This window comes from Ziziphus jujuba, chromosome 5 (assembly GCF_031755915.1).
Source record: "Ziziphus jujuba cultivar Dongzao chromosome 5, ASM3175591v1".
Taxonomy (NCBI): domain Eukaryota; kingdom Viridiplantae; phylum Streptophyta; class Magnoliopsida; order Rosales; family Rhamnaceae; genus Ziziphus; species Ziziphus jujuba.
In genome coordinates this window covers 12,301,881-12,367,500 of record NC_083383.1, presented here as the reverse complement: position 1 = coordinate 12,367,500, position 65,620 = coordinate 12,301,881, and the positions used below count along the sequence as shown (strand labels likewise).

The following is a 65,620-nucleotide window of genomic DNA, read 5'->3' as shown; positions in this document are numbered from 1 at the left end:
ATGTTAGAAAACCCTAACCAAACCCGGCTTCTCCTTTCCTCTCTCATTTCCCTTCAAATCCCTCCCTAAATCTTTTCTCTCCCAAGTCCCTAGAAAATTAAACCCCCCCCCAAAAAAAAAAAAAAAATTTCAAATGCCTCCGACGCCCCCGAATCTACGGCGAATCGACCCGAAAATATGGCGGGCTTGTGCCGGGTCGTCCGTACAGATTCCGGCGGTGGATTCTCGTGTTTATTACTTCCCTCAAGGTCATCTGGAGCAATCGTCGTCTTCGCTTCCTCCGCTTCTGTCTCCCCTGGTGCTTTCCAAGCCTCTCATTCTGTGCCGTATCGCCGCCGTACAGTTTCTCGCCGATCCTCATACCGATGAGGTGTTTGCAAAGCTTGTGCTCCATCCTATTAACCCTCAGCTCTCTGCCTTGTTTCGTTCGTCTGGGCACGGGCGGTTACAGACGCAGGACGGTGAAGGTGGAGGAGGAGCAGGAGGAGATGAAGACGATGATGATGAAGAGGAAGGAGAAGAACAGGGACAGGAGGAGGATAAGGTCGTCTCGTTCGCGAAGATCCTTACACCTTCCGATGCCAACAATGGCGGCGGGTTCTCTGTTCCGAGGTTCTGCGCCGACTCGATCTTCCCGCCGCTGAACTATCAGGCCGAGCCTCCGGTACAGACCTTGTCCGTCACCGATGTCCACGGCGTCGTCTGGGATTTCCGGCACATCTATCGCGGCACGCCGAGGCGGCATTTGCTGACGACCGGCTGGAGCAAGTTCGTCAACTATAAGAAGCTGGTGGCCGGGGATTCGGTGGTTTTTATGAGGAACTTGAGGAGGGAGATGTTCGTCGGGGTCCGCCGAGCCGTGAGGTCGTCGAGTTCCAACGGCGATTGCTCCAGGTGGAGCTCGCAGTTCGGGGGGACGATGAGAGTGAAAGCGGAGGAGGAAAGCTGTAACAGGGATGGTGGTATGTCGAGGAGCGGAAGAGGGAGGCTGTCCGTGGAGGCAGTCGCGGAGGCGGCTGAGCTGGCGGCGCAGGGTCTGCCATTCGAGGTTGTGTACTACCCGAGGGTCGGTTGGTCGGACTTCGTGGTGAAGGCGGAGCTGGTGGAGGAAGCCTTGAAAGTGTTTTGGAGTGCTGGAATGAGGGTGAAGATGGCCATGGAGACTGAGGATTCGTCCAGGATGACTTGGTTTCAGGGAACGGTTTCTACTGCCTCTCCACCTGATAACGGACCTTGGCGGGGCTCTCCCTGGCGAATGCTTCAGGTATTGGTGGCTCTTCTTTATTTATTTATTTATTTATTTATTTTTATTATTTATGGGCATTTTCTTTTTCGTGTTTGCTGTCGTTAACGTTCTCCAATGTAATATTGTTTTTATTTGCAAGTTTTTCTATTAGAATTTACTATTTCTAAGTTTTTAATTTGTCTTGAAGATTTAGATTGGCATACTAGGTTTATGACTTATAAGTTGGATCTCTGCCGATAGTTATTATTACCATCCATGGGGAACTGATATGTCTGATTAAGAGTTTGGTGACTTTAGCAATGGCCTTAGGCACTGACATAGAAAAGTTCCCTACTGATGTTAGAACAAAAACCACTGGTATCTTTTTTATTTTTTTCTAGTATTTTAAACTTCCATTTATTGCTGTTGAGTTGCAGTTCATCTATTTTAATTGATTTTACTTTTTATTTTTTCGCCTCACTAATTTACTTTTAGTTTTGGAATTTTTGCGCACTTTCTGTTTGTTTGACCAAGTTATAATTTCTGGTGAGATTAGAGGGTCACAACACACACACACACACACACACACACACACACAAGGACGGTGGAGAGAGGGTTGGGGGAGGGAATGAATCTCCCTGTGTTTGCTTTTTTATTTTTTATTATTTATATCATGTCAGATTTTAAATTTTCGTAAGTTATGATCGATACGAATTCTGAATGTACACATGCACCCCATCCCATGGAGGGAGAGAGGGAGGGAAAGAAGCTTTCTGCATATGTTTAACTGCATGGTTAGATTTTAGACTTTTTGAGAACCATGACCATGAATTTGTACCTCTACCTGTACACACACCCCATGAAAGGAGGGAGGTAAGGTATCATTCTGTTTATATGTTTATTTATATGGTTAGATTTTAAGCATTCATTAACTCCTGAGACGCATTGACATGAAGTCTGAATCTATAACTTTGATAACAAGTTTTTTCTCCTCATTGTCTTCATCAACTAAGTTTTTATATTTCTCACTTGATAATGAGTTTTAAATAATTCTTAATCTCTATAATATAGGTTACGTGGGATGAGCCTGAAGTTCTACAAAATGCCAAGAGGGTGAGCCCTTGGCAAGTTGAATTTGTTGCTTCCACACCACCACTTCAGACGTGTGGATTCCCCCCGGCAAAGAGATTCAGAGCTCCTCTGAATTCTGGGCTGCTAACTGATGGAGAGGGAGAAGTCTTCTTTCCTATGACAGGAGCAGCTAACTCAACAATTGAGCAATTGAATGCATCATTGTTGAGTTACAACACTTTTCCTGCTGGCATGCAGGGAGCCAGGCAAGAATTATTTTCTGTATCCAGTTTATCCAACTTACTTAGTGAAACCACACGAATGTCTGCTTATAATTCCTTTGGCAACAATGTGGTACCTAAGTTGAAGACAGTCTCTACTGAGTTGAACATTGGCAGTTCACAATCGGATAACTTGTCACCAGATAGCCAGAGTAGCATCCGCTCATTTGGCACTGAATTTGTTGGAAATCAATACTGCAACCCAACAAAAGTTGGCAAAAATACCTTTCAATTGTTTGGTCAGATCATTAATGTGCCACTGCCTGCTGAAAATGGTTTTGATGATGTTGGTTGCACTGAGGGCAATGGAATTAAAGGTTACAATGATACTGATGGTGTGAATGACTCACCAAAGCTTTCTTACACCAAGCTGCTTGAAAGGATTGATGTCCAGTGTTCAAGAGCCCCAGCCATTGAAGCTTGTTACTTGTGAATCAGTGCTTGCATCTATTTCATGCAGATAAGTAGCTGTACAGGTATGCTTGTCTTTGACCAAATAATGGAACCATATGAGGAAGTTAGTAGATGTCAGTTTGCTGACATATTTTTCACAGTTAGATGTCCTTGCTGGTTTGACTAACACAATTTGGCCTGCGCATACCTTTTGACCAAATATGGCATGCCTCTGTTTGGCTATTACGATTGACCTCTTGTTACAATAATTGGCTTTTCATCCATGAGTTATGTTTTACCATAGTATGTCAGCTTTTTCACTTGGGTTAATTTTGTTTGGACAGTATTTGCATTTTTACTATGTAAATAATGCTCAACGTTTCCCCCCTTATTCTTTTGTCACATTGATCTGGAATTAGAACGTGCATCATTTTGATCAATTTCAGTATTCAGCTATAACAATTCAAAGTTTGTTACCTTTCATTAAAAGATTGTTGAAGCTTATCATATCTTGTTAAATTGCATGCATTTAATCTGACAATGATCTGTTGTCGTAGCAATCTGCATATCTTTTTGCAAGATAAAGCAAGTGGCGGGCTTTTACCAGTTACATTCATTTTTATTATATTCAATATGAACCCTGATGCGGGAAATTAATGCAGATCTTTACTCTATGACCCACAGAAATACGGGGAGGGGGAAGGCAACAATGTATGAAGGGTCACTTTGCTTTTATGTGATGCCCTTATAAGTTTTAGTTGCCAACTTTAGTATACTGATGAGTCTGTAAAGCGTAATGGTACTGTCTGCTTAATCTTTGATTTTTCTTTGGTCTGTTGGCCTTACTGAACTTTATACTAACATATGAAAAGACATGATCAATATTAAAACCCGACTAACTTGAACTGATCTCAGATCTTGTTTGCTACTCCATGAACCTCAGTATTTCTAATGGATAAATAAAATAAATTTCCAATTGGTGAAAATGTTATCATATAAATATTCTATTGAATGCTGAAAGACTTCACTCTATTTTTTGTTGGCCTTGCTGTTTTTATTCTTTTCATTATTAATTTTATTTTATTTTTTTCCTTTTCTTTTCAGTACTGCCTTGTGTTTCAGCCTTTATTTTCTGCGTGTTGGCTGTAATTGAAGAATCCAATGCGAACTTTTACCATCTTTTGGTGGTGTTTGTTTTTGCCACTAGATTTATTTATTAAGCTCACTACTCTCTTTTCAGCAGGTACTTAAAGGAAGGCAGGTAGCTAGCTGACTACTATATTCTGACTATTGCAGTAGCTAAGTGTGTATTCTGGTTTTTCAAAGTCTGTGTTTGAACTTGAAACTATTGTAGACTCAGTCTCTTTTTAAATATTTCACATCGTGTCTTGGGGATGTTGTTAATATGATAAGTCACATTATGTTTCAGATAGACGTTATATTTTGACTTAATGAGTTTAATCTGCTTGCTATATGACCATTGCGATGGTTGGTACTAAAGCTTATTGGTTTTCTTATGCAATGATGAAATGAATTAAATCAAAGCTCTTGGGTTTATGAATGACTCATTTGCCAATTGTTGGTTTGAATAAGCTTCAGCCTTCATCGATAATCAGCTCGATTGACTCATGATCAGCCGAGGCAATCAATCTCATTGATCTCTAAGGCAATTTTGTAGCTGAATTTTATGAAGAAGATGATGTGCTGGATCTTGGTCTAACTTTTCAATTTGCTGGAGTCTGGAGTAGTAAACGAATGCTATTTTGGAGAGTCTGTAATTGGATTTAATTTTTTATTTTATAAAAAGGGCATTTATATTCATAAATGGTGTAAAAAGAATATACATTTTCAAATTTTTGGTATGGTATGGATTGCGCGTGCGCATTATACTGTGGCAGCCACAGAGAAAAAAAAAAAAATGTCTGATTAACTAAAAGTGATAGTTATTATCGGGTTATATACAAATTTATAGTTGTTTTTTTAACTTTGAGTAGTGCAGGCGTAATCCAACCCAGTCCATAAAATTTTCACGCAAGCTAAGTATGTGTGTTAAAAATATTTATATGGTATAATGCGGTTTGTTAAAATGTAGCTATCTATATTCGAAATTCGTTTTGACTTTTGATGTAGATTATATATATAAGTCAAATTTACGTCAAGATGAAAATTGTTTAAATATTAATTTTTTTTATTAGCTTTTTTTATCATATAAAAGGTTAAATATAATTTCAAAGATCGAATGTATTTTTTTAAAATCTCAGTCGATCCAAAAATTAAATAAGGAAGTTTTGAAGTTTTGAAATTGAAGAGTTCTTACATTTATTTAGGAAGATAGATGTTAAACAGAAGTAGCTCATAACTCTATCCTTTAAATTTAAACTATACCCCAAAAAAAAAAATCATCTCACTAAAGATAAAACGAAATTATAAAAATCGCAATAAAATCAAACAAACTAATTGATAAGTGAGTGAGTTTGAGATAGCATGATCAAGATAAAGATTAGTTTTGAATTTAATTTAAAAAATTTTTTGCCGAAAACAATTATCACACTAAAAATAAAAACAATAAAAATAGAAACAAATCAAGGGCCGGGGGTGGTTAAGTGACGTCGTTTTAAAGGATTAGAGTCCAGACTCCAGAATAAGCACGGCCCATACATATCAGATGAGACTCTCTCACTCTCTAGCGGAAGCCTGGATTGAATTGAGCTTCGTTGATTGAGTTTGTTGTTTCCGACAAGCAAGAAGAGGGCGTTTATTCTGTCGGTTGGCTGACCCTATTATTAACCAAAACATCAAAAAAAAGAAACAAAACAAATAAATAAGTGAAAAAAGAAGAGAGAGTGTGTCTTTTTTTTATTATTATTTATTATTACAGTAAATGGCGGTGTCCTTCTCCAACCACTGTTTTCTGGCTCATCATCATCATCGCCGGCTCTCAGCTTCGTGGTCGTCCACAACCACAAAACCACCCTCCAAAACCCTCAAATATTCAACACTCTCGGTTTCTTCTGATCCTAGCCCTCTTATCTGCAAACCAATAGTAGGGTTCTCTAACTCTTCCTCGCTTCTTAGACCTTCCTTCAATACTCATCTCGCTGCCCGCTACTCTGTTTCCACTGTACGCTTTCCTTCCCTTTTTATATTTTTTTATATTTAATATTATCTGATTTTTTTTTATTTTAATTTTTTTTATTTGGCTATCTAATTATTAGCTTCATTTTCAGATTGGATTTACATACTATATAACTTTTACAGTTGTATAACTCCTTACATTTTGATTTGCATTGTGTTTTTTGAGCCTTTTTATGTTTGATTCTCATATCTGATATGAACTGTTGGATAATTTGGAAATGTTCAAAAGATGGTTGAAGTGAAAAATTTAATTGATAAGACTCTCTATGGTGTCCTTATTAGGACCCAGATTGGCTGAAGACTTAAAATGGTTGCTGTAGTATAATCAGTAACAATGGAATTGAGACTTCATCCAAGAAAAAGAAAAGACAAAAACCATGAAATTAGAATTTGTCTTGAAATACAATTGCTTAGGACAATTACTAGTTTTGAATTGTATTGGACAAACCGGCTGTTAGTTGAGAACTGTTTTGTTGAGATGGATGGGATTGGCTTGTGCAATTTTTCAGTTTATTAGAGCCCTAAAACCTGGGAGGTTGATTTAATGGGTTTCTTACTGCTCTTTTCCACATAAAAAAGAAAAAAAGAACAGAAAAGAAAAGAAAAAAATAGCGAAGACTAACTCTTAAGACTTTTTAGGGTTCTTGGGATAACAAAATTTTGTAGCTTTTACAACTTAATTTGGCAAACTAGTGCTTTGACTAAAGTGGCATTCTTCCCTTGGGAGTCAGCGTTTGGAATGGAGGTTAGCTAAGAAAAAGTTGTATCATAGAGGTTATCTCGTGTTTGTATTTGTAAAAGAGATGACTCAATTGATCATCTCATATGTTGGCATTTAACTTTCTCTTGTTGAAACTTATTTGAGTTATGTAGGGCAATGAGAGAATACCTTGTATTGATTTAATTATAAAAACAACTAGGAAATGGCCCTTTAGTTCAGAACTAGGAAGACAATGTTGGCAAGCAACAAGAATTAGTATGCTTCAAGTCGAACCCATCTAGCATTTTTCTACTGCAGTGTCATAATACCTATGTCATAATACCTAACTTTCTGGAGAGTAATAATGTATATTCCATGTCTCTATTGAACTTCTTAAATGATATAGAATATTTCTTTTTGTGATTATTCCATATCTCTCATTCTTGTTTTTGTACTTCTTGACATCCAAATCTTCCTTTTATACATCTTCTGCTAAATGTCACAGAAGCACAGCAGGACATAGAAGCTATTTTCATTAATGAAAATATTTTGGCAAACTTAAATTTCAATAGATAATTTGTTTATTTTTATTATGTTGCGGTTTTATGGGAGTTAATAATTTAATTCTTATTTATTTTTATTCCTTTTTTTTTTTTGGTTCCAGACAAATGGTGAAGAGGATGGACAGAGTGTCGATTCAGTGGTAAGTGGAGCGGGTGGACAACACGTATTTAGTTTAAAGACCCTTATTAAAGAATACAAGGAAGCCATTCTTGATGGAGATGAAAAGACAGTATTGGATGTGGAGGCTAGAATAGACAGGATAGAAAAAGAGATGCATGAATTAGACCAGAAACTATCCACTTTAACAGCAGACATAACGTCTGGGAAGGAGAAATATATTCGCTTACAAGCAGATTTTGATAATTTTAGAAAAAGATCAGAAAAGGAGAGGCTTACGGTAAGGACTAATGCCCAAGGAGAAGTAATTGAGAGTCTTTTGCCCATGGTGGACAATTTTGAGAGAGCCAAACAGCAAATTAAACCTGAAACAGAAAAGGAAATAAAGATTGATGCAAGCTATCAGGGAATATACAAGCAATTTGTGGAGATAATGCGGAGCTTGCATGTGGCTGTTGTAGCAACAGTAGGGAAGCCCTTCGATCCCTTGGTATGTGTTATAAGAAGTATTTCAGTTTTATGGGCCATATAAATGTCAATCTGTGCATTTTCACTTGTTGATTATCATGTTTGGTAGCTACACTGGAGTATGTCATTCCTTATATGTTCTCGTATGAAAAATCTAGCATTGCAGTTCAGAAAGTGATTGTTCATAAATTTTGATTTTATGGGATTCGGTAATTAAAGTTTAACTAAGAGAAGGTTAGATGGAGAATCAAGGTTCATTATATGCAGCATACTGGCTTTTGAGTTCGGATTCGGAAAGTTAGCTTCAATTCTTTATAATACAGGCGTTACTTTATCAATTATGAAACATTGCTAACCATCAGCGTATATACTGGCATGCCATCTAATGCTCTATTATTTGTTACAGCTTCATGAAGCCATTGCACGAGAGGAGTCTCACGAGTTCAAGGAAGGTATTATAATTCAAGAATTCCGCCGTGGGTTTTTACTTGGAGATCGGCTTCTAAGACCAGCAACGGTTAAGGTTTCTTCAGGGCCCGGAAGAAAAAAAGCTCCACTAACCCATGAGAACTCCTCCGGACCGCCTGCAGCCACTGCTGGAATAGATGACAGATAGGTTGTCTTCAAAAGCTCAATATCGATGCACAAGCATCTGCTTCAACCAGTCATTTCGGTAGACATTTTGGCTCATCAACCTTTCTTGGATAGCTTACTGTTTTCATTCTGGGAAGACTAATGTAATCAGCCTTGCCAGCATCTGAGCTTCACAATTTGTATTTCATTTCACATCCGCGTATAATTTCTGCTTTCAAAGGAAGTCAGAGACTCGTGTAACTGTTAAGCAATTCATGTGGTAACTAGTTGGTTCTTGATAAGAAAGTGCAACTCAACTCGCTATACTTCTATTTTTTGGTCTTTCTTCAAATATGGAATATAAATTCGCTATTGTTGTTATTTTGGTCAATTATCATATGGTATGGGATACCTCAAAAGGATAAAATTAACTTTAAATTTCGGTTATAAGCTCGGCCTTCCAATTTTATTTTTGTGCTGCAATTCGAGTGTGGGAAAAAACTGTCTTGCATCATTTAAGTCCTTTAAAGGTTTAAGATTTCCGTAGGAGATGAAATTGTGTTCCTTTTTATTATTAATTGTAAACGATATATAATTATAAAAATGTTTCAAGGATTTTCTTTTTTTTTTTCCCCTTCTCTCTCTCTCTCTCTCAGAAGATCCGTTTGCCACATTGCATTCCAAACTTGCAAGAGTAGATTAATCCTCTGGCCTGAAAACTCGTGTTATTGGTTCCCAACCTGACACTTTTGTTAAGCTTTTAGGCGGTATAAACCAAATCCTCAGGAATCGCTTCAACATAATCACTCCCAAAAGGACTTATTTTATTACCACTTGTTTCATTACCTTTTTATAAGTGTCTAGTACTTAAAATTAATATTTGGTAAATTTATTTAGGACGTATTTGAAAATGTTTTTTAATAAGCATTTATTTTTTAAAATGCTTATTTTACATCGTAATTTTGTTAATAGGTGTTTCATAAAATAAACAGTAAATATTTGGCTATGCATAATAAAAAATGCTTTTTGTTATGAACATGAATGCTTATCAATAAAATACATATGAAACTTCCATATTCATTCCTAGTTATATAGTATAGCTCCTTATAACCTATGTAACTTATATTTTATAATTTATAGTTATCATTACTACTTTGTAATATATGTTATTGTATTTGCCTATATATAGAGGCATAAGATCAAAGGAATGATGCATACAATAAAATGGAATTCTCTCAACTATTTCTCCACTCTCTAATGTTCTTTTTTTTTTTTTTTTTTTTTTTTTGGTGTTCTTGATATTGTTGTGGAACTGTAATTAGTTTATAACATGTTATCGGCACATATCTCTGACTATTTTGTTTTTCTTCGTTTAATATATCTAGAAGTGTGATTTATGCTATGATGGTGATATGAAGTTTGATTAATATGCTTGGATGATAATATGTTGATATTAACCTGACAATCAAAATCTCCTTGAGCCATCTATATTAGCAATTGTACCATTGTATATATTTCACAATAGGTAGGGTTTTACCAAATCGTTATTGCTAATATTGCTAATGTAAGTATCTAACAATTACTCTTGTTGAGTTTTTATACTATGTGTTAAAATATAAATAAAATTTGGTGACAGAATGGAAATTGTGTGTAATGGTTTGGCATTTGTATATAATTTCTCTTGTGGTTTTTTAATTTTTTATAGAAGATTTAAAGATCAAGGCAAGCAACCTCTACATTTAAAGTTGCATGATTTTATGTGGTGTGGTATATTTGCTCTACCAAGATGTAGATTGTGAAAAAAAAGGCATGTTTATTTTCATAGCTTGATTTTTGAATTTATTATTACTTTCATGAACTTTAACTCATAATTAAGTTTTAATTAAGTAGTTTTATTCTATTGATTATTTTATGTTGTATGCTCAAGATAAATTAATTTTGACTTTCTGGTTGAAACATATACAAAAGTTGTTGGTTTCTAAAGTATCTTTTCAAATCATGAGTTTTATATATCAAGCTTAAAGGAAGGTAAAATTCCATTATTTATTTAATCAAAATTTATTTTCACTTATTGTTGATATATTTATTTCATTTGAGAATTTACAATTGCAGGTTATGACATGTTGCAATTTGAATGCATATACATGATCTTGAAGACCAAAATATTGAAAATGGAAATGTCCAAAGATGATTTTGGAAATCTTATTGAGATAGATAGATGTCTTTCTTCAATTCTATTTATTTACTCAATTTTATTGTCGTTTAATATGGGCAATAATGAAATATTATTGTGTTGGAATTTACCATGCCCAATTGATTATAATATTGTCATCCCTGAAGGATTGGATAAATTTACTTGGAAGAATTAAATATTTGATTTATAAGCTTTGGTAATATATTTTGAAATTAAAGTTTCTTAAAGCTTAAGTTCATTGTCAGTATAAACAATTAAGTAAATTGCTTATAGACCATTGGCACTTATTATGTAATATGGTTTTCCAATTATAGTGAAATGAAGCATCCTTTAAGAATTGTTCAAATAATATTTCTTATCATTCTTTGAAGTGAATGCTATATTATTATCATCCCCCAAAGTGGATATTATTGGATATGAACGTACGATATGAGAATCATATAATATATAATTATGAACATATATACTTCCTCCAAATATTGCCATAGGGAAGGCAAATCTAATGAATATTATACGTTTGAAAAATTGGAGTGAAATGTTATTGATTTTGTACTTGTTGTACATTCAAATATTTTATTTCCATGAGTGAAGTCTTAATAGCAAAAGGAAAATAAATAAAATTGATCAAATGAACATATGATCCAATTTAAATGCAAATGGTTAATTCTGAAGATCAAATATTGAGTAAATGGAAACATCAAAAATTTATCTTGAAAATCTAAAAGAGATAATAAAAATATCTTTATGATTTAATTTTATGTTTTTACTATTTTAAAATTTCTAAAAAGAGCAAATATATGTGATAGAATTATTATTGGATTCAAAAGATCCACATGCATCGTAGTGCATATACCACAAATGAAAATCGATCAATATGTGATCATTCATACTAGAAGCATGCAATTGAATATATTATCTATATCAAAATTATATAGAAATATATATTTTTAACAATTGACAATTCAATGATTTGTTAAAAAAATAGTTGATTATTATATAACATGCTTGAAACGTAAATAATTAAAAATTTAAAAGTTTAAATTCAATGGAAGTTCATTTACAAATGTAAAAAGAGATGCACATTTAATCATTTATGGAATATTTTGAAAAGTCACAAAAGCGACATGTGTTCAAGATTTAAAACTTTATTAAAGAAATGAGAAGCAGTTAAAGATCTATAAGAGAAATATTCTTGAAAAGATTCTTCTAAAGAAAATAGTTAAATATCATTGAATCATGAAGATAATGGTTGACAGTTTATTTGAAGTAGCTAGATAAAATCATTAAAAATGAATATAATTTCAAAACTATATAATATTGTAGATTTTATCTACACATTATTAACAGATTGAGAGATTGAGAAATAATAAATTCAAAGTGAATTGCATTAATTTATTGAAAATCTCAAATATTGCACCAAAGGGTGAATATTAATATTTGAATATGTTTATGGCACAAAATCTTCTGAAGAAATTTACAATGGAGAAATGTACTAACATAGTCTAAATACAATTATATTTCAATATTTTATGAACTTGATAGTTTTCAAAATAATTGAACTCTATTTATGAGCATATAATATTTTATATGAAATATTTAATTTTTGGAATTTGATAATTCTTGTAAGATATAATATTGCTCGAAGCAAAGCCTCAAGTATATACTCATTTAAGAATGATATAATATGTCAACAAATCAATATGTTTAAGAATTTTATTATTATTGCTATTATTATAGTATATTGAAACTCTTGAAGAGTTTCATGAAACAACTTTCTCCACCGATAGAGGAAAACGTTGAAAGTGAAATAAAAGCATGAAATTTTCTTAAATATATTATATTGTCTCATTTTATAATTATTTTTGCTAATAAGAAATTTTATTAATTGTACATGGATAAAAATCTTTGGGAGACAATTTGCTATTATAATTATAAGTGAGACTATATAAAGCACATAAAAAATATGTTAGAGCTTTTGATATAAAAGACACAGTTTCTTATAAGAAAAACTAACATATATATATATATATATATTTTATATACAAATTTTTGAAAATACTGAATAAATTTTTTGATGATTGTATTGCTCATATTCAAAGATATTATATTTAATATTTATTTGGAATGTGTTGACTTAAATATTATATATAGTATTTGTAGATATGTCGACATTAGGGGAGCATGCACATCAAACAATTCGCAGACTATGTTCTTTTTCCTTTTATCAAAATTTGTCCTACTAGATTGTCACTATAAGATTTTAACGAAGCGGTATAATGAATATTTTATTATAAAAAAGAATCATTAGTGCTCTATTGGTTTACTATATGCATAAATTATACTATTTTTCTTTGACAAGATTTTTTCCATCGAATTTTCCTTTCAAATTTTTAATGAGGCAATTTAGCATCCAAATAGATTAAAAATATTATATCAAGAAGATATATACATTAATTGTACTCTTTTTCTTTTTTCAAGATTTTCTTCTATTAGATTTTTTTTGCAAAGTTTTAATGAGACAATTTAATATTTACACGTACCAAAAGTGCTACAATCTAGGGGTGAAATACATTGACTGTACTTTTTTTCTTTTATTAAGGTTTTTGTCCCTGAGTTTTCCTAACAAAGCTTTATTGAGGCAAATTGGCATATGTATAAATATTGCACTATTTTCCTTCGCTATGATTTTGTCTATTAAATTTTTCTGATGAGGTTTTAAGGAGGCATATTTATTGTGTGATGGACATTTAAGGGGGAGTATTATAAATATGAATGTCCATCAATACATACATATGAAACTTCCATATCTATTTCTATTCATATGGCATAATTCCTTGTAATCGATGTAACTAATATTCTACATTTGAAGACTTTCATTGCTACTTTGTAACCTATTTTATTGTATTTGCCTATGTATAGAGGGATAAGATCAAACGAATGATGCATATGATAATGTAGAATTCTCTCAACTACTTCTCTACTCTCTAATGTTCTATATTTTATTGTATTTGCCTATGTATAGAGGCATAAGATCAAACGAATGATGCACATGATAATGTAGAATTCTCTCAACTACTTCTCTACTCTCTAATGTTCTATATTTTATTTTGCATTCTTTATATTATTATCAAACTCGAGTTAGTTTAGTTTAATATATGTCTTTAAAAATCTTGAAGCACTTATTTTGCTTTATGCTTGTCTTAGAAGCATAGTTAATGCATTTTTTTTTTTTGTTTTTTTATCAAAAACGTATTTTCTAGTACTTATCTTTTTATCAAAAAAAGTACCTTTTAGTTTTTTGTCAAACATGATCACAAATACTTTTTTGCTTTTGAAAACATTTATAGGAGCTTCTAAATCACATCCAAACAAGCCCTTAGATTCCAGGCATACCTAATTTTGTCACCACTGGGTTATAAAAAATTGTCTTTCTGATAACGACGATATGGTGATGACTCTTCCCTAGCCGCTTTAGCTATCCGCCTTTACCAGCACACCTTATACCTTTTATATGTCATAGGGCAGGCTTTACTTTTATTAGAATACCTTTAACGGACGACTGTATGAATGGTCTCTGGACCCAGTAAAGAATATAACCAATGATCTTTCTTTACTCCTCAGAATTGCTTTGTAGCAAGCTCCTGCCAAATGATATGTTTTCATTTTGTGTCTATTAAATTACCCAGTGGTCTTTACCGACATTAAAAGCTAGGATGTCGGCAATTTAAAAGCTTTTGATTAAAGTCCATACATTATGCACCAAAGTATCATGTAAAGCTTATCAATTATAGATTTTATTCTACTCAGCATAGCCGCCCAGCTTATGCTGCGCACTGGCATTCTCTCTACGCCAAAATGTGGCTTTTTATTTTTATTTTATTTTTTTTTATGTGTGCGTGTGTGTGTGTTTTTCACACGAATTATATGTATTGGGTAGTAGTCTGGCACTCGTCCAGCATAAGCTGCTCGACCTCACCGAGTAGAATATTTCTCTGTAAAATTACAAAGAATAATTTGCCAATAGAAGTCATTTACACCGAAGAATTTTCATTGGCCAAATAGGAACTATGAATGTAGCAGATAAAAGCACGAAGTAGGAGTTAGAAAAGGTTGGGATCCATATGATAATACAGAAAACTGGAAACGGAACAGATAATACCGTAAGTGCTTTTGAACTGGAACAGAGCAACTTGCTTAGATATAAGCTTAGAGTTGAATGTTTAGAGGTTACTAGAAAACTAGCCCTTCAATTGTAGGTTCTAATCCCACGCCAAGCCGCATGCTGACCAAGGCCAATGCTTTTATGACTTGTACAGAATCTTTTGCATGACGAAGCATAAGAAGAGCGGTGAATAGAGGTATCACTTAGATTCTCTTTATTCTAAAAGAACGGTGAATGGAGATATCACGTAGATTCTCTTTATTCTAAAGGTACATAGGAAGTCAAACTATATCATAGCAGACATAACCAACGTGGATGTGTGTCATTTCTTGACTTTGAATGAATCTTACATACATGCACTGGGATGATTCACCAAATAAAACGTTATATTTCATTCCTTCACTTCCACATCAACTAGTACAAATGGTTTGCTTCTATATATATCCAAACTTGGTAGCTGGGGATCTAGGAATATTTGCTAGCCAACTTTGATAAACAATGAGCAGCCCAAAATTCTTGTTATGTCTTCTCCTGGTGTGTCTCTCATTTATGAGTTATGAATCTAGGTCTACTGCCTCATTCTCAAACAAAGGTAACCAGGCATTGATGGAGAGAGCTGAAGAAGCATTGAAGGCTAGTATTCAAAGACAATTTGGAAGACATTTTGAGCCCACGCGACAGATACCTGGTGGTCCTGACCCCTATCATCACTAGTGATCTGTCATAAACAGTACAGGCTAGTTAATGGTTAACGTGAGCTGATGCATGTAAGACATATGCTTAAAATTTCTAGCTATAAGATGTAATGGAATCATCTGACTTTTTGTTACCGGCATACATCTTGAGTGAGAAAATAATAAGGATGTAAATTGCGCACCCAACACAATGATCATCTGCAAGCAATAGATGAATATAAATGTGTAATTACTAATAATAATAAGCGTTACATAAAATATCAGTGTCTGCTTTGAACATAGGAAAAAAAGATGCATGAAGCTGAGTGCAAAACAAACCACTGGATGGACCTGGGTGAATAATTTCAACATGGGTAGTCTTAAGATTCAACAAAGTCGGTTCAACTCAGTGCCACCAAATATTGAAGTAAATGAGGCTTAGGAACAATAGTTGGGTTTTAAAACTATTACATATTTTTTAAATGATTAAAATGATGAGTAAATGTAAGAATGTTACCTACACTTTTTAAAAGAAAACATCATAGCATTCCTGTAACTCTGGCATGATTTAAAGGAGAGGCGAAAGCTGCTCTCATGGAAGTCAGTTTCCCTGCCATCTTAGTGGTTCAATTCTAATAAACTTTCTGACAAAGGAGGACACCATAAGTGCACATTCACCATCAAATTGTTCTGTTCTTCTGGCAATGTAAATTGTAAATTGTAAATAGAGTCTTGAAATACTTTGATCAATATGATTCAGGTTCAAACAAGCACAAGTTGAAAGAACTCCAAATAAAGGTTAATAATCAAGCATCATCCTTGATAATTCCATTTGTTCAAATGAGGCAATGGCATTTTGAGTCATTCCATGATCCATATAAGAAGAAATCAAGGCATTCCATAGACCAACATCTTCATTAATTTGCAAGTCGAAAACGGATTTGGCCTCCAATATACTACCACACTTGACATACATACCAACCAGGGCAAGTGCAAGAGTATTGTTGGATTCATCTAATTGACTCTTTAACATATAGCCATGTAGTTGTCTCCCACTTCTCAAGGCTGCCATATCACCACATGCAGGTAGAAGTACCATAAAAGTACTTGAGCTTGGTTCAAGGCCTTCTGCCAACATGTCATGGAAAAGTTTAAGAGCACACTCAGGCTGCATATTGTCAACATAGCCTGCAATCAAAGCATTCCAGCAAATTGTATTTCTACCCTCAGTTCTCCTGAATAATTTGGTTGCTGAAACAGTGTCATGGCATTTTGAGTACATGTGAATCAATGCACTTGAGACATAGATATTCTTATAGCCATTTTTCAATGCATAACCATGGATTTCCTTCCCTTGCTGTTTTAAATTCAGATCAGCACAAGCTGCAAGAGCACCAGTAATTGTGATAGAGTTTGGTTGAATAGACTCCATGAGAACATCATTTAAAAAGCAACCACTGGATGGAGATTGCATGGTCTGGAACAACTTCAGAGCTTCATAAGTAAGACCTGATTGTTGAAAACCAGAAATTAAAACATTGAAAGAAACAATATTTAGCTTTAGGTCTATCTTAACCATCTCAGTGAGCAACTCATATGCCTCATCTTTTTGCCCATTTCTTGCAAGGCCAGACAAAATTGTATTATAGGATATCAAATCAGGTTTTGAATCATTATTCTGCATCAACCTAAGAAGTTCCACCGTCCCCTCCATTTTCCCCTTATTTACAAAAGCTGCAATCATCTCATTCCACATGGCAGTGTTTTTGACTTCTGCCCCCACAAATACCTTCTCGCTGTAATCGTTCCTTCCACATTTTGAGTACATATCAATTAAAGAACCTTCCACATGAACATTATTACAAAGCTGCCTTTTAAGAGAATATCCATGAATTGCCCTGCCTAAGTTAAGATTTTTCAAGCCTGCACAAGCAGGTAATACGCTTGCAATTGTGACAAAATTTGGAACTTCAGGAAACCATAACATATCATAGAATGCATCTAAAGCATCTTCAAAATACTTATTTTGGGCACAACCAGATATAATTCCATTCCACGTGTTAACCCTTGGCTTGAGCCCTTTCTCTTGCATTTCTTCCAAATATTGAATAGCCAAATCAATCTCCCCGTTTCGTGCAAATCCTGATACAAGTGCATTCCAAGATATCAAGTCAGGCTTGACTCCATTCGACTGCATTGAATGAAAAATTTCTGTTGCCTCATCCAGAAGGCCTTCATCCATGTAAGCTGAAACAAGGGCAGTCCAAGTTACTACGTCCTTTGCACCCATTGAATTAAAAACACTTGTCGAACGTCTTAAATCACCACAATTCGCATACATATCAATGAGTGCATTCCCAACAAAAACATCCAAATCCAATCCTTTCCTTATTGCATACCCATGAATCTTTTTACCACTTCTAGTCATCTGCATTGCTGAGCAGGCTTTAAGTATAGTAGGTACTAGATATTTATCAGGAAGCACGCCCTCATCGATCATCAATGCAAAAACCAAAAACAAATCTTCCCACTGCTCCAACCGACAATATGCACTAATCAAAGCTGAATAAACGGAAAGTGTTCGTTTAGGCATATCATCAAACAACTTACGGGCGTAGTCCAAGGACTCCATATTTCTAGTGTACAACACAGCGAGCTTGTTTGCAATATAACAATCCATTTCAAAAGCATTCAACTTCACAGCTAGAGCATGAACCTGCTTAAAATCACTTACACAGTTACTGTTAAGTAGAGACAGGTAATAAGCAATCCCAGTATTGCTTTCAGCTCTTCGATTATCAGTAGGTTTTCTGGTCCTTTTAGCAGTAAGAGGAAACTGGGCTTGTTGGCTTCTTTGGTTTGACATTGAAGTGTCAGCGAAACTGGTGGTTGTAGCCATGGAAACCCGGAATTTGAATTTGGATAAATGGAAACTCTTGGGTTCGCGAGAAGTAGAGGCGTCGGCAAAGAAGGGATTAGAAGGAAGAAAAGCACCCTGAAGCTTTGCCATTGCAACCAAATATGTGTATGCAGACGAAGAACAAAACAAACCCAGGAATAGGAATTCGGATAGGATTAAGCAAATTGCTTCTGCGGCGCTGCCGCACCACACCACACCACAGTGTGACTGTTCACTGTTTCATTAACCAATAAACATTGCTTTTTATATCATATGCCGACTTTCTGAGAACTTTGTCCACTTTTCCAAAACTCACTTCTGTGTCATGAATTCTTTTTCCCTCTCAGAGAATGTGAAAATTGTTAGATTGGGTATTTGGCTTCAAACTTCAAAGTTTTCAGTGAACGTTTAAGTGGGGTAATTCTCCCCTGTTATCCAACTTTTGTTTTTAGAAAAATCATTTCTCGATCAATTAAATGTTTATTTATCAGACGCAGACAACATCACCGACCTATAAAAATAATAAGAAAATAAAAATAAAAAAAACCCACAACAACAAGGAAAAAAAAAAAAAGTCTTCAAATGTTGTTAGTTTTGTCTGCTTGTTGACTGAGAAAAACGATCAAAGCCAAACGAACCACAAAGTTCAATGTAGAGAATGAAGTGATGTCCCCCAGGTTCGTAGTATTTCCTTAACCTTTTGTCTTTGATGAGCTTCCAATTCATTTGCTCCACAATTTCTCAGTATTGGTGGAAGTTATTTTACAACACAATTTTGCACGACTACCACGAGGCAAGAAAGTGACCTAAATCTTTCTCTGGAATCAGTAGTTTTCCCACCAAATGTTAGGAAAGGTATAACCATTATTTTCCTTCAGGCTCAAGACTGAAATGAGTGTTGTTTTTTTTTTTTTTTTAAATTAAAGAAGAAAAAGCAAAGGAAAAAAAAAAAAAAAAAAAAGAAGGGAAAAGCTAAGATCAATTCCCAAATATGGCAGGATAGTTAGTTTCGAATGAAAATGTAAGGTGGTATCCTAGATTACAAGTTTGACATCGAGCTAAGTTGGAGTAGGGGGAGATGGGAAAAATCAAAAGAAAAAAGAAAAAAAAAAAATTACCATCAAAGGTGAATAATTGATGGGTTTTGTAGCAAAGTAACCTTTTACATAATGGTTTCAAGAAATCAACAAAATTATGTACACCAAACATCAAGTCATTCACCCTGCGATCAAGCAGTTGTCATGCTATTCCACAGTCCTGTTATCCCTTATGCACAAGTTCTTGAAGTTTGCTCTTCCTTTCTGCAACAACACCAATTGCCACCATAAGATAAATAGATATTCGTTCCCAAAAATAAATAGATAAATAATGAACTTGAAATTACGGTGAAATTTATAATGCAACACTAAGTTATATTGAACTAGAAATTATGGTGAAATTTGTAATGCAACACTAAGTCATCTAGTCCTTCTTTGTAGAAAGGCATTTATGAGAAAGGAGCAATAACAGAATACCAAAGTTTATCCCCACAGAGAAAGTAACTTCTGAACTGCTTCAGGGTCCAATTAAAATAAAAAAAGTTATCATCAAATAACCAGTTATAGCTAGGAAAATTCAATGGCTCTATTCAATTTCTGTCAAACATCATAACTATCTCTGAACAGGGAACTTGTTGCAAATACAAAAGAGGAAACCAACAACTTCTACAAACTAAGAACATGCAGAGGAAGATATGATAGCAAGGCAGGCTACATAGGGACAAGACCCAGAATTCATTCCATTATGATGATATACAAAACCAGTTCATTCTGCAAATATGAACGTCATGTGTTTTTCCTTTTAACTTGGGGCTAACTATATAGAAACTGAAAAACCTCACTGTTCTTGCTCACTTGTGGGAACCCTACAATCAATTAAGGGTTACCAACATCAATTACTGTATTTGAAGCCATTATATCCAAACAAGCAAGATAATATCCAAAACTAGGTTGAGATTACAATCACACAATGGTCAATTAAATTAGCTGGATTCATCACACTTTGCAGGAACAAAGATAAAAACGCTCACATCATTTAGTGCTTTTAACACGAGTGACATTCCATGAAAGTGCTATCACATGGATCGAAACTCCTATTCCTTTCTAGACACCATTGCAACCACTTTGTAGTAAAAAAAGAGAGCAAGTAACCAAAGTTACCAAACCACTCGCATCTAAATTTAGATAATTTCCATGACTTTAAAGTCTTACTGATAATAATCAGCTCACTCTGAATTGGCAAAATGAGTAGCACAAACCCTTCTACTAAGATCCTCAAAAGGCGTATCTGATCCTGACAAATACTTTATAAAGGCTTAGAACACAATCTTGATGCCACATAAATGCAATATCAGATTTACTTACAACTCAATACATGCCTCTACCATGTATATGCAAGTACATGCAATGCAATCATTGAAAGAATTCACAATATATATATATATATATATATATATATTTACTTATCTCGAAACTGCCTAACTTTTTGCATTATTTATTTTGCATTTATTTATATGATTTGCTATAATTTGATGAAAATAAGTTCGAGATCCATGTTGGTTGCAAATGGGCAATCATTTGTCCACTAAAAATGAAAACATAAAAAATGGAAGACTCCTAATGTAACAGCCAAAATTTCATCATTTTAGCACCGACCATGATCATAAGCCACAAGAAGAAAGAGTAAAACAGTCGCAATACAATTTGATAAAGAGACAGGATTCTACAAATTATTAAGACAGATATTCAGAAAAAAATAATAATAAAATAAAAAATCCACTATATGTACCATCCAGAAGCATTCTTTCGGGAATCAATGTTACTGTAAATTTTCGATAGCCGACGAGTTAAGGGTTTTGGCTTGACGGGTTTCTTTCGCAAACCGAAAATTTCTTGAACCAGAGGAACGTGAACCAGCACTAGCTTCCACGCCAACAACCAACCTGGAAAAATTCACGTCTCAGAAACAATCATCATACATAAAATTTCCACCGACCCAGATCCTCAATTCACTGTTTTTACTTTATGCTTAAAAAAAAAAAAAAAAAAAAAGTAGCACATTTATGATGGTAAACTATAATTCAATTAGAAAACAAAAAAAAAATTGTTACAGGCAAAAAAGTAATAAGAGGAAGAGTTACCTAAAGAAATTAATAAGAAAACGAATAAGACTGCAGAGACTGGGCGTAGAAGGAACAGACTAAGATAATCCCATGGAGAGAAAGAAGCTTCAGATGACAACGAGGACGACTCCATTGACGATCTGACCAAGTTACCGATCGACGTTTTCGCAGAGCTTGCTTATGGGTCTCTAATTCGGGAACTTGCACTTTCGAGTTTCGGCTTGGGTCTAGGTCCCAATTATAGTGTTTCTTGGGCTTTACTTTGAAAGGAAATATATATATATTTTTATAAAATTTTAATTTTTTCATCTGTCCCATATTTTAAAAATGCATTTCTAGCTGATAAAATTAAAAAAAAATATATATATATATATATATATATTAAACAACAAGAAAATAATATGATGTCAAATAAGAATTTCCAAATGGAAATTTAACAATTTTATATAACAATATATTAGAAAACATATATTTTTTTGGTAATATATTAAAAAATATATTGATATATGTATATATACTTTTGTACTTAAAATAAATTTATGTTTGTACATGTTTATTGGGAAATAAATGCAACACAAAGTTATATATTATTAAAATACATGAGGAGGGAAGGAGAAGATAGTTAAAACTTTATTTCCTTGTCCATAATGTTCAGTGACAATCTATTAAATATATATATACATACATGTGTGTGTGTGTGTGTGTGTGATCTAGCCATAATTATATAATTTACCGCTGAATTTTTATGTGTTAATAATGAGATTGAATATTATTGTTTAGGGACTTATACAATGAGGTTATATGCACTCATTCTTTTTATAATGCTTTGATTTGTCCATTAGATTAAATTTTATTTTTTTATTTTATTTTTTATTTTTTTATTTTTTTTAATCTTGCTAGAGCTCAAAAAGGTTAGTGATCTATTTTCATTTAATAAGTTATATGCGCATTTGAACTACATTTTTTTCATTAAAATAAAGAGTTGTAAAGATTAACTTACTAATTTGTCATATGTAGATTCTGCCTCTTTCAAACTTATTTCCTTCCAATTCCTTTTTTACCCTTACCTTTTAAGAATTGAAAATTAATTCTCTTTTCTGTAATGTATTACAGTTACATTATTCAATTTTAAAATAAAAATAATATTAGCTGCAAATATGGTGCTTTGCTCTAATGCTGGTGAAACCCACTTAGTTTTTTTCTCTTTCAGCGGATCATTTATGCTTTCTGACGTAGGAAGTCAAAACAAAAACATAGAATCGCTGAAAATGGTTTAGAAACACGAATCTGAAGCTCAGATAGTTTGGTTCTCATTAAAATTGAACAACTTTAATTCCAAAGTAACAAAAATGGTGACAAATCTGACTGAGCACAAAATTGAAGATGACCTGAGCTTTTATACAATTTAAATCGAACAAAACGACGGTGTTGTGATCAACGGCCATTGCCACATGGCGTTCGCGGCACTTCCCATTCAATCACGTTCATTTTTAACGATCTTGTATGCTAACTGGCCAAGGAACACTATAATTAGAGCATTTTCAATGGTATGTTATTGTGATATTATATTGTTAAAGAGGAGTACAAATAGCCTTATGTGCTCTTGCGATGAGGAATGAAAAATTTTGTTAATTGCATTTTTAATGTCAAATTTGATACCAAAAATATAATTGTCAAAATTTACGAATGGATTTTACTATTAAAAAGTTGGTAGGATCCATATATTTATTGAATTAAATTTGCTTTCACAGTTAATTAAAAGAATATTTAAATGTGAATCTTATATTTCTTATTTCGTATTTATATTTTCTTTATGGATTCCAAAATTTAATTAAAGTAAAATTTATAATTTAATTATGTTATGTTTTCGCATTTATAGTTGGAATAATTATATCACAATTTAACATCGAATATCGATGTCAAATTTTGAAAATAACAATGACAAAAATGCAGATACTTTTACAATGAATGCATACTTGACCACATCGTCCAATCAATACAAAGAAAACAAAAATAAAAGAAATATGACATGGCGCAACACCATTCAAATACAAGCAATGGTAACAAAATTAAAAACAAAACCATAGTACCTTGATCCCAAATCAATTCAGCCAGAGCTCGAATTGCAAAGCTTGAATTCGAGCCTTTCAGGCCACCACCGCACATAATTTTCTCTGCTCTTTCCGCTGAGCCAATTGTGTTAATTCTTCTTTTTTTTGGTAATTTTCTTTTGTAGCAAAATGCATTGCAGCACTATTGATTAAGTGGAGGAAGAAATAACCAAAATAACCCTTCAATTCATATATATATGAGCTTCTTACTCGGGTAAAAACCATAAATTTTCTTTCTTCCTTATGAGAGAGAGACAGCATGGCTCACTTTGCCCTTCTTACTCAAACAGTCATTAGGCTTATGGCTTATGGGGGCCTCTCCCCTCTAATAATGAGGGGTTGTATAGGAATATTAACTGGGTAGGACGGGATCGATTTTTAAAATTATATTTTCATTTTCATGGAGAAATTTCTATTCCATTTTTGCTGTTTTTTTATTTATTTAGAGATGGAATGGGGATGGGGATTTTTCAATTGGAGACGGGACGCGGCAGTTTTCTCCGCCTTATTTTTTTTATCATTCATATAATTTTTTTTGAAAAATTTATATAAATTTCTTTTTTTATGAATAAAATATAAACAAAGTGATTAAAATGCAATAAAAATACAATAAAACACATCAAGGTGATGTCGACGGCAAAATCAAGGGCTTAGTGTTAGAGCTTGTAAAAAAAAATATATATATTTTATATAAATAAACTTATAAAAAATGTAAAATAAATAAATGAATATATATACTAGGTCGGGTTCGGACTGGAGTGTTTATTCTCTGGTCTCGGTCCATTCCCGATTCAGGTTTTAAACTTTTGTCCTGAACCTGCCCCACAATCCTAATTTTTTTTTTAAAAAAAAAAAATCACCTTGCTAAAATCGGTGGTGCACTGCAAGTATCGGACTGTCTGGGACAAATCGCCATTTCTAGGGTTGTGCAGAAGAAGAAGAAAAAATCTGAAGGAAAAGAGGTTGGTGAAAGGAGAGACTGGCATGAGAATGAAGGAGAAGGAATAGAAAATTTTTAGGTTTTGAAAAGCGAGGTAAATTAGGAATAGGAAATGATCGTGGAAGATTTTAAAATCTCTCTTCCCTTTGAGAGTGATATGTTAGAAAATCTGAAAAATGTTTTACAGTGTCAGTTTTAAATGAGAGCATCCATGTGCTTCAAACATTCTAACCAAATTTTTAGCACAATCCACTTTTTATATCTTTTAAAATAATATTGTATCAAATCTTCCCCCCCCAAAAAAAAAAAAAAGGTTATCCAAAAAAAACAAAAAAATAACTATAAGCTTCTGTCTTTTTTCGGGGATGGCGGTTTGTTCAGACAAAAAAATCAATCTCCCATTCCCATTATTAAAAAAAAAAAAAAAAAAAAAAAGAGAGAGGTTGTGAGCTTCTACTATAAACAATAATAACATTTAATTTATGCGTAGAGACAACAGCCATTTTTAATTATCCAATAATCACCTCTAAGAATTCATTTAAAAAAAATCTAAAAAACAAATACCAGCATCTTCATTAAAAGATAGGCATATGCCCCATTATATATCCTTTCATAATTACTAAAATAAAAAAATAAAAAAAATGTACAAGTTACCTCGTGTTAATTAAATAATTTTCATAAATCTTTTTTTTTTTTTTTTTTTTTTGGTGGTCGAAATCGAAATTATAATATTAATCTCGACCTAGACCATCAAGAAGCTCAACGTTGTGATTATAGACGTGATACCGTCGCGATGCAACAATGGCTTTATTCGAAAAGGAGACCGGGGGTGCAATAGTCCAACACGAAATCACCGCGTGTAGATCACCGGAAAGAATCTAATGCAACTGGGTATTGCCGGTTAGCCAGTAACCACCAACTCCGCACGTCAAATATCCATATGACGAAATTTCATCCAGGTTCATCCCCCTTTTTAACTAACCCTGTCGCAAAGCGCTTTCTTTCAAATTTTTTAAAATTTATATTACCTAGAATGAATAATAAAATATAATATAATATAATATATATATATATATATGATTTTTACGCGGAAATTTCCATGTCTTTAATATTCATCGTCTTCTTCTCCAAAGTCTCAGTTCAATAATTTTTTCTCTCACGGAATTTGCTTTGGAGCTTTTATTTATTATTATTATTATCTTTGGTTCTCAGGCTTTCATGGAAACTGCTTCTTCTACTTCGACATCTCGTAGGCCATTTCTCCGTTCATTTCGCTGTAGTTTTTTGGGTCGCTGTTGTCGCTGTTTCTGTTGCTGCTACACCTATCCATAGAAAACCAAGTTTTCCAAATTTCGAGTACCAAAATTTTAAAAAACAAATTTTTTTTTCCTTTGATTTTTGTTGGGATTTTTATGGATTTTTCGAATGCTCAACCGGGTCTTTCTCTAGGGTTTAACACTCATGCTTCACCACCTTCCCCAATCACCTTCGAAACCAAGTTTCGCGGTTCGTTGAGCTCGAACACCTCTGTTCCTTTCCAATTGCTAGAGCAAAACGAGGAGAAAATTAGGGTTGAAAATGGAGATCATCAAGAAGAAGAAGAAGAAGAAGAAGAAGAAGAAACAGAAGAAGATGAGAAATTTAGCCTTTTGGGGCATCGTCTGCGCCTGAACATGAAAAGGCAGAGAGAAGGGTCATTACCGTTCTCTGGAAACCCTCCTGCCAAGTGTATAGTGGTCGAATCGTGCATGGAGGACAGAAGGAAGGCGGTTCGTGCCTGGGGGAACGAGTCCCTAAAAGTTGCGGACCCGGAAATTCACGAAATCATGGAAAAGGAGAAGCAGAGACAGTTCAAAGGGATCGAATTGATAGCTTCAGAGAATTATGTGTGCAAGGCTGTGATGGAAGCTCTGGGAAGCCATTTGACGAACAAGTACTCTGAAGGAATGCCCGGGGCTAGATACTATACGGGTAACCAGCATATCGATCAGATTGAACTGCTCTGCTGCCAGCGTGCTTTGGCTGCTTTTGATCTTGATTCTGAGAGATGGGGTGTGAACGTTCAGCCTTACTCTTGCACATCTGCAAATTTTGCTGTCTTCACTGGGCTTCTGCAACCGAAAGATCGGATTATGGGTTTGGATTCTCCATCTGGAGGACACTTGAGTCATGGCTATTACACACCAAGTGGGAAGAAGGTTTCGGCTGCATCGATATTCTTCGAGAGTCTTCCTTACAAAGTCAACCCGCAAACAGGGTATATTGATTATGATAAGCTCGAGGAGAAGGCACTTGATTTTCGACCCAAGATACTTATTTGCGGTGGCAGTTCATACCCCAGGGAATGGGATTATGCTAGGTTTCGGCAGGTTGCGGATAAATGCGGAGCAGTGTTGATGTGCGACATGGCTCATATTAGCGGTCTAGTGGCGGCTAAGGTTTGAAAACTTCTTCTCGAAGTTGTGTTTCTTATTTGAAGGTTTAGATTTTTCAATATGGATTTCGCACTTTTGGTGGGAAATAATGATCTGATTATGTTGGTTATTTTGTTTTTTTTGTTTTTTTTGTTTTTTTTTTTTTTTGGTTATATTTTTTTGATGATCTTTGTCTGAACTTCTACAAGCATGTACTGAGTTCATCCTATACATGGTAGCATATCCTAACATGGCTCATGGTGTTATATAGTCCTTGTCTCCTAAGAGCACTTTTGATACAAAGACCCAGACTAGTTTTAGATGAATAACAGTCTTTTAGTCGTCCCATTTGTTTTGGGAATAGTACACCACTTTGTTTAAGCTGGAAATCGTACTAAGGTTGCAGAATAACCACTTAGGTTATATAACTAATAATTGGTCCATTACCTTTTCTCGTTAGACCACCAGATCGCAGATTAAAAATTGCTGTGATGTTTATGCATACATGATATTTTGTAATAACATACAAAAATATATGGGAATGTGCGAGCATAAACTTATTGTACTTGATATGTCAGCACAACAACATATACATTCTTTTTGACTTGCCTGAGTATTTATGAATGCTGATGCTTTCCTACTGTTGCTTTTCTCATTCAATGATGGGTCACTTCTGGTTAGGTCCTATGCTTTTTCGGCTGGGTTATTTTCCTAATTGGAATCCTTTTTCTCTCTGCTCTATAAGTTTTGAAAAATGTTGAAATCGATTATTTTAAGGTTTCATGTGTGTCATTTATGCCACTTAGGGTTGTTGAACACTTTAAGCAGGTGAACTCGGGTTTAAAGGTTGTTTGTTTATATCCTGAAAACAAACAATTAAAATAAATCAATTTGTGTTTCAAGCTTCTTGCCTTCTTGGGGAGGTTGACAGAACTATTTCAAATTCAGCTTTACTTTCTTGAAAGGCATCTATGGGTATCCCTTCCTGTTGTGGTTTCTAATTTTGATGAGAGGTGTTAAAGTGGTGTCATGCCTATTAAATGGTTAATTGTCTCATATTCCAATTCTGCAATCTGTACAAACTGCTCTACTTCTGTTACTACATTAAAGTATTGAAACTCTTGACTCTGTATCACTTGTTGAACTGAAGATGAACATCATTAGTTTGGTTAGTCTATCAGTAAGGTGTTTAGTTACCGGAGATGGCATAAAATTTGCATATTTAAGCTCATGTAGATCAATTGTGCGTGAAATACTAGCTTTTATGCTTCAATTTGTATATACTATTCGTGCATTTGTTTTGTTCTTCTCTTTTTAATTGATAGAGTGAGACATTCAATGCGTATATAGAAGATTCAATTGAAAGTTAAAAAAAAAATAATAATAATAATAAATAAATAAATAACCACGAATTTCTTGCTAACATGCTGGATATTGTTTGTTTTAGGAATGTGCAAGTCCGTTTGATTACTGTGATGTTGTAACATCAACGACTCACAAAAGCCTGAGAGGTCCTAGGGGAGGTATTATCTTTTATAGAAAAGGCACAAAATCAAGGAAGCAAGGGTTTCCTACTCATGGAGACAGTAACGGCCATTATGATTTGGAGGAAAAGATAAACTTTGCTGTTTTCCCATCACTGCAAGGGGGTCCACACAATAACCACATTGCCGCACTTGCAATTGCCTTTAAACAAGTAGCCACTCCAGAATACAAAGCATATATGCAGCAGGTGAAGAGAAATGCACAGGCTTTAGCATCTGCTTTGTTAAGAAGAAAGTGCAGATTGGTGACAGGGGGTACTGACAACCACTTGTTGCTCTGGGATTTAACTGCTTTTGGCTTAACAGGTACAACTTCTCACCAGCGTAGATTGTTAAATCATCTCCAGCTATGAATTACATGGGCTATTTATTTTTTGAGCTTTGTTGAATTGCTGTGACGTCGTGCAATATTGAGGGCTCTCACAAGTAGGTTTTCATGCAATTTTGATCTTGAATGGTGACCAAGAGTCATTTGTAATTTATACAAGTATATTTGCTTATTGCTTTTTTGAAATTGTTCTCGTTGTTTGAGGATTTCATGTAAACAAAAAGATGAGAAAATTAATTTTTGGGGATTCTAAAGAAACTACTTGTCACTTGGTGAGTAAGTGTGGCATAGTCATTATGGTTTAAAGAATAAGCTAAACTGGAGATTTTCTTGCAATTCTGGGCAACGCTTGTAACCTATACAAAAAAGGTTCATGAGTATTTATATTTATATTGCCTTCTTTGTTACTTCTATGTTTCTATTTGATTTAAGTTATTTGTTTTGTGTGTTCTCCTTTATCATATGCAAATAAGAATGCTGTAATAAATATGGGCAAAAATGCAATCAATGCAATTTGAATCTTACATGTGTTACAAATGAGAATCATTCGCCAATAACTTACTTGTTATTTTACATATGACTATATTTTCTTACCATTTTCTTTATAAATGTAAAATTGTTTCAGGCAAGAATTTTGAGAAGGTCTGTGAGATGTGTCAGATTACTCTCAACATATGTGCTATATTTGGTGACACTGGTGCAATTTCCCATGGAGGTGTGAGAATTGGTAAGTGGTAATTCTTTCACATCGCATTGACAATTATGGTTCCATTTGACTGTATTCTAAAATTTCTGTAATTATCAAATTTTATTTTATTTCATACAATCATCTCTGAAAACCTTGTGCATGTCAAAATCTTTCCCAAGTTCCTTATTCTACTAGCATTTCCTTATTTTATTCCGTTTTCATGGTTGTGGCGGCTTATCCTTCACCCATTGTCCTTGTGGTGTAAAACTGAACCATATTTGTGCCATACCTTTCTCCACGAATTGAAACTCATAATTATCAAACATGTTGGAATAACTTATAAATTTCAATTTCAACAAGCTCAAGTATTGGGTAGCTATCTTTTCACCATGTTCAGTTTGGCAGAAGTCTTCTTTTGTTCCAGTACCTGAATTTGTTTGTTTTTTTCCTTGTTCAGGTACTCCAGCTATGACATCAAGAGGATGTCTAGAGGCTGATTTTGAGACAATAGCTGACTTTCTTTATAGGGCAGCCCATATTACTGGTCTTGTCCAGAGAGATTATGGAAAACAGCTGAAAGATTTTGTCAAAGGTCTTCAAAATAATAAAGATATTTTAGAGCTCCGAAATCGAGTTGAGATGTTTGCGTCGCAGTTTGCTATGCCAGGATTTGATTCTTAAAATAAGACGAAAGGGACACACCCTTGCATGCAATCCTGAGGTGTCATTATCTTGCTTCTGCGGTTTAACATCACTTTGCATGGTAACCATTAAATTTTTTCTTCTACACCTCCTTTTTCCGGTTTGTCTTCTGGAATCATATCAAAATGAATCAGAAATCCAGAAATCTCCATGTGTTACCAAAATTTAGAAAGCATGAAAATACTGGCCTGCTAGCCTGACTTTTTTTTTTTTTTTTTTTTTTTTGGTATAAATTTACACGGAGTCGTATGTTTACTTAGATACATCATCATCATCTTTTAACTGGAATGAACAGAAAACTTTGTGATTCAGTAGAGCTACATCTGTATTTTTATTTCTATTATTATCTTTCTAATGCAATATTCTCTGTATATTTTTTATGATTGTTCTGTGTGTTAATGATTACCATTAATCCTAGTGTTCCAGACCCTTTTACCTTTTATGTAGGTATTTTTTCCTTTTTGTGGTTGTGGGGGTGGGGGGGCAAACTTGCAAGCTATATGCTCATTTACGGTTTTCAGAGAGGAAACACAGACTGAAACTCAAAACACTTTTATGTTATATTCTTTCACTTTTTTTTAATTTTTTTATTTTATATATATATATTTAGTTATTAAATTACTTTTTTTGGAAGAGTCGAAAAAGCAATTTGTCTGGTTATGATTGTAAACCATAGATTGCCGCTTTGGGGGCAATGGTTTGTTTGGACAGAGCACTGATACAAAGAACAAAATTGTTTCCATCAAATTGCTTTACGAATTTTATTTGGTATTTGTTTATAGTTTTTCAATTTGTCTTGTAGTCTTTCTTTTCTCTTTCACCAAAAATATTATATTGATTTTGTTTTCAAGTTGGACTCTGTTATGGATCCCTTCAAGGGAGGCAAACCATGAATTTCCGGCAAGGGACGAAAAGCATGCGATACGGTTAGAAGTGAGAAAGTGACCCAAAATTTTCTGCTTTGTATTATATATTTTTTCAAAACCCCAAAAATGGGAAAGTAATTGGCAACAAAAGAAAAATAAAAATTATCAGAGAGAAAGACAAAGTGAGCAGAAGACATGTTAGTGAGAGAAGGTTGGGTTTTGTGGGTGAGAAGCTCTAATCATCAAATCCATTGCTTTCAAAGTGAACCGAATCAGACAAAAGCTTCCTAAGAGCTAAAAGAAACTGCTTTTGAAATTAAAGCTAACCCAGGAATCTCACAGTACCCCCCCTCTCTCTCTCTCTCTCTCTCTCTCCAGTCCTAAGCCACCCTTTTCATCTTTCTCTCCTCTCTTTCTCCAGTCCTAAGCCACCCTTTTCATCGTCCTTTCACAGCTTGGAATGATTAGTAATTTCTATGGTAAAAACAAAGGGGTAAAATATTTTCCCAAAAAAAAAGGTCAAAAAAAGAAAATTTGCCAGCATGTTTGAGAATAACAAGGGGTAAACTCTTTTAAAAAAAGAACAAAAACACTAACATAAAAAAGTCAAAAAAACAAAAATTGCTGTACCATTTGAGTGTAACAAGAAGCTGTTCCTTCTTTTTGGTTTTGTTTTTGCTTACTCAATTCCCCACCCACATTTTCCTTTTTGTTGATTAGCTTTTTATTTCTTAGTTTGGGCTTGGAATTCATGCTAGAAAAACATGTAATGCATTTAAAGTACGTCCCTAAACTTGAATTTTTCATATCTTCTGAAAAAAACCCAGAATTACATTTCTCTATTTTAGTGGAAAATTTTCTTTTTCTTCCGGTTTTTTTTTTTTGTTTTTTTGTTTTGTTTTTGTTTTTGTTGTTTTCTTTTACTCTAAGAAAAGCTCTCCAACCTTTTTTAACCATACTAACCATAGAGAAAATGGAGAGGGAAGGGGGGGTGAAAAATATAAGTGCAAAAAAAGAAAAAGAAAAAAAGAACAAAAAAGTAGAAGAGAAGAGGAGAGGAGAAGGGTTAAAAAAAAAAAAAAAAATACAACCAACCCCCAACAACTGAGACCTCTACTCTGTAAATATATATATAAGATTTTTTTTTTTTTGGGTTTTTCTTTTTCTTTTTAACCATTTTTCTATCACACACACCAAAAAAAAAAAAAAAAAAAAAAGACATCTCTAATTTTTTTTTTTTTTTTTCATTTTTTTCTACCTATGGCTGCAAAAGTCCAAAAGCTTCTTCCTTCCTTCAACAATTTCGTCAAAGAAATCATCAAGTTGGCCAACAATATTCTCAGCACCAGATCTCAAAACCCCAAAACACCCTCTCAGATTCTCCACTCTTTCTCTGATCCCACTCTCCGTTTCCCAATCCACAACTCCCTGAGAACCCCTCCTCTCCAATTCGCTTCTAAGCTCGTCCATGGCCATCTTCGACCTCCTGAACTCGTACATCAAAATCCCAGGCCTCCCACTGATCTGTCCAATCTCCTCCGCCACTCTCTGCTGCAACCTCGCCGTCGAGATCATGAACGCCGATCCGAAAAACAAACACCCTTCGTACCCACCTCTCAAAAAACAGCTCGATTCCGGCCAGCAATAGACCAACCCATATAGCAGAATCATCAGCAGCAGCGAGCTCACGTTTCTCATTGCGTATAGAACACCTCTGAAACCGTTGAATCCGTTCAGCTTCGATTCGATCGATACTTTCTCATCGAACCGCAGAGAAAGCGGTTGGATTCTCGTTTCCATTAACGCTCTGTTTTCCTCTTCCAATCCCAAAGCCTCTCTTCTACACCCTGAAATTGCTCTTATTACCTGTTCCATTCAAATTCGAAAACAAACCAAACAAACCCATGTTAATTTTGTTTATAATTTGTTTGATTGTGATTGTGGGTTGGGTTTTGGTTGTTTTTATTTATTTATTTATTTTTATTTTTATCTTTTTACCTGGCGAGAAAGTTGTGGGCTGAGATGTCGATGGCCGTCGAGTGAGGTTGTTATGTTGAAGCCAGCAGAATAGTAATTCTCCATGCCTGAAATACCTGACTTGAGGACATGACAGGCTTCCCAAAGCTTGGAGCTCTCGTCCATGTATTCGTCGAGCCACTTATCTCCAACGGGTAAATGAAGCTTCTGAACGAGAAGGGTCAATTGGGAATGGAAGGATCGGAGAAGAGAAAGTGCCCTTTGAAGGAATTGGATTGACATGAAGTTGTTTGAGAGATAAACCCGTTCGAGATCGTCGATCCCACGAGTCAGAAATGAATAGAAACCGTTCACAGAGTTTGTGGAAGAAGGATCCATTTTTATTAAAGATTTTCTAAGCAACCAAACTAAAAAAAACTGTCAAAAAAAAAAAAGAGAGAAAAGAAGAAGGATAGATATTGGGAGTGAAAGTGAAAGGGAAAGAAATGGGTGGGGAGAGAAGTAGAGGAAGGATGAGAAGGAGGAGGAGGAGGGGAAAAAGTTACAAAGGGGAGTGGTATTTAAATGGTGGGATTGGAGGAAGCATATGAAAGAAAAAGAAAAGAAAAGAAAAGAAAAAGAACAAAAAAAAAAAGAAAAAAGAAAAAAGAAAGAATGGAAGAATGGAAGGGGGGGAAGGGGGTGGGGGAATATCTTAGAAGCTCAGGTTTCTAAGGTTGAAAAGGATTGTTGGGAGCAATGATGGGTGTTTCCTATAGAGGGGAAAGGATGATTGGTAATATGCCATTTTCATTGTTTAATGGGCAGAAAGGAAGAGAAAAAAAAAAAAAAAAATATATATATATATATATATATATATATATATATATATATATATTTATTCTAACTTATTATACACCCAAAAATACAACACACCCAAAGAAAAAAAAAAATAAAATCAAAAAGGGAAAACAAAACAGAGATTAGCAGGAGAGGGGAAATAAAATTATTGTTGATGAATTCCCTTTAAATTTCTTCCTTTCCTCTTGCTCTGTGTGTGTGTGTGTGTGTGTTATATTTGTTTTTCTCCAACCCCTATTAAAGTAAAACCCATAATTAATTATTATTATTATTGTATGTGCATTAGGAGAGAGAGAGAAAAAAAGCCAAGTGGAATGTATGATATTAATATTTGTTGGTTTTGTTCTTGTGCATGATTTTGAGATTGATATTGAGATTTTGAGGTTTATCGATTTTGCAAAGTGTTTTGACTGAATTGACTGCCTTGGGTTTGCGCTATTTCTTTCTTTCTTTCTTTCTTTTTTTTTTTTTTTTTTCCTCTTATTCTTCTTCTTCTTCTATGATTTGTTAGTGTAATTCTTATTCTATCATTCAAGAAATTGAGACCACCTTTTGATTTTAGTGCTCTTTGGCTTATTCTTCCCTTTTTTTCTTACCTCGAGCAACTGACTTTTGCTCCTTTTACTTCCCCTCTGTCCCATTGAAATTTGGTGGGTTTTGTTTTTCCTAGAAATTTTTATTTTTATTTTTTATTTTTGCTGTTTCTTTCCAAAAAAAGATAGAGAAGTTGGAATGATGAGGTTCCCTTGTGTAAGTGTGTCTTCTGTAACCTTCTCTGCCATGCATAATCAGTCTTTTTAGGACAATTTTTATTTTTATTTTTTTGAAATTTTAATCACTTTTTCTTTTGTGACAATATGGATTATGCTTCTTCATGATCTTAGTCCCTCGCGTTGAATTGAAAATATACACTATCTATTAATTTAATCCACACCGTATACTTGGTACTCCTTAGGACCCATCAAACGGCGGAGAAAGTAAATCTAAGTGGGAATGATCAACTGATCAACTGGGTCCCGATCTTTTGTTGCAGTCCACTAAACGGGTTCTCAATGATTAAGGGTTTTACAAATTATTCTGAAAAAAAAAAATGAAATAAAATAAAATGTTTAAATTTGTCAAAGTGTATTATTCCTCTTTGGTTAATTTTTTTTTTTTTTTTTATGAGGCATTATGCAGTTAGCTTCTTTAATTTTAGTTTTTCTAATAATTTTTTTTTTTTTTTTTTGGTTGTTTGGTGGGGGACCAGGAAATCTAAATTATATTCGGGTTATGTAAACATATTTATTTATTTTTTAAATGAATATTTTTAATTTTTGAAAGCCGGGTGCTCGTGGGTTTTTGGAGAATGGGACATGATAAGAGTATGTTGGTCCTTTTAAGATTTCATTGGAAAGTGAAACACTTGGGGTTGGGTAAGCAAATAGTTAAGGGTCATTGATATGGGCGCCCACACAATGCCTTTCACCAAACCGAAAACAATGTCCATTTTCATTTCCCAATTTGATGTGGTTTTATTGGTCTCCCCACCTCTACCCAATTTAAGGGCACCAAGCCAAGATTCACCAAACCAAAAAATCAAGAAAAAGAAAAAAAAACAAAAAAAAAAAAATCCCAAACCAAGCCTCTCTAGCTTATTATCTTTTTTATTATTTTTTTTTAAATCATCATGGGTATGCTTTTAATACAATTTAATTTTCAAATTCAGTTACCCAATAAAGTAAAAGTTTTAAATTCACCTAAATTTTTCAATACCTTTTTTCCTTCTTTATATAGATTGTGAAATTGAATTTGTATTCGCATTAGGCATGGAATCTTTTAGTCTTTGCTTTATATGAATAATAAAGGAAAACAATATTTTGTCCAAAACCAGAAACTTATTGACTTTGATCAGGGGGTATTTATTTTCTAGTCACGCATTATAGATCTATAATTTTATCATCCTCCTTTATTAGTGTTTTCTTTTTCTTTCTCTATTTATTTTTAAATTTAATTCTTTAAATGTCTAACTGGTTCTTTTTTTCAATTCAGTATATTTTAGGTTTAATTGCACAAAACAAAGCAAAATTTTTGGATGAAATGCAACCCTTTAGTCTAGTTATATAATGTCTAAATATGGCAAATTTTAATTTTATATAATGATTAATTTCATCATATTCATATAAAAGAATAACATAGTTTTTCTATTCCAACCTATAACATAAATTGTATTTTGATTTTTATGTATCTTTTTTAAATAATATTGTTATGAGTAATTCTATAGAAACCATCTAATTTATCAATATATATTATTATTTTATTGGTTATACATTCATTATAATATATAAATGGATAAGTAAACCCTAAAAGAATAAATACTATTAAATATAAATCAATCAAATAATGATATATATACTATTAATATATATGTATTGGTAATATATATATATTTATATATATATACATTGGTAGATTAGATTATGTCCGTAATATTATATACTATTAATATATATATTGGTAAATTATATTATGTCTGTGATATTATACTAGTGTTATTTTATACTTATATAATGTATCATACTCATTTGGTCGAATCTGACACATAAACATAAATTGTGAAAAAACATAAGCTTGTGAAGTTGAAACAAAAAATGTAAAACATAAAATATAAAAAGCATGAGCTTGTTATTTTATACCTGGGAAATATAAATTATAAATAATTCTCTATACACACGAGTGACAAATATGTGTGTGTGTGTGTGCTAGTAGAATACAAAACGCAAATGTCCCTTCACAACCCAAAACAAATCCCTCACAATCCTTTCAAATTTGAATCCAGAAACCTCTATATCAAAATTAGTAAATAATAAGCTCAAAAATTAAAATCTATGGAAACAAACACATGTAAGATCAAACCCAGCTCAAAATCAAAACTACCTATATTTGCCAAGCGAACAAAAGGACTTCCAAGAATCTAATTTTTGTCAAGGAAGAAGTGGTAACTATGGATTTAGGATCTGGAGAGTGGGTGAGAGATTGCTTGGTTATTAATGGTAAAACAAGGATTTCTTTCTTTCTTCTTCTTTTTTTTCATTTTTTTTAAAGATAAATAAATAAATAAGGAGGAAAAACTTCATGCAAATTCATCTCAAAGTAAATTAAATAAAAATAAAAATTTCATCTGACTGGAAAAATTCAGTCAAAATCCAGTGAAAACTTTTAGTATGATGACAACATGGTGTGGGTCCACCTGATGGAAGGGGTGAAAATGTAAACACATTGGATGGCCAGATTTTATCTGGCAACATCCCTTTCATCTACATCATGATAATTACCCTAAAAAGTCTTTATAGAAGAATGTTTCATTTTCTCCTTAATGGTCTTAGATGGATACAACTGGATGGTCCAGAGCCGCTCAACATATGAAAATGATATGAAGGAATGATTGTTTATAGAATTTTATTTCTTCAAAAAAAAGAATAGAAAAAATAAAAATAAAAAACGAAAACCAACATTACATACAAAATAAATAAAATAAAAGGCAACAATGAAAAAAGAAAAAAAAAAGAAGAGGCATTGGTTCCAATCAATTTTGAGGGCTTGAACAAAAATGAGGGTTGTGGAAGGTTGATTTGGTATGCCTAGTCTTTTGACAAGTTGCTTACCATATTAATTAGCAATTAAGTTGGGGTTTCCATGGGACCAGTATATTCTTCTTCCCCTTCTTGTTAATGAAGATAAAAGGGATTGCTATGCCCTCTACTTTTTCTTAATTTGAAAGATATGCATATCTCTTATGAATGGTATATCTGCGTTTGGCTACTATCTTAAGGATAAATTGTTTAGTGTTAACGGTTAAAGTGATTGCCTTCTGAATATTGATCATTCTACCATCAAACTAAAAATAAATAAATAAAATAAGAAAATTTATTTTATTGATATATTGAGAGAAATTTGTTCTTTTAGAAAATATTTAAAGTTTCAAACCAATGATCCCGGTGATGTAACATGTTTTATGAATAACATTAATAATTTAAAACTGAAACTCTAGCTTGAAAAATGACAATCTTTATATTTATCATATCAATCACTTCACTGTCAAATTTTTTTTTTTTTAAATTAAAATGAAAAATTATGTTTTATTAAATATATATATATATATATATATATGGAGAAATTTTTTTTCATAAATTATATTTCAACTTACAGTAGACGAAATGTGATATAACAAGTTTTATAAATATCACTTCAATTTTAGTAATTTAAATAAAAATGACAATCTTTTGTACTTACTATATCACCATATTGTTTATTATAAAGTAAAAAAAGTTTCTAGGATATCAAATTTGTATATAGATATTATAAATATTTTGAAATAGTTTTGAGGATATGGACTTTGCATATGCATATAGATATTTTTTAAAGCATATGTATGTTTGGATGTTCATGAATCCAATTTTGAGTCTAAACTTTATTCCTTTTTTTTTTTTTTTTTTATAAATTAGGAAATAAAATTTTAGCATTATATGTAATCGAATCCAAGATCTATGATTTATTGCCATTTAGGCTACACCAAAAGGTCAATTTTGAGTCTAACCTTATAAACATGGCAAATTGAACATATTACCCAGATCTTTAAATATATTATCCCCTAAAGGACAATTAATATTAAACTAAGGCAATTAAACTTATGTTTTTTTAATAAAAAAAATAATAACGATTTCGACTATAATATTTTACTTTAAAAAACAAAGTATACTTGAAGAAGGCACAAATAGTATAATAATCAAGATAATGAAGGTCATCCAGAAATTAGGGGAAATCACTATTCATAAATCATAAAATGTAGAGCAAGAAATTTATTTGAGAGGGTGCATAAAACCACAAATTATGGGAAATACCGTATTATTTCTTATCTTACATACATGCATTTGATTATTTAAAAAAAAAAAAAATTCTTACATGCATGCATCATAAAACTTATTGCTATACTAAAACTGCAAATCGAAAAACTTCTATAAATTAAATAAAATATTGACTTAAAAAAATATGTTTTGTTATGCATTAGAAAAAAGAATCAGTCATAAGAATTTAAAAAAAAAAAAACTAAATTAAGATTTCTAAGAGAATAAAGAAATGATTAAATAAATTCTAAACTAAGGTTACTATTAAAAAAAAAAAAAAAAAGGTCTGTTCTAAGATAAAGTTTGGGACAATTTTCTTTTTTATTATTTATTATTTATTTATTTTTTTGGCAATAAGGTTTAGGACAAGTTATGTTTGCTTTTTGTGGGTTAAATTGATAATTTTTGTTTTATACTCTAAAGTCTAAACCAAATAATTCATATTAATAAGTAAGGTGTCTTTAATTAATCAATCCAACCTGACCACTCCATCCAACAGAATTTCAACTGAATCCCTGCTGGAAATGTATATTTGGAATTTATTATAAAACAAATCCAAACGTACCTTTAACAGTACTTTACAATAAGTTTGTTTGCAACGCAATAAATATATATAATTAGTTCATTGTAATTACATCCACTTAAAAAAAAAAAAAAAAACCTGTCCCTTTGGAGGAATACCATAACATTAAAATTTTCTTTTTACGTTATTTTTTTGGGTGAAAATCTTCATAATTTTTTGTTTATTTATTTTATTTTAATAGGAAAAGCAAAGGAAAAATAAGAAGGGCATTATAGTCATTCCAAGAGAAAGGTGCTCCTTAAGTCCTTATGATAAACTGAGGTGATAGAACAAATCACTACCGTATTTGGAAAAAGAGCAAAAGAAAACTAAAGCTATGATAAAGTGTTACGTCCCTAATAAATAAGAGGACACGTGGCGATCATATAACTATACAACTGGTTAATAATCATAGTGTCAGCCTTCTAAAGTATAGTTTCCTTTTTCTTCTGGGCCACCTAATGACTTTAGCATCAAAAACTCAGAATAAAATCATATTTCAGAACAAAAATAACAATTAAATAAAACAAAAATATTCAAACCAAATAAGAAATTTCAACCAATCATGTAATAAAGAGTGGGCTATCATCGGCATCATTCAAAATTATGATGCCCATATATGTTCCCTATGGAATTAAATATAATTAGATTGATTGTACAAAGTCCCATTTTATGATTTTAATTTTGTATTTTCTGTTTTATTAATATACAATATTTTATGGTATATAGTTTATATGTTAGTGTACAATTATCTAGTAGTGATTATTATTCTTATAAAATATGAAAGTGAAAAAATTCAAGATCTTCTTATATATATATATATATATATATTCCTATATAATTTAACAGAATCCCCCTTTGTTTTGTTAATTAATTATTAAGCCAAGCCAAGTTCATATAGGATATTCCTTTGTTGTTTATTACCGGTGAAAGCAGATTTGCGCACAATACAGTGCATATTGTATATATAATTATGTAGTAAGCTATACTATAATTTGTCTATGTTGTTTAATAATGAGCATCAAATCTTCTTTATAAATTGACCTAGATGCCTGGAGTGATGAGAAAATATTCAAGCATCGAATGAAGTTCGACCACTTTGCTTTTGAGAAATGGACCGCAAACAAATATAATAGTTTTGGAAAATTCAAACTTATATATAAAATAAGATTCAAATAAATATAAAGTAATATACTAATGTGATGATTGATAAAAATATTTACTTTTCAAATAGATCTCTAGATTTGGCGTAGAGCCTTAGAGGATTTTGTTTTATTATTTTTGAATTTTATTTTAAAGGTCGGAATTTGAACTCTAAATTTTTTACTAAAGAAAGCCATGGCTTTCTGTCGTCATGGAAACTATATAGTTTGAGCAAAAATTAGTAAATAATTTATAAGATATAATATTACAGTTAGAGCAATGTTGCAAGAGAATTTAATTTGTTTACTAAGTTATTTACTGAATGATAATAACTTAATGATGTGGATTGGTATATTTTATGAGTTGATAAATTATATGAACTAATTATAAATTTTTTAAAAACTAAATGAAAATTAATATAGGTTAATAAAATATTAAGTATTTCTATTATTCACAGCTATTATTCATACTGTATTCCCAAATATTCATATACATAGTATACAAGTTAATAGGGGCAAAAAATGTTACATGTCAATGCCCAAAAATGCTTCAAAATTTCTCCCTTTACTTTTTTTTTTGTTTTTTTTTTTGGTAATAAAATTCCACCCTATACTTATTACATCACTTGATATCTTTGGCAAAATGTGCGACTCTTTTTTTTTTTTTTTTTTTTTTTTAACACGAGATGCACACAAAAGAGAAAGAAAAGGAGAGAGAAAGAGTCAACTAATTAGAATGTCCTTTTTAAAGGAACAAAAGAAGTATGATACTTTGAAATGATGAAATGAGAAGGGTTGTCCCCAAAAAATTTCTTATTTTAATGTTCAAACTTCATTCTTAATATGGGTCTATTCTCTATGACCTATAATAAAAACCCATTACACAGCTTTGACCAAACATTTGATGGTGTGAGGTTATTTGCAAAGGAGGCTATTGCTTTAGTACTTTTTGGCTCAACTAGGCAAAAACCCACTTCAGGATTCCTTCCCACTATAGCTGCCTTTTAATCCTTTTCTCCACCCTTAAAAGAGGGAGCCTTCTAAAATTATACAATCTTGCAAACAAGCTCAGAACCATCAAGTAAGCATTCGTAATAAAAGGAGAAGAGTAATTTAGTGCCTCACAGACTTTACAAACCAGACCAGACCCATCTAAAGGGAGGCCTTAGCAGTGCTTTTATTTTTCTTTTTTATGATTATGATTTTCATCTTCAATTTTTATATATATATATATATATATATATATTTTTTTTTTCCTTTAAGGGATTTTTTTTTTCAAGATCTTACTTCACCAATATATATATATATATATATATATATATATGAAAACTAAGTTGGCAACATGCCACATGTTGCAATATTAATGGTTGGAAACCAGCTCAACGAGGGTTGCACAAGTGCTTGTGGAGAAGAAATTGCTCAGCAATATAAATTTGTGATAGATGACATGCTTGTTCATCCACACCAAGAGTGGCTTGCCCAACTCATAGTCTTCAAGGAGAAACTGTCCTATTCAACAGCTTGATCATCAAAAGGAACTGAATTTACACATTACCCTACAGAAAGGTATGGCATGCATGTGTCTTAAATATCACCTAAATCTCAAAAGTGGTCCAAAACCCAAGAACCCAAATCGCAAATTAATGAAATTCTAATTACCCATCTAATCTTTTTTTGTTTTTGTTTTTTCTTATGCATTCAGAAGGCTCAAGTTTTAAAAGAATATAGCCATCTATTGGGTTATTGGTACTAGTCTATTTTAGAGCCACGTGAGAGACAAATGGGCATGATGCATGGAACTTTTTCTTCAAAGAAAGTTTTCAATTTGAAAGTTACTTGCCAAAGAAAAAAATGTCTCGGAAGATCATTATTGGTGAAGGAGTAATGGTGGTAGTAGTAGCTGGCAACTCATCACTGAGCATATATAAGTATAAAGAGAAAAAGAATAAAATATATATCTATATAATAGGTAAAAAAAGGTAGTTAGTGGAAAGGCTGCCATGGACACTATAATGCAGGTTTTAAGTTTGTGGGCTATTTATGGTTATGGTTGGAGGTATAATGGTCCAGAATTATGGTAATGGCTTTTACGTACCAAGGTATAAAATGACATTTCAAATTTCCAGCCGACATTTTGTTATTCAACTGCAGCCCAAACAGTAAATAAGAGTGCACTTTTATTTATTTATTTATTTTTCTTTTTTTGGGTAATGGATTTTAGATGGATCGTAGCTGCTCTGCTGTTGCTGCTAGTAGTAGTGGTACGTTGGAGAAAGGATATTCCGTACCTGCGCAAATGAGGGTAGTGGACGGGGTTTAGGGTGTGAAAAAAGGACTTTAATTTGAATCCAAAGCCAATCAATTTTTTTTGGGGGATAGAGGAGGCGCTTATAGTTGTAAAAGCGGTGATTAGGATCATTTTGTGCATTTTTTTTTTTAAAAGAAAAAAAATGCTTTGCGGCTTGCTGAGACTGAAAGGGCGGCAGATACACAGGCGTGGTGATGGGGGTGCAGATGAAGCAAGTGTCCATATGGGAGGCTAAAAAACCAAGAAGAAAAGTTGATTTCTTTTTTATTTTTATTTTTTGTTTTTTTGGTAATAAAGAAAAGTATAAGGTTTTTTTTAAAGAAAAAAAAAATTTTCCCTCCCTGCTACGATAAAAATAAGAACAAAAAAGGTAGAAGTTGGTGAGTGGTGATGGTGCACTTGGCCTTTGGGTATTGTTTTGTAGATGATTTTTTAATGATAAAATTGGACAAAATTGTTAAAAAAAGGACTTTGGGTATTGTTTTGTAGATGATTTTGATGATTTTTTTTATCCTAAAATTGGACAAAATGGTTAAAAAAGGAAGGGGATAGAAAAAACAGAACACGCCCGGTGGGACTCGAACCCACAATCGCCTGATTAGAAGTCAGACGCCTTATCCATTAGGCCACGGGCGCGTCATGCTCCATTTTTGACTTTTTAAATTTACTTAGAGAAAAACAAAAATAAATCATGGCCTCCAACAAAAATTCTATAGCTGCTTCAATTTGGACTTGGGTGTCAATTGCGAGTCTAGTTGGCCCAGTGTATATATTCACCTGTTTGAACTGCCAAGTCAGGAAAAAAAAAAAAAACCAACATTAAGCAGACAAAAAATAAATAAACATATAAATAATAGAAAGCCAAAAGAACCGAACCGATTAAAATTTTATTTTATTTTATATCTCCAAAAATCAACGAAAGTGAAAGCATAAAATAAAATACTAACCATGCAATCTAATAACTATTGGAGTTACATTTAATTTGAATATAACTATTATTAATATTGTTTTTTCTTGTTTTGTTTGATAGCCTATATAACCCATCTTTGTATCTCTTTTTAAATTATTCATTAAGCAATTGCAATAATAAAATCTTAAGCATCCTTTTCTCTCTTCCTTTCATTCTCAGTTCTTTGTATTAAATAACTTAACAATATAATACCATTCAAATGCTACTTGACAGAGTTGATAATAATCTAATGCTTAACAAGATGGAGAAATGGGGAAGAGAGAGAAAGAGAGAAAGGGAGAGAGAGAGAGAGAGAGAGAGAGAGAGAGAGAGAATGTCAAAAACATATATAGCTTGCAACTGAATAAGCCATCAATGGGGCTATTGATAAAAAGCTAGCGTTATGTTACAGCATCTTCCAGGTCATCAAAGAATTGACAGACAAAACAGAGTTAAAAGCTAGCTTTTTTTAAAAAAAAAAGAAAAAAAGAAAAATTCATCAGCATATCACACTGCACAAGTCATTGATCCTCGATTCTGACATGTTGGTGAAAGGAAAAACCCTGTAGTGCCCGTTGCCCAAGCAAGTCAAAGTCAACTGTTCATTGCTAACCATGGTCTGCAATGCATCATCAGAGAAATAAAAAAGGAAAAAAGAAAAGAAAAAAAGAAACCACATGTAAATTTCAGAACAAATTAGATTCAACTTTAAGTAACTTGAAGAAGGAGGTCTTAAATGTCCCATTTGTAACCAAAGCAGTTATTTCTTACTTTGCTAACATAGAAACCCTATGAGAATATAATCAGCAGATCAAACTGCACATTAACTAATGCACATCTCTGTTTGTAAAACCATTTGTCACTACATTTTTCCTCTATTGATTCCAATTCGATGATAATTTTCTATGCAGTGGCTCTCGCTCTTCATTTGGGGTTATGAAAATATATTGTTCTTTGAAAGTCTAATCCACTACTTTCCTACCTAGGAGGATGTCATATGGGAGGTTATCTTCATTTGTGACAAGAATCTGTTTCATTATAATCCTCTTTCTTCCTTGCATTTTATCTTTGGTTTTTCTAGGGGTTTTTGGGAACAAAAGGTATGGGAGGTGAACTTATCTTCCATTGTAACATAGAAAATTTCCTCTGAGACTTTTTGCAAAGTTTTAGACATCTTCTTTGGGTAAATCAAGTTAACATACCTCACAAGAAGTTACTTTATCTCTGCAGCTCCACTCTTCCAGAGGAACACAGTCAACATATCGACACCATTGGCAGTACTGGTTCATGTTAATGTCACGTATAACTGCTACTAGACATCCAGCAACTCTGCAGATTTAAGGTTCATTTCTTATAAGATCTCATTTGAAATCACAATAACTAGCAAACTTAAAGACATAATATACAACAAAAGAGAAAACTCACAAAAGGCTGAAGAGAAGAAGGGAGACAATCCTAAGAGATGGCCTGTCTAGTTTCTCTTTTAGCTTTAATTTGATAGAGGTTTTGATACTGTATTCAAAGAGACCGCCTTTGGTTTGAGAAACTTGATTGATCTGAGGGCTGAACAATAGTACAAACCCAAGAAGGAATCCGGATAAAAAACCTCCCACGCTTGAAAAATTGTCGATATATGGAAGTAAACCAAGTGAAAAATTGATAATGCAAACAAAGAAAAGTGTTGCCAGAGCTGCAAACTGAAATCAAAATAGGAGCAATCAATCCAACTATTATATTATAGCAATGGGAAAGATAAATAACTGGTTAACGAGGAAAAAAGAGGCAGATTATAGACCTTATTGGTGTACATTCTCCAGTATCGAATCAGCCCAGAAAGCATAGCTCCAAGCAATCCATATAAAGCTCCAGAAGAACCGACTTCTGGAGTTTTTTCAACAAAAAGTGCGGCCACCAGTGTACCAGCAAAAGCAGAAAGCACATAGATTATCCCAACCCTTACTGCCCAATGAAAGCAGAAAAACAAGAATGTAAAGAATTATCTAAAATCAATTCCATAACCATCACCAAACTCATAACTTGATAATGCAAAAAACTCACATGGACCGAACTCTTGCTCCATGTGAATCCCTATAAAAACAACACTGAAGAGGTTGATAACAAGGTGGATTACTCCAGCATGCAGACATGAAAATGTGAAAAGACGCCAAGTTTGAAGATGTTCTTTCCGCCGAAGAGCTCCCATATTGTCTAGGCTGCAATAATAGCAGCATTAATTTTACAAATGGGCAGAAAGCATCCACACAAAACAGCAGGGTATGCAAAGAATCAGGCTCAGAACTTTCAAAAAATTTCTAATAAACCACTAACAGATGAAACAAACGAACTTTCAGGTCTAAATCAAGACAGATAAAAATTGTTCCCCAGTCAAAATGTTCCAGATAACTACCATGGTTTCTGTTCATCTCCAGATATATTCCCGTAGTTTCTAGTCTTTAACAAACATATACTGAATCATGCACTTTCACTAAGAAGGAAAACATTTATTTGTCACTTGATTTTGGTATCATCTAGATACCAGTAAAAGAATACGGAAATAAAGCAAGAATTATTAGCAACCAGAGCAAAACAATCATTTACCAGCAGCCTTTCTTAGTGAACGCAAACAATGCATTTTTACATGCCATATATAATACTCATTATGGAATATCCCCCTAAACAGATCTTTCTTGTTCTTTTTCTAATTTTTGTCTCTGGATTTGTTCAAGAACAGACCACGCATGTCCAAAATTTCCCAAATATGATTCTTAAAATCACTTGGTAGCCAAATGGAGCAGATAATCAAGATTGTATTCAAGATTTTACAGGGCCCAGAAAACCTAATGATATATAATCTTTATTATTATTATTATTATTATTTTATATATATTTTTTTGTTTTCAGAACCCACCCCAGCGCAATAATTTCAATATAAGAGCTCTAAAGAATCAGTAGAGTAATTGAAATATCCCAAAAATGTAATTTTTCCCGCTCATTTTCTCGGAAGCCAAACTGAAAGATTGCCCATTTAAATTCATCAAATTAGGGGGAAAAAAAAAAAAAAAACAGAAAAACTTAAACCCCACATGAAATTGAAATCGCCCAAAAGAACTCCAAACCACCCAGATAGAGAAATTAAAAATGAACACCAAAGGAAAAAAAAAAAAAAAAAAAGCTCACGTTGACGCAGCAGGACCGAGGAGAGGGTTTTCCGATAAGGGTTGAAAAGAAAACCTTCCAAGGGCTTTCAACGCACAGTCACCGTAAGATCTCCGCGAGCAGTCGTTGACTACCATAGTGGAAACGAAGGCGATGATATGGAGGATGACGAAGACGGAGATGAGCCAGGTATCACCTCGGCGTCTCCTGTAGCGCGATTTGAAGAAAGGAACCTTCGTTTTTGGGACGTTTTCAGGAGGAAATTCGGTGGCGAATGGTGGTGGTGGTGGTGGTGGTGGAGTTGAGGGTGTTGGGTCTTTGATTTCGATCTGGGTTTGGAAATTTGAAGCGTCCGCCATTGATGTTCTCTGCAACAAAGTGAAACAAAAAAAAAAAAAATGGGTCTTGCAAAAAAAAAAAAGTAGTTTTTTGAGGCGAGAGAGAGAGAGAGAGGGAGAGGTGAAGAATAAAGGTCCAAAAGCTTCAGTTGGTTCAGTTTATGTGGGGAGTACGTAGGGAAGGAAGACGGTTAGTCCTGGCGGGAAATCTTTGAAGTGGTGAGTGTAAGGATTCGGCTATGTTTTCATTTTGTATTAAACTCAGCCTTACAACTTCACTTGGATCCGTGGCGCAATGGTAGCGCGTCTGACTCCAGATCAGAAGGTTGCGTGTTCGATTCACGTCGGGTTCAATTCCCTCACACGGATTGAAAATTTTCTTTTTCTTTCTTTTTTTTAAATAAAAAAAAGACAATTATCGTAATTCTGCTTTAAAATTTTTGGACGGTCAGGCCCAAGTTTCATTTTATTGTGGTCCAGCCCAGACTCTTATTGGGCTGTTTTTTGTCACTCTAATTTCTTCCTTTCCCAAAGTCAAAAAAAAAAAAAAAAAAAAAAAATCACCTATCATTTCACCATTGAAAACGACCATTAAAAAGGAAATAATTATTTGGAGTGTACTTGTGCTCTAAAATATATCATCCAACCAAACCAAACCAACCAACCAACCATATCAACTCTCAAGTGGTGGTTATGAATCTTATGACTCGTTTGGAAGGAGTAGAGTAGGCAATGAATAAAGGCAGCGTCAAATTTGGTGGCTTTACAAATCATTTCGTATTACTCTATTTTGCTATCCCAAAAAAAAATAAAAAAAAAAAGTTATTCTATTATTTGGATTAAAATTGGATTTCTTTTAGGAATGTTAACTCTATTGCATTCTGAATTATATGGGTATATGCATTTTGCATTCCATATTATTATTACTATTATAATTGTTATTATTATTTATTTTTGACATTTAGCACTCTCAATTATGCAAAGCTGCATCGTTGGTGTTTTGTTTTTTGGACTTTCCATTAAAATAATTAATAGAGTTCCCACCTGCACTGCACGTGAAGGGTAATTTGTGTCTTTTTCTTTTTTCTTTTTTTTTTTCCTCATTTCTCTTAATTATCTTAAATTAGGGATTTAGAAAATAATAATAATAATAAAACACTCAAAAATAAAAAATAAAAAAAATCCTAAGTTAAAACCCGGCTTCTTCAAAGCCAAGGCCACACATATCATATTGAGAAGGTGATTATCATTGATGGTGTCTTTGGCGACTAGATTGGTGTTTTAGAGGGTTCACTTGCTAATGTGGCTGCTTAGAGAGAATTCGTTAATGGTGAGCTTGTTGTTAAAGACGTGTAATTAAAAAAAGGCAAAAAAAGAGTTTTTAATAATAATTCCCTATGTCTTGGTAATCATGTTCAACATGTGCGGGAACACTGTTAACTATTTTTGACAGTCTAAGAAAGACCAATGGCGGCATAATTCAAGGTGCAAAATGTCAAAAATAATAATAATAATTAATTTAAGATGCGAATTGCAAATATTAATATAATTTGGTGGAACAGTAACAAAATCCCTTATTTTTATTTTAAGCTACCAAACAAGTCATGGATATCGGGCAACCTGTCTTTACGTATATATTTAAAGTCTGAAATCAAATGCTTGCCTTCAACCCTCCCAATTGAAAAGTGATTCAATAGACAAAGTGTGAAACTGGTGCTATTCTTTTTTGTTTTATTTATTTTTTTATTTTGTAAGTTTTAGAAGCGGTTTTTTACATTAACAGCAATTCTTCGCTTTCCCCTCTCTTCGGTAAGCTCCATATATATATATATATATATATATATATATATATATATTTTTTTTTTTTTTTAATTTTTTGGTAAATCGGTAAGCTCCATAGGAATTGGAGTTGCTCCATGAATTTAGTTATATTGTTGAACAAAGTAATTTCTACGTTGATAAATATGTGTTGGATTTACTGACAATTATATTTCTCTCCTTTTGGAATTCTGGGTATTTTTCTTTTCTATTTATACCCATATGATTGTTGCTTTTCTTATGTTTGTGCGGTTGATATCAATCTTAACGTTAATGGGTCTTTTTCAGTTTCCATATTCTTTGTTTTACTTGAAAATTTTATATCCATTTTGAGTCTCAATTTGGTGTTGTTTTCTATTTTGTAATTAGTTTTCTGAGTATACATTTGGCTGTCTACAGAATCGTATAATGGGCTTTTGATCAGAAATTTTGTGTAGGGGTATTTTTAGATGGATTTAGGGAATGGATTGGGAGCTACTCAAAACATGCTTGATGCAGAAATTCAATCCTTTTTCGACTCAGCTCCTCCTTTAAGGAGCAGTGGAGATGTCAGTGAAAAACTTGAGGAATTTGTCAAAAGGAATTCAATAGCGTCAGGCAAGTTCACTTTAAGTTCGCTAGATTATATACATGTTTTATCCAACTGACTAACTTTCTGTTAATTTTCTATTCCATTTATTTCTTATATAAGAAGGTTAACTGGGACTCGATTGTTTTTTAATATCTACATATATAGGAAATGGAGGAGCTAGGAGGATTGTGTGTGTGACATCCGGTGGAACCACAGTTCCTCTGGAAAAACGGTGTGTTCGCTACATAGATAACTTTAGCTCAGGCCATAGAGGAGCAGCATCCACAGAGTATGCCACATTGACTTTATCTAATATCCATTCTTAAGCATTTCAATGTAATTAAATGGACTGGCTTATATTACTCCAGGTATTTTGTGAAGGCTGGATATGCAGTGATCTTTCTATATCGGAAGTACTACCCGTTTCTATCATGTTAATCTTCTTTCACAGAGTATACATAGTAAATAGTATAAGAGAACAATTTACACATGTATGCTTAAATTTTTTTCAGAGGAACCTACCAGCCATTTTGTAGATCTCTTCCGGATGATCCTTTACTAGAATGTTTTGAGTTTACTGATGAGTCAACTGTTCAAGGTTTGTAGTACGTTGTTACCCGTAGTAAAATATTTTCTTTGTACTTATTTTGAGAAGATATATGTTTGTGGGATATGTATATGATACACTAAAATGTGAATTTACACTTCCCTTTTATTGTGTGAATTTCTTGTGGCAGCTTTCTGACTGCATTACCGTGTCAAATTCACATGATAAATGTCTTACAAACCCTTGATGGCTAACATTTAGATGACTAAATTTCATTTTTACTTCAGTGCGCCATTCACATTCTGAAGCAGTGAGGAGAGCCATCACCGAGCATCGTGCTGTACGGATCACTCATATCTGTGGCTTGAGTTAATTATTTTGACTTTTGGCACTTGATTATAATTCAATGGCAGAGGCAATACAATGTGTCTTTGGGGTTTCATTCTATTGCAGGCAGTAGAAGAAGGCCTTTTGTTGAAATTATCCTTTACAACCATCTTTGAGTATCTTCAGGTTAGCTTCAGTTGATTATTAATTGCATTATCCCAACTCTCATGTTGTGTAGCTCTTATATATATATATATATTCATACACCAATAATATTATCTTTTTAAGCTTTTTAAGTCATGTGAAAATTCTTTACATGTTGACAACCATGTAGGTCATCCTCTTCTATTCTATTTCTCTTTATACTTGTAGACGGTTAAGTGATTTTCCTCTTGGATAGTTAATAGCTTCAATCATGCAGGTCAACTACCATAAACATGCATCCGAGATGCAATATTAATAGGTGCTGATGTATTGCCCTCAATTGAACAAAAGAAAAAAATAAACCACACATTTTGGTTGTGGCATTTGTTCTGGCACCGGTTTCTGTCAGAGTGTCCAGACTATTATAATTTGGACTAGTTATTTTTTAAGAACTTTGACATTAGAGTCATTCTTCTTTATGCACTCATTTATAGGTCATCTAAGTTGCTTCATTACGGTGGAGATGCCTTATATGCTTCTACTTTTTTTCCCTTATATAATTTTACCCTTTTTCTTTTTTGAACTGATGTGATTAAGTGCCCATCCAGTGTTCATTACTTTATATTTCTTTTTGCTGGCAAGTTTAGGCTCATCTTCTTGCTACTTTAAGTGTCTGGTACCTTTGAAGTTTGACAGTATCATATGCATCTTTTTGTGGTCTTCATTTGTGAGCCAGATGTTGCAGATGATATCACTATCATTGAGGAGTGTTGGGCCACATGCAATGTTTTATCTTGCAGCTGCTGTTTCTGACTTTTATGTTCCTTGGAAAAGCATGGTAATTGTTAAATATATAGAAAATCTCTAAGCTAACAATTGCTAAGGAATATTGAAAATCTCTAAACTTGTTGAAGGTTTGATTTGGAACTTGAAAGTTCGATGGTATGTTGCTTTTAAGGAAAATGGAAAGAAAAAATAAGTTTTTGTTCCATATTCATCCCATATCATGCATCACTTTCTTCACAATCACCATTACACATCAAAGAGTAGTTATGGATTACTTTCTCTAATTTCATTTAGTTGACATAAATGCAATCTAGCTCCACAACCAGTGATGGTAGAAAAAGAAATTTAATGTTCAAAACAATTTTTCCTGACTGGTCCAACTTCGAGGAAGTTGACTGTTTTTGATGTTAAGCTGCATTTCAGAAGATGTATTTTGCATCTCTCATGTTTATCATATTTTTATTACAAATGCAGAAAACATTAGATGATTTTTGGGAAATGTGAAGCAATGCAGGCATTGCATACTGTGACATTTACTTTATTAGAGGAATCCTAGGCGAGGAAAACTGAATATGCTTCCAATATGTCAACTGCACATGAAGAAATATGACACACAATCACCAACGACAATGCCAAAACGTATGGCAATTTGCATCCACGTAGGTCTCTTTCTTCATTTATGATTTTAACTTTGCAGGCAGAACACAAAATTCAATCATCATCTGGCCCCTTGGACATGCAACTGAATCAGGTGCCTAAGATGCTGTTGGTACTGAGGAAAGACTGGACACCAATGGCTTTCTGCGTATCATTCAAGGTAGATACTTTACCAACATTAGTTGTAATTTTTTGATAATGCCTATAAAAAGTTTATTTGTTGACAACTACAGTATCTGCCTGCACTAAAAACGTTGACATATTTTTTGTAGAGGAAAAATTGGTATTTTAGATCTCAGATCATTTAGAGAATCTTCACATATTTTCTTGGATTATAGAAGTATATAATAATGCGGTTCAGAATTGTCCAGAAGTATAGTGCAAACTGTGGGTGACTTCAATATTGTTCTGTTGGGGACATACGCTTGTAACAAATCTAGTTCATATAGTTTCTATTTTCATAATCTCAGCGATTGTTTAGAGTTAAAAAGGTAGGGCTAGGTTTGTCGCAAAGTTGAGGACTTCTGCATCTTCCCTCGCATGGAAGATGCAACTTTACACGTGCCTCCAGATAGTGTCAACCTTAAATTTCAAAAATCAAAATCTTGACTTGGTCACCACACTAAAAGAGAACCGAAAAATTAAAACAATATCTTTAGTGTTCTCTAGAACTGAGTGTTTTGTCTGCCTGATGGAACAGCTAGAGACAGACAAACATATTCTTTTGGAGAAGGCCGATGCAGCTCTTAAAAAGTACAAGATGCATATGGTTATTGCAAATGAGCTTTCGATCCGCAAAGAGGAGGTTGTAGCTGTGACAAGTAATGAAAGGATCTCAGTTCACCGAAACAAGAGTTTGGGTGTTGATGATGTGGAAGATCCCCTGATTAAACTTCTTGTAGAAAGACATTCATCTTATATCAAGAGTTTTGATCCATGACATTGAAAGTCTAAGATGTTAGAACACACAATTTCCTACTTAGTCTAAACTTGTCCTTGACTAGAGGGGATGCCAACAATTACTACAAAAAATCTTCGCAATTGTAAGAGCTTTTTTTTTTTCAGTCCTTAATTCCATCTCTAGTAGTTTCTCTGCTATGACAGAAAAACAATTATAAGCATAATAAAGCAACCGAAGTGCTTATAAACTCTTTCTCTCTCTCTCTCTCTCTCTCCCCACTTTGCTAATATCTGTGTTTCCTGATTCGAAAGAAAATGTGAACTTACTAGCTATAAACGTTTAGTTTCTATTTATGCACTACTATTAGAACATCATAAAGAATACATTTTTTTTTAATCACAAGTATGAGCAATCACAGGAAGGAAGATGATTTTTCTGTTAAAATCAATACATGGGCTCTTTTGTTTAGAATATTATCTGAGAGGTGCCTAAGGAAGATGATTCCACCTACAAAAAATTGTCCCTATTCAATGCCTCCTTTTTAAGATTTAAGTGCAGTAAATCTGGCAAGATTGAGATCGTCGATGCCCAACTGGAGTTTGCATACAGCATCTCCACCAGCTTCAAGATCTTTCACTAAAATTTTTATCAATTTCGATTCAACTAATTAGGAACGGCTTATGAATTGACTTTGTAACTTTAACAGTTTATTTCAGAAAGAAAAGTTCACAAGGAACATGCCAAATCAATATGAAATATTTTCCCAGCCTCAGATTATAAAATGACTTGATTCCCAAGTCATGAAACGATAACTGCCTTTTAAGAGGGGGGGGAGAAGAGAGAGAGAGAGAGAGAGAGAGAGAGAGACTGAAAGAGAGAACTTGCATTGGTAAAAGACTTTTCTACTTGTGGTTTTCTTTGAATTATAAAGAAATAATATATACAGTTTCTTCTCCTTTTTTGTACAATAAAATATGCATAGGAGCGTTACCAACAGAAAATCTAATAATATGTGGGAAGTCAATGTAGAACATTGTCTACCTTGCTTCTTCCTCATCTGTGTCAAGCTCAAGACCCTCTGCAGCTAAAAGCTGCCTAATCATCTTTCTTTTCTCTTCCTCTGCCTTCTTGCGGAGCAAGTCCCTTTTCTTCAACACAAGTGTATGCCGCTTAAGGGTACTGGAGAAATATTCTGCCGATGCCTTTCTTTCTTTAGCCAGGATTCTCTTCTCTTCTTCAGGATCAACCTGGAATATAACAAAAAGTTAAATCTTAGGATGGTGAGAGTGGCTTAGTTTGGTAAAATGTGTGACATAAGAAAGTCAATCTCATTGACACTACCAGCATGTATGGTTGATGTGAAGTATTTAGGTGCTACATTTATCTATCAGAAATTGTTGTAATATGTTGAACTACCTAAGTACCACTGCAGCCAACTAGTCCAAGACTATGCCAATAAAGAAGAAGTTGCAATAACCATGAAAAATTAAGACATTATAACAATGGCACAAACAGAATATAAAAAGGTAATTGACCTTTGAGAGTATAAATAATATTGAGATCTTAGGCTGCTAGTTCAACGCAGAAAAGAATGATTCAATACCTTTGAACGAGAAAGACGACGTGCACGAAGATTCATCTCTCGTTGCTGCTGCTCAGCCCAAGCTGCTATAGCCATATCACCTCGTTGATCAAATGCTTTCCGCTTCTTAATAAGCCACTCCATCCATGCTTGAGATGCCTGACATAATGGTGCATTTACTAATTACTACAGTCACGAACACATGAATTTCATATGTAAAACTAGAAAAAAAAAAAGCCTTATCATTACTGGATACGTCATTCTAATAGAATTTTACCAACTTTCCTTTTTTTTTTTTTTTAAATAATAATAATAATAATTTTTCAGACTGAAGTGATAAAAAAAAGGTCTCCATTCAAAGTTCTTAGGCACTTTTCATGGTTGTCTTACTATGATGGAAAAAATAGTCTAGTACATTTTTTTCCCTTGGCTGTTTTTGATACTCACATATAGTGTCCTAGAAATTCCCATACTAGCTGGAAAGTGATCATTTACAATGCTTGTTTAAACTTGAACACTATATGTGACTAGTGCCTTACATATTCAAATTTATATAGTTGCATAAAAAATTCTTGAGCAATAAGCTATCAACTGAAAAATAATTAACACATAGGTCTCATTACAAACTAACAGCCTGATACAGTAATTAAAATACTAATGAATATCTTACCTTCATAGGGTTGACTCGGTTATCCTTATCATATTGCATCCTTTTCTCTTCATCTATGAGCAACTCATAAGCAGCTTGAATTTTAATAAATCTAGCTTCAGCTGTTTCCCCCTCCTCGAGAGTCCCTCTACCGTTATACACTTGAAATAGGAAACAACCAATTCAGATAAAAAGATAACTGGGGGAAATATTAATATGCGACAGTAAATAGCAACTCAAGTTTTGCAAAGACCAAGACTAAAACAAACGGGTGGGAGGGAAAACAAAGAAAAGCTTCATGATTGTGCTCCAAAAATTCCCCAAATCTAAACTTGTCAAAAAAAAGTTTTAGATAGTATCTGATGGTTAAAGCATTTTCAGGTCCAAAGAAAAAAAAGGATCACAGAAGTATTTTGAGCTTCCTATTGCAGCTTTCTATCACCAACGACAGTATTCCCACATTAATGTAGAGAATTTTAGCAAGCAACATCATAGGGTACACAAAGAAGTTCCCCATTACCCCAAAAAAAAAACCACAACCAATCATTAGAGAATAATTTTATAAGGCGCAATGAGATCAAATTGGCTCTAGATATATAATTCATTTGACTGCAGAAATAATTATTAAATTTTCAAGAAACAAAAGATTACCATTTCAAATGAATGTTAGCTACCTGTGCGCCATATAACCATGGAACATTTAATTCTCATAAAAAATATTTAAGATAAAAGGGCAAACCATCAGGATGGTAAAATTTGGCCAAGCGTCTGTATGCAATCTTTATTTCTTCTTCATTAGCATCCCTTTCCAATTCTGTGCATATAGTATTAAACATTAATTAAAATTATATGTAGGCAAATATCTATATATACACATATATATATACATCAAACGTAACATTTAGGGAAAAAAAAAAAAGAAAAAAAAAGGGTTAAAATTCAATTCGAAACCAGAATCTAAACAAGTTTGAATCTTCAACGGTTAAAAGTAAATAAATAGGATACCAAGGGTTTCGTAAGGTGATTTCTGATCGGTCCAATTGGATGCCCTAACCAAAGTCCTTCTCTGATTGACACGAAACCAAGATTCAGTCCCTTTAGAACCCAGCGAATCGAATCGATGAGAAAAAAAAGGCAGCGGAGGCAACCGAGATTTGTAGTCAGATTTCCGAAATGAAACCCTAGAATAAGCTTGGTTTCTGCAACATATCAACGATGATAAGAACACTGTGTGGGGCCTACAGATACTTCTCAGATTGCTCATCTCTCTCTCTCTCTCTGATTCCTCAGCTCCAAACGTTTAAACCTAGCAGGCTCCGAAAAATTAATTTCAGAAACCAAAAAAATTTTAAAAAAAACCTTGCTTTTTAGGGGCTATTGGCTATGGCTTTAGCTTCTTGAATTTGAAGACGTCAAGGAAGCGAAAAGATTATTTTTCAGAATCTAACTGAATCTCAGTTTTTTTATTTTTTTTATTTTTATTTTTTATTTTTAAATAATTAATTTTTCTGTCTCTTATTATTATGATTTGTGTTTTTTTCTGGAATTATATTATTTTATCCAATTTACTGGGAAATATTCGTGGACGGTCGGCTTCCTCTTGCTTGACAGTTGGGACTTCCCCGCCAAATCATTAAAAATAAATAAATAAATAAATTGTAAAGAAGTAATTTCATTTATTTTTATTTTTTTTTGGCCTTTTCCATTTGTCTGAATCCGTTTTCAAAAATTTTGAGTTTCAAACATTTTACTCTTTCGTTTTACGACAAAACAACATTGTCTTTTTTTATTTTTTATTTTTAGCAAACCACAAACAATATTACTTTTTCTTTAAGAGAAATAATATAATTTCATTGATTTTGTATGCTTAGTAATATATTTTATTTAATTCTCTTGCACCTTGTGTTTAAGATGTGTTGTCAAGTTCATCGTGAAAACCGAAAACAAGAAACAAAAAAACATTAGTAGAAAATATTTTTGGAATCAAAAGAAATTATAAGTATAAATGCTTAAGATTGATATAATTTATCTTAAACTACTTTACAAGGTAAACAGCACTAACCCATTAAACATAATCTCTGGCATTTGAAACTAAACCTACCCAACAAGAATTTTTTTTTTTTGGTAATTGAAATTTGCATTGCTCAACAAAAAGGCCCCAACAAGCTACCATGGAACATGTAACCTATATCAACTTAAATATCTTACGTTTTTTTCTTCATAATACACAGATATTTAAGCATCACAATATCTTCCCAAGCTTCGAGAAATTGCTTTAGAAATTTTCTGCAGATGAAAGTGGTTATATGATTTATCAGACCGGTTCACAAGGACGAGCTGCCCATAGCGAACTTAAGGCACGAAGACGGCGAAAATACTCCCCTAAAGCAAGCAGGCCTCGAGCGGCTTGGTGAGTCGTTAGGATGGAGGACATTCGCCGAAGCGTTTGTTCTCGAAGGTGATCTGCCTGTTTTGAAGGAAAGCAACAGCGGCAAATGATAGTTATAGACTCATGGTAAAGCTCTAGATGACATGTATGCTAGAAATTCTTAATCCTATTCAAATGGTTAAACATCACTTAAGTGCGGAATTATCTTTGTTTTTTGGCTCTTAAAACCATATTCAAAAAATGCATTCTTCTAGACAACCCTAGTTCATCTTCATTGAGAGAATGTTGGGATGTAAAAAGTCCTTTAGCAGTTGACTGCTTTAGAATCTAAACATATTGCTAGTTTTGTGAATAAACTTGGATGTTAAAATGGCACATTGCTCATTTACCTGACTTACAAAACTCTCTAGTTCATCCAACTTCTCAACTGCAGCAGCCATCTGAGATCCGTAAGTATCCCCACTCATTGGATCAGCAGCCATGGTGTGGGCGAGAGACTGCTGAAGTTTATCTATTCCCTGTGAGAGAGCATCCTCAGCCTGCTGAGATGAATGTTGAAGGTTACCAACATCCAGAACTTGCTGATCAGTCAACGGCTCAATTTGAGGCAAGAGAACCTGTGTGAAGGGTTAGGTGACTTCACAATTAACAGCTTTAAGGATGCAATACTTCTTGAAAATTACAATGATCTAGGTGTAATTCATTCAATTTAAAAGTGATGGTGCACCAAAAAAAAAAAAAAAAAAAAAAAAAAAAAAAAGGGTTTTAGTGAGAATAAATCAGCTTGGCTACATCATCAAATGGAGAAAGAATAATTTTCTTTGCTACGAAGATGAAGGAAGCAATGTTATATGTCTGACAGAGAAGATACACAGACACCGATGCATGTAATTATACATGTATATTCATAAATCTGTACACATTCTTTATGTACAAAGGATCATGCTGCAACAAATAATATGAGAAGATTATTTTACATGAGCGCTAACAATACTACTTATTTTCCAGCCATTTCCTCACTTATGTAGAATTTACATTTGACGCTGCTTTAGGATCTAGTTTCGGATTGTTATCCTTATCTATTATGTCTTAGTCTATCTAATTATCAGGGATAAGATATTGTTTAAATCATTTTATTTAGTCAGTCATCGCACAATTTACTTGTGTTAGCATAATATTTTAAAAATTTCTGAGAAGGGAAGGCCTAAATGACCAATTAGATATTAGTCTATGCATGCATGTCTCTTAAGAAATTGAAACGAGTACAAAATTGACAAGTGGCAAGAAAAAGAGATATTCCTATGGGAATGCATTTCAGTTATTCGAAAAATAGGGTTCAGCACCAACACCAAACATAAATATTAAAATCTTCAAAGACAGTTTAATGGAAGTAAGCATTACAGTCAGAAGCTCAGATGGGCGGAATCCTCCGATCCAGAGGAAGAAGCGTTCTGCTGATGTTCTCCATATGCCAGATACTAAATAGAAGACATCGGCCTTAGCGGCATCTGCTTTCATGCGGAAAAGACTATAATAATGGTTCAAGGCACTTTCCACTAGCATACGAAGTTGTATATCAGCTGCATGAGCTTGCAGAGCATTTCTAAGTTCACAATTCTGTTTGTGTTGCTCTTCAACCCAGTGCCCGTATTCCATCTCAAATGCCATAATCCCTACAAAATGCATGGTTGGAGTTTCAAGGAAAATAATAGCATAGAAGTCCATATATTATTCCATTTAGAAAAAGTGTGGCTGAAGCAAGATTATAAAAATAAAGAAATACCACTGAGTAGAAAACATAATATCGAGAAAGAAATACATAATTTATAGGAACTGAAAATTATTTTAGGTACTAGGTATTTTCTTTCTAGAAACTAATTATATGCATATAATTTGAGCTCTATACATGTATGAATGTATCTACGTATAACTGAATATAAACTAATGGACCACGTTGGTAGGTCTTGGATTGCAGATCAATCTCAACAGACAAATTCTAGGACCAGTTGAGGCACAAGAATTAGAACTTCCCATAGGTAACTGCTGACCGGAAAGTATACGACTGAGGTTAGCACAACAGTGACCAAACCATCAAGCACAAGCTCATAGTTAATGGAGTATAGATCAATTGATACATGGGGAGAAGATAATAAAACAGAGGAAAAGATCTAGCACCTTCTGCTTCAAAATAATGGATACGGTAAAAATATTACACTTTTCTATTAACACGCAATGAACATATAAAAAAATATAAAGAAAATATGAAGGACTAATCTTGCCAGTGGGTCTCAAAATTTACTCCTGTTGTCAATGAAAACAAGATAGTACCCTAAGGAAAGACATTAGCTGGGTAACTGAATGTGGAAAAATTCCAGCTTCCAGCCAGACAGCATGCTCATCTTGAATATTGAGGTATCTAACCTTATAATATTGAACGAGAAAATGGTAATTTTCTTTTCTGAACTACCACAGATAAGCATGGATTCATCTACAATTTGTTAAAAGTTTTGCACTGTAGTTATGAATGGTATTGTAAGGAATCTAACTCCTTAACTCATTCTCCCACACCCCTCACCCCTCATCCAAAGACACATCACCAGGATGGTGTAAAGACCAAAAAAGATGGATATCTTACAAATGATTGACAACTAGAGGAAAAATGTGCATACAAACACTTTGAAATAATCTAACTGGAAAGTGTTGGCAATATACAAGAACCAGATGATTAATAAGATATCAGAGCACCACACGTCCATAGTGAGTGAGAATTAGTTAATAGAGAAGAAACTAGGTCGATATTTGAATATCACCCCTTTGCGAAATTTACTTATAAACACACTTTCTGACATATTCAATACAGACAGTCCAGCATTTCTACAATACTATCACCTATTTCAGCCATTAAATGCAGCTCTTGAGTTAAAAACTCCTTGTCTTAGCTTTACATTGTTTATTAATGCAAACACAGCAAACATAATACACAGTCTGCAGTTTAGATTCTTGCATCATGACTAGCGGGATATCTACAGGACAAGGCAAATAATGCAATATTCACTGCCAGAACTTAAGAGTTACAAACCTGAGTTCACAGTTCCAGAAAATCCTACGTGACTAGTACCTAATGGACTGCCTACATACAAACCCTGCAATCAGGCAGCCACTGGTCTATTAGATAGATGTTACATGTATGGAAACATATTTTTCAATAGTAAGAAAAGCTGAGAAAGGTAATTTTCACCTTACCTGCTTCCTAGATCTCTCAAGTTCCTGCTCCAATTGTGCCAACTTCAAACGACTTGTTTCTAGTTGTTGAACATAAGCCTATAGTAGAATGTAATACAATCATTCAATTAACTTGACAGGTCTAACAATGAATAAATCAATGTATAATTCTATCTGAATGCATATTTACCTTTTTCCGCAGACGACTTTTCCTTGCAGCTTCACGATTTTGTGCAAGTCTTCTTTGTGCCTGTACATTGACATCATGCGTTTCCATAACCAAATTTAAGAATATAGTGGATAAATTGCAAAGTAAATAACATAATATTCTTGAAAATCTGTTATTAGCCACACCCAGCTTAATTCAGATAATTAAATGCCAAGCATGAAGAAGTTGAAGCAGACATCGGAAAGATGCAGCTGCATTTGACAAAGCCAGTGCAAACATATAATGTAGGCGCAAAAATATTTTTCAAATGAAAACCAGTGATAAAGGGTAAATATTTCTTTTGATATGTAATTTTACAGCATAAATGCAAGCATGCCAAATGCCCTTTTAGTTTAACGATAAACAGTTCTATTTATAGTTGATGACTTGATTCATGGATAGAATCAATAGTTTAGATTGAAAAAAAGAAGACAAAGATATGAATAATTAACAGAAAGATAACATAAAAACGTTGCCATGGTAAGGCTAATAATGGGCTCTGTTTCTGTGTGTGCATGTGAGGGGGGAGAGAGAGAGTGAGAGAGAGAGAGAGGGCATTAGCATATCACCTTATCAGAAGATTTATTTCCTTCTTCATCATTTCCAGAAGGTTGCACAGATTCATGAGAAACCAATTCGAACTAGAGAAGTTAAAAAAGAAAATTAGTCAGAGTCCAGCAATCAGACATGTGACTTGAGAAAATTAAAGACCATCTTTTACCTTATTTTCTAGCTTAGCATCCACCTCTCCAATTGTTGAAGCACCTGTATATGAGAGATTATCACCTCCAAACGTGTCTTTCCACATGGAAACCTGTCGGAATGGTTCATATATCCCCATCTGTCTTGAGGTGGCAAACTGAGTCGATGAAGAGCTCATATTCTATCAACTAAATAATCAAATAACTAAATAACTAAATGAATACATAAATAAAAAGTAAATAAATGAGGATCAAGTGTTTTACTATTTTGCAATATTTAAGTAAGAATACAAGGAATTTCTATTGAAATTAAAACAAGAAGTTGATCATTTGTGATGGATGATGAGAAAAATGATGCTTTGCAACAATCCTCATGGTAGACTTAGGATTAAAACAAACTATAATTGCAATCGCCCTGGCTAAAAAATCAGTAGTTTGTCATCGTTTGCCCAATGAATAACAGCTTAACCATTATACTTTGAATAACAAAACCCATATTAAGTTGGGTTCAGTTGTCTAAAAACTTTTAACCATTTTTTATGTCAAATTCTCTTGGCCTTCCTTAGCTGATATAATTATTATTCAGCCCAATCACCCAAAAAAAAAAAAAAAAAAAATCCTTTTTTGGAAAAAGAGTAATAACGAAACCATTAACTTGATGCTAGTAAGAAAAATTCGTAGATTGAACCCAATACAAACTTCCAAAGTATTACCTCCATTTTTTTGTCTTTTTCAAAGTTAAAAATCTTCAAAATCCAGAAACACAGACTCGCCAGAAAATGAACTACCCTGAGGCAGAATAACCCAAAAAGAAATGACTAAAAGCTCAGTGAAGAGTACCAAACTACAAATGGTTTGGAACAAAGCGAGGAGAAGAGACAGGACAAGTTTAAGTACAAAAAGAACACGCAACACTATAAGAAATACTATTTATTACCTCTCACAACATGCTTTAGTGGACCGGTTTCCCGAACTCACAGCCAATAAAATCGCTAATTTCACTATCATAAAAGAGAGCTTAATCAGTCCTTAATTAAAAATATTAAAAGGCGCGAACAAAGACAACCCCTCTTTGTTTGGTTGCTAAGAAAATGGGGGAAAGAGCTGAAAAAAAAAAAAAAAATGTTGAGCCAAACTAGTCTTTTCTTTCGGCTCCGTTAAAAATAAAATAAGTCACTTTCTACATAATAAGCATGAAGCTTCAAAACTTTGAAATTGAAAAATCTTCGTCCATATATTTCCTTCACTTTCTCGGCAACAAAACAGAGCTGAGAAGTGAGAAGACACACATATATACTGAACTGAATAAGAAGGCACAGTGGAAGACCAACCTTGTGATCAACTACGAACACCAATCAAAAAAAGAACAAAATAGAAAGAATGGGAAATTTTTGTTTGGCAGTGGAATCTGAAAACCTAAAAAAAGAAAAATTCCACTGAGCCCCCTCAAAATTTTTTTGGTTGGTTTCAAAAAACCCAAATAATTGTCAGGGAATGACAATGAGGGGATTTTAAGCAAACTGAAAAACGAAGAAAAAAACAAAAGCTCCATTAAATAATTCACTTCCTTTTTCGAAAGCGCTACAGTAATCCGTTTGCGTCGCCATCGTCCCCCCACTGACAACTGACTGATATTACCACTTCTTTTAAAATTTTTATTTTTCAATTTTTCAATTTTTTTTATTTTTTTTCCATAAAATTAAAAATTAAAATTTTAAAAATAAAATTATGTATTGTATGGATCATGGGTGACGTCATTTTCCAACATTGGCGGACGTAAAACGAACGGACGGTCAAGGATGGTTGTTTTTCTCACCGGAGAGAAAACTGACAATTTGATAATTATTACGTGGCGAGTGCCGGTTGCTAGGTGACCTCTGGGACTGGGATCTATGGGTTTCAGTTTTGTCGTTTTCTTTTCGTTCGGCTAATTGCTGCTTGATACACTTTTCTGTCCTTTTCTTTTCTTCTCTTCTTTACTTCTTTTTTATTTTTTTTATTTTTTTTATTTTTTCTTTAGTAAATACAGTTAGGCCCTTTGAATTTATGGGTGACAATTGGTAGGATCGTATGGTACGGTGTTGAAGTTTAATTTGTTTATTAATTATATTAAAATTGTTTAATTTAAATATAATTTGTTTATTAACCATGTTAAAAAATTTTAACTCGGACATGGTATATTTAATAAATAAATAATCTAATAGATTCGTATAATTTATTTATTAAATAGATTAATTATATCAACACAATTTATTTATATAAAATTGATTCTATTTGTATGAAACTTATCTATTTATATAAAATTAGTTTATTTATATAAATTAATTTATTTATACAAAATTGATCGATTTATACGAAATTAATCTATTTATATAAAATTTATCCAATTAAATAAATTAATTTGTCTAAATTAATTATTTTATATAAAATAAAAATAATTTTATTATTAATTTAATTCTAAATTAAAATATATATATAAAATCATATAATTATAATTATAAATTTACACTGGTATAACGTATAATATGATAATATAACAATATCATCTAATAGTTATATATATATATATATATAGAATCATTCTATGGTCAAAACGCAACTATTACGGATCAAGGAAAAAAATGATATTTTTTTTTCTTATACAGATAGAGAAAAAATGACGTTAAAAAATATTACCTTTTCCTTTAGTTTGCATAAGGACCGTTTTAACCATAGAATTATCCTATATACATAATAAATCTAATACTTATTCTCTAAGTTTGTAATTTAGTAATAAAAAAGTATTAGATAAAATTTATTATTTAATATATTAAAGTTCTAATTTAAATAGATTATAATAGTGTGGGGTTGAATTGACACTTTAATTAACATGTTTAATTAAACAGATCAGTTTAGATCAATTTTGAATTAAGCGGATCAATCCCAAATTGACATATTTAATTAAACAGGTTAATTTAGATCAATTTCTAATTAAACAGGTCAATTCAAAATTGATACATTTAATTTAAAAGTGTTAACCCAAATTTGATCCGAATCTATTTATAATAAATCTAAACCTGCTGATTTTGTGTTGTTTTTAAATCGTGTTACTGTATCATGATATAAATTGCCACATTTATTTGAACTATAATAATTTTTCCACTTTACCATTTAAATTTCAAAAAATATCATATTTACATCTAAATTATTATTTTTATGTCATTTTAGTTTAATTATGTATTTTTGATAGATAAATTTTATAAAACTAATTATATACAACTAATATAACTCTATTGGAATACAATTTTATTTTAATTTATTTCATGTTTAACTTATGTTTACAGTCTAATTTTGTTAAGTTTACTAGAAAAAATTGAAGAATTGCACCAAAATGGTATAAGAACAATAATTCAAGCGCAATATGACGGCTTTTTTTAGTTTAGATGGTGAATTATGAAAAATATATTAGCTTAAGAGGACAAAATGTACTTTAACTCTTTTTTTTTTTTCACAAGATTTTTTTCTTTAATATTTGTGTAAGGACAATAACACAGATATCAATTTTTTTTTACTAAAATTTTATAATAAATTTGTATAAAACGGAGTTCTCCACTTCATATTGAAACAAGGATATGATAAGTTTGATTATTTAAAATCTCTAAATTTTATATATTTACTGTGGACATATAACAATTTTATATAACTAAGTTTATTTATTTTCAAATTAAAAAATTGAGGATATAACACCATTGCATATAATAATATAAGGAAATTC

At 33.0% G+C, this 65,620-nt stretch overlaps 10 protein-coding genes and 2 non-coding genes across 35 annotated transcripts in view; 5 read left to right on the top strand and 7 right to left on the bottom strand.

Annotated features, from left to right (window-relative positions):
- The window catches only part of LOC107420998 (auxin response factor 17), a 4,546-nt gene extending 102 nt beyond the window's left edge, over window positions 1-4,444 (top strand). Inside the window, exons 1-3 of one of the 5 annotated variants that reach the window (XM_016030109.4) lie at window positions 1-1,264; window positions 2,297-3,053; window positions 4,214-4,444. The exon at window positions 1-1,264 is cut by the window's left edge and continues 102 nt beyond it. In XM_016030109.4, the coding sequence (XP_015885595.1) occupies window positions 134-1,264; window positions 2,297-3,010 (1,845 nt within the window). In that variant the 5' untranslated portion in view covers window positions 1-133 and the 3' untranslated portion in view covers window positions 3,011-3,053; window positions 4,214-4,444. Of the gene's footprint in view, window positions 1,265-2,296 lie in introns of all 5 variants that reach the window. The other 4 variants (XM_016030110.4, XM_016030112.4, XM_016030111.4 and 1 more) reach the window with 4 other exon arrangements.
- A 1,152-nt stretch (window positions 4,445-5,596) lies between these two features.
- LOC107420985 (uncharacterized) lies at window positions 5,597-8,908 on the top strand. The gene is made up of 3 exons (XM_016030091.4): window positions 5,597-6,091; window positions 7,470-7,976; window positions 8,361-8,908. Exons 1-3 carry the CDS (start codon window positions 5,852-5,854, stop codon window positions 8,568-8,570), a joined length of 957 nt encoding a protein of 318 aa, XP_015885577.3. The 5' UTR covers window positions 5,597-5,851; the 3' UTR covers window positions 8,571-8,908.
- Window positions 8,909-16,334: 7,426 nt separating this feature from the next.
- Window positions 16,335-19,276, bottom strand: LOC107420980 (pentatricopeptide repeat-containing protein At1g19720). The gene has a single exon (XM_016030085.4). It carries the CDS (start codon window positions 18,565-18,567, stop codon window positions 16,357-16,359), a length of 2,211 nt encoding a protein of 736 aa, XP_015885571.2. The 5' UTR covers window positions 18,568-19,276; the 3' UTR covers window positions 16,335-16,356.
- A 141-nt stretch (window positions 19,277-19,417) lies between these two features.
- LOC107420988 (uncharacterized) lies at window positions 19,418-21,878 on the bottom strand. Its single transcript, XM_048475754.2, has 4 exons — window positions 21,635-21,878; window positions 21,283-21,436; window positions 20,706-20,797; window positions 19,418-19,757 (listed from the first exon to the last, which is right to left on the bottom strand). Exons 1-4 carry the CDS (start codon window positions 21,747-21,749, stop codon window positions 19,717-19,719), a joined length of 402 nt encoding a protein of 133 aa, XP_048331711.1. The 5' UTR covers window positions 21,750-21,878; the 3' UTR covers window positions 19,418-19,716.
- A 3,591-nt stretch (window positions 21,879-25,469) lies between these two features.
- LOC107420981 (serine hydroxymethyltransferase 7) lies at window positions 25,470-30,723 on the top strand. 2 transcript variants are annotated; one of them, XM_048475501.2, is made up of 5 exons: window positions 25,470-25,626; window positions 25,880-27,105; window positions 28,529-28,931; window positions 29,579-29,680; window positions 30,099-30,723. In XM_048475501.2, the coding sequence occupies exons 2-5, from the start codon at window positions 26,080-26,082 to the stop codon at window positions 30,320-30,322; spliced, it is 1,755 nt and encodes a 584-aa protein (XP_048331458.2). In that variant the 5' UTR covers window positions 25,470-25,626; window positions 25,880-26,079; the 3' UTR covers window positions 30,323-30,723. The 2 variants fall into 2 exon arrangements, with proteins under 2 accessions (XP_048331458.2, XP_024930845.3); XM_025075077.3 differs by lacking the exon at window positions 25,470-25,626 and having other exon boundaries at window positions 25,744-27,105.
- LOC107422638 (uncharacterized) lies at window positions 30,573-34,591 on the bottom strand. Its single transcript, XM_016032113.4, has 2 exons — window positions 33,208-34,591; window positions 30,573-33,075 (listed from the first exon to the last, which is right to left on the bottom strand). The coding sequence occupies exons 1-2, from the start codon at window positions 33,562-33,564 to the stop codon at window positions 32,464-32,466; spliced, it is 969 nt and encodes a 322-aa protein (XP_015887599.1). The 5' UTR covers window positions 33,565-34,591; the 3' UTR covers window positions 30,573-32,463.
- An 8,893-nt stretch (window positions 34,592-43,484) lies between these two features.
- Window positions 43,485-43,557, bottom strand: TRNAR-UCU (transfer RNA arginine (anticodon UCU)). The gene has a single exon. It is a non-coding gene; the product is annotated as a tRNA-Arg (tRNA).
- A 645-nt stretch (window positions 43,558-44,202) lies between these two features.
- Window positions 44,203-47,616, bottom strand: LOC107422671 (RHOMBOID-like protein 8). The gene is made up of 6 exons (XM_016032147.4): window positions 47,048-47,616; window positions 45,929-46,083; window positions 45,666-45,829; window positions 45,296-45,567; window positions 45,073-45,199; window positions 44,203-44,489 (listed from the first exon to the last, which is right to left on the bottom strand). Exons 1-6 carry the CDS (start codon window positions 47,383-47,385, stop codon window positions 44,370-44,372), a joined length of 1,176 nt encoding a protein of 391 aa, XP_015887633.3. The 5' UTR covers window positions 47,386-47,616; the 3' UTR covers window positions 44,203-44,369.
- A 29-nt stretch (window positions 47,617-47,645) lies between these two features.
- Window positions 47,646-47,717, top strand: TRNAW-CCA (transfer RNA tryptophan (anticodon CCA)). The gene has a single exon. It is a non-coding gene; the product is annotated as a tRNA-Trp (tRNA).
- Window positions 47,718-48,956: 1,239 nt separating this feature from the next.
- On the top strand, window positions 48,957-53,366 carry LOC107422696 (phosphopantothenate--cysteine ligase 2). Of its 7 annotated transcripts, none has more exons than XM_016032190.4 (10): window positions 48,958-49,173; window positions 49,632-49,779; window positions 49,919-50,042; window positions 50,122-50,166; window positions 50,266-50,351; window positions 50,588-50,640; window positions 50,754-50,813; window positions 51,508-51,609; window positions 52,255-52,374; window positions 52,915-53,366. In XM_016032190.4, the coding sequence occupies exons 2-10, from the start codon at window positions 49,632-49,634 to the stop codon at window positions 53,152-53,154; spliced, it is 978 nt and encodes a 325-aa protein (XP_015887676.3). In that variant the 5' UTR covers window positions 48,958-49,173; the 3' UTR covers window positions 53,155-53,366. The 7 variants fall into 7 exon arrangements, with proteins under 7 accessions (XP_015887678.3, XP_048332583.2, XP_015887676.3 ...); XM_060816928.1 differs by having other exon boundaries at window positions 48,959-49,173; window positions 49,620-49,779; XM_016032188.4 differs by having other exon boundaries at window positions 48,959-49,173; window positions 49,607-49,779.
- Window positions 53,367-53,980: 614 nt separating this feature from the next.
- On the bottom strand, window positions 53,981-56,837 carry LOC107422695 (uncharacterized J domain-containing protein C4H3.01). Of its 2 annotated transcripts, XM_016032187.4 has the most exons (5): window positions 56,352-56,833; window positions 56,086-56,160; window positions 55,368-55,507; window positions 54,719-54,856; window positions 53,981-54,362 (listed from the first exon to the last, which is right to left on the bottom strand). In XM_016032187.4, the coding sequence occupies exons 1-5, from the start codon at window positions 56,608-56,610 to the stop codon at window positions 54,153-54,155; spliced, it is 822 nt and encodes a 273-aa protein (XP_015887673.2). In that variant the 5' UTR covers window positions 56,611-56,833; the 3' UTR covers window positions 53,981-54,152. The 2 variants fall into 2 exon arrangements, with proteins under 2 accessions (XP_015887673.2, XP_024931830.2); XM_025076062.3 differs by lacking the exon at window positions 56,086-56,160 and having other exon boundaries at window positions 56,352-56,837.
- A 483-nt stretch (window positions 56,838-57,320) lies between these two features.
- LOC107422693 (transcription factor TGA3) lies at window positions 57,321-63,388 on the bottom strand. 12 transcript variants are annotated; one of them, XM_016032186.4, is made up of 11 exons: window positions 63,198-63,388; window positions 62,804-62,867; window positions 62,580-62,655; window positions 61,887-62,048; window positions 61,735-61,806; window positions 61,148-61,207; window positions 60,979-61,056; window positions 60,815-60,878; window positions 59,137-59,408; window positions 58,125-58,352; window positions 57,321-57,813 (listed from the first exon to the last, which is right to left on the bottom strand). In XM_016032186.4, the coding sequence occupies exons 3-11, from the start codon at window positions 62,583-62,585 to the stop codon at window positions 57,661-57,663; spliced, it is 1,095 nt and encodes a 364-aa protein (XP_015887672.1). In that variant the 5' UTR covers window positions 62,586-62,655; window positions 62,804-62,867; window positions 63,198-63,388; the 3' UTR covers window positions 57,321-57,660. The 12 variants fall into 12 exon arrangements, with proteins under 12 accessions (XP_015887672.1, XP_024931824.1, XP_015887668.1 ...); XM_025076056.3 differs by having other exon boundaries at window positions 61,887-62,055; window positions 63,198-63,387; XM_016032182.4 differs by lacking the exon at window positions 62,580-62,655.
- Between the last annotated feature and the right edge of the window lie 2,232 nt (window positions 63,389-65,620).

Excerpts from the sequence above, each read along its gene's own strand:
- LOC107420980 (XM_016030085.4), bottom strand. The coding sequence starts at position 18,567 with ATGGCAAAGCTTCAGGGTGCTTTTCTTCCTTCTAATCCCTTCTTTGCC.
- LOC107422671 (XM_016032147.4), bottom strand. The coding sequence starts at position 47,385 with ATGGCGGACGCTTCAAATTTCCAAACCCAGATCGAAATCAAAGACCCA. Across the intron at positions 45,568-45,665 it reads GGAGAATGTACACCAATAAG|TTTGCAGCTCTGGCAACACT; the intron begins GTCTATAATCTG and ends TTTTGATTTCAG. Across the intron at positions 44,490-45,072 it reads ATAAAGTAACTTCTTGTGAG|ACCATGGTTAGCAATGAACA; the intron begins GTATGTTAACTT and ends GATGCATTGCAG.
- LOC107420985 (XM_016030091.4), top strand. The coding sequence starts at position 5,852 with ATGGCGGTGTCCTTCTCCAACCACTGTTTTCTGGCTCATCATCATCAT. Across the intron at positions 6,092-7,469 it reads CCCGCTACTCTGTTTCCACT|ACAAATGGTGAAGAGGATGG; the intron begins GTACGCTTTCCT and ends TTTTGGTTCCAG. Across the intron at positions 7,977-8,360 it reads GGAAGCCCTTCGATCCCTTG|CTTCATGAAGCCATTGCACG; the intron begins GTATGTGTTATA and ends TATTTGTTACAG.
- LOC107422638 (XM_016032113.4), bottom strand. The coding sequence starts at position 33,564 with ATGGATCCTTCTTCCACAAACTCTGTGAACGGTTTCTATTCATTTCTG. Across the intron at positions 33,076-33,207 it reads GCCCACAACTTTCTCGCCAG|GTAATAAGAGCAATTTCAGG; the intron begins GTAAAAAGATAA and ends TGAATGGAACAG.
- LOC107422693 (XM_016032177.4), bottom strand. The coding sequence starts at position 62,874 with ATGATAGTGAAATTAGCGATTTTATTGGCTGTGAGTTCGGGAAACCGG. Across the intron at positions 62,656-62,803 it reads ACTAAAGCATGTTGTGAGAG|GGTAGTTCATTTTCTGGCGA; the intron begins GTAATAAATAGT and ends ATTCTGCCTCAG. Across the intron at positions 61,807-61,886 it reads ATGCTAAGCTAGAAAATAAG|TTCGAATTGGTTTCTCATGA; the intron begins GTAAAAGATGGT and ends TAACTTCTCTAG.
- LOC107420981 (XM_048475501.2), top strand. The coding sequence starts at position 26,080 with ATGGATTTTTCGAATGCTCAACCGGGTCTTTCTCTAGGGTTTAACACT. Across the intron at positions 28,932-29,578 it reads AACTGCTTTTGGCTTAACAG|GCAAGAATTTTGAGAAGGTC; the intron begins GTACAACTTCTC and ends AAATTGTTTCAG. Across the intron at positions 29,681-30,098 it reads CCATGGAGGTGTGAGAATTG|GTACTCCAGCTATGACATCA; the intron begins GTAAGTGGTAAT and ends TTCCTTGTTCAG.
- LOC107420988 (XM_048475754.2), bottom strand. The coding sequence starts at position 21,749 with ATGGAGTCGTCCTCGTTGTCATCTGAAGCTTCTTTCTCTCCATGGGAT. Across the intron at positions 20,798-21,282 it reads CGAAAGAATGCTTCTGGATG|TATTTGTCAGGATCAGATAC; the intron begins GTACATATAGTG and ends GCCTTTATAAAG. Across the intron at positions 19,758-20,705 it reads GAGTGAGCTGATTATTATCA|AAAGGAAGAGCAAACTTCAA; the intron begins GTAAGACTTTAA and ends GTGTTGTTGCAG.
- LOC107422696 (XM_016032190.4), top strand. The coding sequence starts at position 49,632 with ATGGATTTAGGGAATGGATTGGGAGCTACTCAAAACATGCTTGATGCA. Across the intron at positions 49,780-49,918 it reads AAGGAATTCAATAGCGTCAG|GAAATGGAGGAGCTAGGAGG; the intron begins GCAAGTTCACTT and ends CTACATATATAG. Across the intron at positions 50,352-50,587 it reads TGATGAGTCAACTGTTCAAG|TGCGCCATTCACATTCTGAA; the intron begins GTTTGTAGTACG and ends TTTTTACTTCAG.
- LOC107422695 (XM_016032187.4), bottom strand. The coding sequence starts at position 56,610 with ATGAGCAATCTGAGAAGTATCTGTAGGCCCCACACAGTGTTCTTATCA. Across the intron at positions 54,857-55,367 it reads ACCGAGTCAACCCTATGAAG|GCATCTCAAGCATGGATGGA; the intron begins GTAAGATATTCA and ends CCATTATGTCAG. Across the intron at positions 54,363-54,718 it reads GTCGTCTTTCTCGTTCAAAG|GTTGATCCTGAAGAAGAGAA; the intron begins GTATTGAATCAT and ends GTTATATTCCAG.